The sequence below is a fragment of the Nothobranchius furzeri genome, chromosome 8 (genome assembly GCF_043380555.1).
Source record: "Nothobranchius furzeri strain GRZ-AD chromosome 8, NfurGRZ-RIMD1, whole genome shotgun sequence".
NCBI lineage: Eukaryota > Metazoa > Chordata > Actinopteri > Cyprinodontiformes > Nothobranchiidae > Nothobranchius > Nothobranchius furzeri.
In genome coordinates this window covers 70,251,663-70,302,276 of record NC_091748.1, presented here as the reverse complement: position 1 = coordinate 70,302,276, position 50,614 = coordinate 70,251,663, and the positions used below count along the sequence as shown (strand labels likewise).

At 41.9% G+C, this 50,614-nt stretch overlaps 2 protein-coding genes across 6 annotated transcripts; both read right to left on the bottom strand.

The window, feature by feature from the left end:
• Positions 1–953: 953 nt before the first annotated feature.
• On the bottom strand, positions 954–10,910 carry mpl (MPL proto-oncogene, thrombopoietin receptor). 4 transcript variants are annotated; one of them, XM_070553969.1, is made up of 12 exons: positions 10,745–10,910; positions 9,524–9,644; positions 8,514–8,539; positions 8,289–8,440; positions 5,799–5,943; positions 5,501–5,615; positions 5,151–5,317; positions 4,820–4,962; positions 3,363–3,519; positions 3,109–3,190; positions 1,651–1,738; positions 954–1,562 (listed from the first exon to the last, which is right to left on the bottom strand). In XM_070553969.1, exons 1-12 carry the CDS (start codon positions 10,845–10,847, stop codon positions 1,095–1,097), a joined length of 1,767 nt encoding a protein of 588 aa, XP_070410070.1. In that variant the 5' UTR covers positions 10,848–10,910; the 3' UTR covers positions 954–1,094. The 4 variants fall into 4 exon arrangements, with proteins under 4 accessions (XP_070410070.1, XP_015826502.1, XP_015826503.1 ...); XM_015971016.3 differs by having other exon boundaries at positions 8,514–8,689; positions 10,745–10,909; XM_015971017.3 differs by having other exon boundaries at positions 3,363–3,516; positions 8,514–8,689; positions 10,745–10,907.
• Positions 10,911–15,024: 4,114 nt separating this feature from the next.
• Positions 15,025–49,539, bottom strand: tie1 (tyrosine kinase with immunoglobulin-like and EGF-like domains 1). Of its 2 annotated transcripts, XM_015971015.3 has the most exons (24): positions 49,313–49,539; positions 46,495–46,788; positions 46,307–46,417; positions 46,007–46,162; positions 39,942–40,073; positions 37,327–37,473; positions 37,121–37,249; positions 36,743–36,888; positions 32,475–32,619; positions 32,219–32,377; positions 31,701–31,841; positions 29,655–29,957; positions 29,280–29,570; positions 26,929–27,122; positions 26,651–26,797; positions 26,515–26,578; positions 26,229–26,339; positions 22,197–22,387; positions 21,962–22,075; positions 20,977–21,047; positions 19,990–20,030; positions 15,520–15,616; positions 15,350–15,449; positions 15,025–15,275 (listed from the first exon to the last, which is right to left on the bottom strand). In XM_015971015.3, exons 1-24 carry the CDS (start codon positions 49,371–49,373, stop codon positions 15,204–15,206), a joined length of 3,417 nt encoding a protein of 1,138 aa, XP_015826501.3. In that variant the 5' UTR covers positions 49,374–49,539; the 3' UTR covers positions 15,025–15,203. The 2 variants fall into 2 exon arrangements, with proteins under 2 accessions (XP_015826501.3, XP_054608067.2); XM_054752092.2 differs by lacking the exons at positions 29,280–29,570; positions 29,655–29,957.
• Between the last annotated feature and the right edge of the window lie 1,075 nt (positions 49,540–50,614).

Sequence of the window (50,614 nt, the reverse complement as noted above, 5' to 3'; positions counted from 1 at the left end):
TAAACTAAAATACAAAATGCAGATATTTGAAATGGCCTTTTATTTCAGTGCTACATAAACTGCCGCTCCATGCTCGTTGTTATTAATCTAATGGTAAATGGTCTGTATTTGATACAGTGCCTACTAGAGTCCTGGAACCCCTCAAGGCGCTTTACAACACAATCAGTCATTAACACACACATAATGTTCACGAAGCATCTATTTTACATTGTAGATCTGCTGTATTTATTATTGTATCTGAAACAAAATAAAAAGATACAAAAATGTTCCATTCAAACGGAAAACAACCCAGAAGAACACAATAATGCATGCAAGCTCACAAATAGCCTCTGCTGCACAAAGCAGGAATAAAAACACTGTGGGTGTTTCTCAATGACAAGGCGCCTGGCCTTGCGAGGCGATGTCTTGCGAGGCCAGGCACCTTGCTTATGAGGACACCGTCCTTCCTAGGCCAAAGAAAACGGTTAAATGGAACAGACTTGCATCACGTGACCGCGGCTTCCACGGCGGCCACGTAATGTCACGTGACACGGGAGATAACGCTATATTACATATGTATTAGTTTCAATATAAATATATAATGAGCCTTTTACTTTTTTAATTGTGCATATGTTTGTTAAATAAAAAATATAAGTGAGTTACTACCCGCTAGCCACTGAAGCTGCAACTACTAAGCAACTAACCAACAATAGATAACTTATTTGGATCTAAAAAACATTTTAAATTAGCTGACTTACTTTTAAACTTGAAAATTGTCCCTGAAGTAGCTGCCGGCTTCTGATCTGCCGTCTTTTTGAAAATACCGCGTTGTATTCTGGGTAATTTTTGACCAAGCTAGACGACTCCTCCCGTGTATCCTTGCTCAGCTAGCTAAACGGCTAACAAACGGAGAACACACGCCTCGGTAGATCATGAACATTGGATCACGCCTTGGCGGCTCCTGATGACATATCTCCTAGGCAACCGGGGCGGGCCCAAGACATCAAGGCGAGGTTCCTTGGCACTGAGAAACACGCCGTGACTGAGTTGAAATCTGACAGACTAACTTTAAATCTGCACCCCCAGAGATGAGGTTCACGGATTCCGCTGTAAATTCAGCTGATTGAAAGATTGGTGTAAGGGTTTTCTGGACCAGTTTCTGCTCTAATCTCACCATTTATGTCTGCACACTTACTCCCAGACAGGTAGGACTGGTTAAAGTAGGTGTTGCCTAAGAAAGTTTTAGCACAAGTGGAGCAATCAGAGCAGGAACAGAAACTAGTGTGGAGGAGCTCGTCTCCTACCTGGCAACCTTCCTTCACTTTGACTTGCTCATACAAATAGCTGTTTCCTGCAAGGCAGAGGAAGGTGAGCTCTTTGTTCAGAGTCACGTAATCTGGGGGGACTTCAGACCCAAGACTTCCATCTTCAGGTCCTCCTGAGGAGAAACTTCCATAGGACGGCAGGAGATCAGAGGATTCCTCTGAGGGCTTGTGCAGTCTTGGAAGCTCACCTTCAGACATGATCTCCACAACTGATGAAGTGGTGTCTTCAAAATAATGCTTTGTTGTGACCGGAGAGCTCTGAAATGGCACCGGGATTTCACTTTACAAACCAGAAGAGGCAGTGTAATGCATTTTAGAACGAAATGGTGCTTGTACAAAAATTCACCCATTTCTGTTGGTTGATGTCAACCAGAAGTTCTTGTAGAACCTTTTCCAGGTTTGGAACTGGAGGCCAAAAAAACTGCTTTAGCTTACTGTTGGGATAAAAAAAAATAAACAAGTGTTGTAATGTGGCAGAAATGCATAAAATATGTGATTGAGAGCTTTAATTCCCACATTATTTTTTTATTAAAGACCAAGTTCACTTGTTTTTTAACACATGTGGAGGTCTCTAGTATAAATTAGTGCCTTGTGAGTTGATCTCTTGTTAGCCAGAGCAGAGGGGAGCAGAAGACAGCAAGGTTTAGAGTCTTATGTATCTATGTCACCGACACGAGGGAGGCATGCACACGTAATGACGGAGATGTTTTACCTTCTGGCGTCTCCATCACCTGGTGAGTGTTGCAAAGCAACTCCTCGCCATGACAGCAGAGGGCGTAGTGCTATTCTGGGGCATCCTGTCATGGATCCAGTCCAAGATAGTTTACTGTTGTGTTTATGTTGTGTTTTTTGAATTTCCGATGCTTGATAACAACCAAAATTGTCCTTCGTTCTCCTTCACCTCTTCATGCGATTGCCACCTCTAAACCTAGGTTTCCTGTTATTTCTGTCCACAAATAAAATGCTTGCTTCTTCTCTTTATACTCATCCAGTCACGGAAGAATAAAACGTTCATATTTGTAGTGTTTTTCCACGAAGTATTCTTCAAGCTGCTCCGTGTCTGCCGCTACTTATCGTCGGCTCTATTTTTTTTAGGTCGCGATAGCGGTGCTGCTGATGGATTTAAAGGGAGCTGTGTCCTGACCAATCACATGCGCACGCTCTTTGTCTCGTTCGACAGACATTTAGAAAAGTGGGCTCGACTCTGTCCGTCCTTGCAAGCTTGCTGGAGAGCCCTCACAACGACGGATAATGGCATTGCATGTCTCCGTACGGATGCAGACGGAGAAGCATAAACTAGGCTTTATTTCCTGACATTCAGACATCTTGCCTCTGATTGGCTAACAGCAACGTGACTACCACCAACTGCTTTGCAACGTTGATGTTTTATCCCCATAAATAACGCAAGTCTGGAGGATCTTCTGCCATGTGGTGGAGTTGCTAATGCTTACAGTTAGCTTTTACTAGCCGAGATGTGCTCTGATGTTTCCTGGACGCTAAACCAACAACAGCCTTCCCCAACATGAGCGGAGATGGGTGAGTCCATGAATACAAATTCTCAGTGTGATGTAGATCTTTTCTAATGCGAGAGTTTCCCTTTTTTTTTATCTGTGGCTAATGGAGGAAATTAGGGGTAGACTATTTTCATGTTCAGCCTGCATGTTAAACTCATGACTGATCATATTTAAAACATAACAAGTTAAAACAAATTATCAGTAAACACAGTCTCTAAAAATGTCCAAAACTGCTCTTTTTCTTTACAAGTATTCTGAAATGTTCTGTGGATTATTTTATGAAATTTTACCTGCAATAAAGGAAAAACAGAGAGATGAAGATGAAGGCTGTGATCATCACGAGAACAAGGACACACGACATGAGCAGCATGTCTAAAAAAAAAAGTCAGTGTGAACGGAACAAAACCAGTACATTGTTTTTCAAAATCACATGAAAGGATTAAATGTATCAATGAATTAAGAATTTTTGAAATTATAAACTCATAAATAAAAATTGGATGGCTTTGATCTAAAATTGTAATTAATTGTATTAGTTCAAGCTTACCAGTGTCGGGTAGGATGTCACCATTGAGCACACTGGACCAGTCACTCCAGTACCCCGAGTAAACGGTCCCAGTTGGTTCAACTCTGATTTGAACACTGAACTGGGACTCTGGTGGAGCCTTCACACACATGTTGGTCTCTGGGCCTTTTATTGTCTGCTGGTGTGAATGAAATCATCATCATTAGTAATAATTTATTATTTCTATTACCAGAATAGACAAGCTGCCTTCATTCCAACCCTCAATAATTCCATGTTGTCATACATTTTCAAACAGAATTACCAGTTTTGTTCAGAATTGAATGTGCTGCATTTATTTATTATCTTAATCAATGTCAATGGTTCCCAATTTTCTATTTTGTCATTAGGAAGCATCATTTTCTTCCCGAGAATCTTATAATATTACTGATTAATATTACAATATCCCTAATATCACTAATTTAAATACTAAAAAGTCATCATGTGATGCCATTTTGGTTAAAGACAGTAATTAGTTCATGATGGAATGAAGTTACTTAAATACTTTGATACGTTCTTATGCTAAATGGTTCAGATGTTTGGGTTTTGATAAGTGGGGAGTACTGGTCTAATTAATCCATTGTGCTAAACAGGTGTTTTTCCAGTGATTAATTCACCAGTCATTCACACACACACACACACACACACACACACACACACACACACACACACACACACACACACACACACACACACACACACACACACACACACACACACACACACACACACACACACACACACGCACACACACGCACGCACACACACACAGGCTCACAACGACATTGTGACATCATATTGTACCAACTAACGTTCTAGGGTACCTCTTAGCCAATAGCGATGGCAGATAAAAATTTAAATGTAGTGCAGAGTTTTTACCTGACAACGGCACAACACTGACAGTTTCAGGCGGAAAATAAAAATTTTAACTAAAATGCACTAAAGTGCAAAACTATTGAATGCATGTGTCTGCAGCACGATTAGACACACATTTTTGTAGTTTATCAGAAAAAAAAGTTGATTTGGGGGTGACTTGCTCTTTAACCCAAACCCATCTAGTCATTTCCTGAACAAATCTCTGCTTTTACAACAATAAACTTCAGATATATTGACGTTTGATATTGTGGTGATGTTGGAGTGGTAGTGTATGTCAGAGAGTAGGGTGCAAACAGTTAAGCAAGTGGTTAAAAGATAAAATATGTTAAAAAAAGAAGAAAACTAAAGTTTTAATACATTGCTTTAACTCATTCAGTACAAAGTTACAAGATGATTTTGCCATAAAATAAATAAAAAGATTGAATAAACTTCAGCACAAAACCTTTAAAATGAACTCAAAGATTTATCAGCTTCTACAGTTTCATCCGAGACCACCAACACGCTGCCTTCAAGGCCATGAAGAAAAAACGGCTCAAACATCAGCCTGCATGTAAAATGTGACTCACACTCCACTGTTCCCCTCCTTTGATCTTAATTTTCACTTCATACTGCAGATGGTTTTTCAGAGATGGAAGAGGGGCTTTCCAGTCCAGACACAGGTTGCCTTTACCCGGCACTCCTCTCAGATGGCCTGGTGCTGCGGTTTTAACTACACAAAAGATAAAAGGGTCAAAGATCAAAAATTAACACCTTTTCCTTTTAGCATGATCAACACAGGGTCCAGTGACTAGGACACATGGACAAAAGGAGGGTTTTAGCAACAGAATAAACTATAAAAAAATATTCATTGACTTTAGTGCTTTGGAGCAAATGTAGAGAAAAGCAAGTGGAACTCACTGGAGTTTCGGAGCATAAACTCTTGACTGAAGAAAGTTCTGTTGACCTTCTCTGAAGTGCTGCTGAGCTTGACTTTTATTTTGCTGAACTCGTCTCCACTAAAGTGACACACATCAGACGCTTCTCCGGGCAGACAGCTGCTCCATTCGGTCCAGTTCAGCACATTTCTGAAATGGTTCCATTAAGTAAGTTTTATAATCCCAGCAAAACGACAACATAAGCAGTAGTGTGCACACTATGCAGAAGGAGAGTATAAAAACTCATTTTACTGCATGTGGAAATCTGCTTTTTAATGTTTTTAATCTGTGGTTGTGTTAAAAAATGCAGCTAGATGCATGAAACAAAATTACCTGGAAGTTGTTTTGTAGAAAAGTTTGTATTTAATCTCTGTTTCGTATCTGGTCTCGTTCCAGTGACAGGTAACGTTGTGCAGGTCAGAGGTCGAACATACCAGTGAGATATCATCTCAAAGGAAAAACAGCAATAGGTTCTTTCTTAATCTATGAGTTTTCTTTTCATATTTAGTCCCTTGCAGCCTTTGATTGCTCACACACACACACACACACACACACACACACACACACACACACACACACACACACACACACACACACACACACACACACACACACACACACACACACACACCTGCACTTTGGGGAACTGAAGCTCCAACAGGTTTGGACCAGCTGCTCCAGTGACCCTCTTCTGGTGAAAAAGATGCTTTCACAGAAACCTGGACCTTTATCTCCTCACCTGGTACCAGGTGGAGGCTGACATCTTTGTCCTTAACCTGTAATGATGCAACACCTTGATTATATCATGATTATTTTTAACTTCCGGTGCTGGTGGACCTGGCTGCTGACTGCTGTTTGTTTCTTTTTTTCTGTATAGTTGAGTTTTAGCTGAGTTATTGATCATTTGGGATCAATATCCACTTAATAATGTACGTCTGTGCTCATGTGAGGATTAATTAGGGTGTGCAGAGCTGTAGTATTGAGCTGAGTTGTAAAAGTTCACTTTTTAGTCAGAGTGAGGTATCCAGCAGTCTGAGATAAGGGAGGAAATGGCTTTTGTGGGAGACCTTGGCAGTTTATTTATGTCTGCATTGAAGAACAATAAGTGAGCAAAAGGTTGATTTGTGCGTCTGAATTCTCCAGCTGGTGTAGCCTTTACTTTACAGCTCTGGCGTGCATGAAAGGTCACTGTGTCAATTCTATGGTGAAAATTGACCCTTTTGATTCATTACACCTGTTTACGGAGACTTGGCTCACGCCGCTCATCCCATCCCATTGTGTGTCTTTTACACAACTTTCCTCTGCTACGGGTAGACAGGACCAAGAACAGCAGTATGAGGAAAGGAGGGGGACTGGCTATGTTTGGGAACAAGAGGTGTGTAAACCAGGGCACTACACAATTAAAGGGCAACTGTGTAACGATGACATTGGACTGCTAGCTGTTAGCATGAAATGATATCATGTGGAACGGGAGTTCACTCATGTTATTGTGATAGTGGTGAACAGTGGACTCAGTGGTCTCCTTTAAAAAGCAGCTGAAAACTCACCTGTTCAAGTTGGCTTTGGTGTGACCTTCATCACCACTCTCTCCTTATTCTGCTCTACTTATTCCGCCTTTCCCCCCAAGATCCACTGATTTCCCTCTGTCCCATTCATTTGCTCTCCCTTTCCTTACATTATATTTTTTGACAATTCTTTTCTCTTATTTTAAACATATTTTGAATCATATTTTGACATCTTTTTTATATATTAATTATGTTTTATTTTGTGAAGCACCTCGTGATTTTTATCTTCAGAGGCGCCATATAAAACATTGTTTTCTTTCTTCTTCCTTTCTTTCTTTGACAGGATTTGTTGAAGTCATTTCTCTACTCTGCAGGTGAGTGTGGCTGGTTAAACTGAACTCAGCTTTCCAAATAGCTAGGCTAATCACCATTAATTAATTCACATTAAAGCTTGTTTAACTCGTGTTATATTTGTCTGATGTTGAACTGTGTTTGCTGGTCTGAAACATTTAAGTGACAAAAAAATCTAGAAAGTAGAAGAAACCTGCAACTAGGCAAGAACTTTTCACAACACTGTATTTACACACAATTAAAAAAGCAAGTTAGGACAATAATCAGACTGCAACAAAAAAAAAAGAAAAGAAGGAATTTTGGATTTTAATTTTATTTAAAAACAGCACGATTTAGAAATAATCGTTTATACACTGCCCAGCCCCCCCAAAAAAGTTGCCATTAAAAAAAAAAGTCACACACTAATATTTCGTTGGACCTCCTGTAGCTTTGATTATGGCACGCATTCGCTGTGGCATTGTTTCGATGAGCTTCTGCAATGTGAAAGATTTATTTCCATCCAGTATTGCATTGATGTGTCACCAAGATCTTGCATTGATGATGTGTTGAGCAGTTTTTAACCCAGTTGTAGCCATTTCTGCAATCTCCTTAGATGTTTTCTCTGCTTAATGCAATGATCTGACCTTTCTCACACAAACATCTTTCCCACGACCGCCATGTGTCTTTCCATATGGTTGTTTAAGACAGGAGAAGCAAATCATTGTGCTAGTTGGTTAACAACTTGTTGCCAGCTGAAAGATAATCTGCAGTAAGTATCCAATAGGAGGCTTGTACCTATTTGCTAGTTAAATCCAGGTGGTGACTTTATTTATTTATTTATCTTTTTGGCTGGCCAGTGGGTTAGACAATCATAATAATTCAATTTTTAAAAATACTTTTTAAACAAAGGCTAAAGCCTCGATCACACCATATGGCGTCCGTATGGCGTCTGCATGTGGATTATCACACAGCTAAAGTTACATGAGCCAGACAGGAAATGAGATGTGTTTCAGCAAGGTTCAGCTGATATTTTTCAAAATAAAACTGGTGTAGCATTATTTTTGTTTTATTAATGAGATGGAGTTTACATTGTAGTTTTGTTTACTCCAGTTTAGTGTAGTGTGTGATGGTTCACGTTCTTTTTACAGGTACATTTTTTACTGGATTGTGTCAAATTTCTTTTCATCTGATTTTTTTGTGGGAGCAGCTATACGGAGACAAACCGCAGTCTGTGTGAATGGCAGTTTGTCCGGAAGCTGGACGTGTGAAAGAGGCTTCATGCTTACGTGTTTTGTCTTTTCTCCAGATTCCCCGGATGAGTATCGAATTCTGTACTCTTTTTCCAGATCTTCTCCACCTTCTGTATCCCAGGAAACCTTCAGTTCTCCAACCTGACCATTTGGCTTTACAGATATTTTGAAGGGAGGTTTTAGAAGATCTGCAGAAAATAAAACAACAAATTAGTGCATTTCTGATAGTGAGGGTTAAAAAGAATAAAAGAAACGACTTACAATGATCCTCCACATGAACGGTTCGACTGTAGAGTACAGAGTTGTTAGTGGGATCCATCACTTGCATTTCTGTCTCAGTAAACATAAAAACATCTGTCTTGGGAAAGGAGCAGACATGCAGAAAAGTCCCGTTGTCTGTTTCATGAACAGACACCTCACACTTCTTTCTTTGTAGCCTAGTGATTAAAAACAACATTAGTTTTTCAAATATTTCTAGAAATGCTTATAAAAAGTTACATTTTTCATATCTTGGTATTGGAAGCCTTCTGAGTGTTTGACTAGTTTCCAACCTGATCTGAGTTTAGGACCGAGCCTAAACATATAGGCATTTCGTTTAAAGAGGGACTGCACACCATCAGAAAATGTAACTCCACACCCAGTCAAGATTTGAAAAATGCCCTGAAAGTGGGCGTTGCCAGGAGGCACAGAGTGGCATGGCCAAGTGTGGGGGAATTTTCATCCTGGGAGGGAGGGGGGTGGGAGGAGACTGTACCGATGACGTGAAATTGTTCCAGCCCCAGTCAATCACAAGTTTAAAGTGCAGTAGCCGCTGTTCTGCAACAGGGAGCAGCACTAAGATGTTTTTAGACCTAGATTCTGGATTTAATCAAGTTTACACACACATGTCAAAAATGCACAGAAACAGAAAGATTGCATTTATATAGACCCAATTATACAGTTAATTAACAAAAAAAAAAGTTATTTTGGGGTTCAGTTAAAATAACCACACACACAGCTGGGGTCTTTTTATCGACTATTTATGTGTTTGTGGCAATTTTGCAAGTATATACACACATATACACACACACACACATATATATATATATATATATATATATATATATATATATATATATATATATATACACACACATATATATATATATATATGTATACACACACACACACACACACACACACATATGTATGTATTTGTATTGTTGTTATTGCAAATCAACAATATCATTAGAGATGTATCACAAATGTGGTATTTAGTATAAACAACATACTCTGCACATTGGTAGAAGAAGTGAAAATTCTTGTTCTCTTTGGTCTCAAAGAAGCAGGTGAAATCCTCTCCCCTGCGTGTGAAGCATTTTGGATTCTCCTCATCCTTCAGGACCTGGATAACTGCTCCACGAGTGACAAACACACGTGAAACATACACAACAAACAAGATGGTTAGTTAGAGTTTATATGTTTCTATATATCCTCTTAAAGCACAGAAAATGCATCTTTATTTCAAAGTTATGGAGCATTCTGTTTAAATGCTTTGCAGAAGTTAGATTTCACGGTTCTTTCTGCTGAGCAATACTTTAATTTTGTAACAATAGGATGCATGATTTGGCAAAAATGTAAATGCACAAGTGTTTTGCAACTTTCCAGTTTTGTCCACCAAATAAAAGGCTTCCACTGTCATGACTCCCACCCTTCACCCTCCTCTGCCTCCTCATTTAACCTTCATTCAGCTCACCTGGTCCCTTCACCAAGCTCCTGACAAGCCCTGTTTCCCCTGGCAACCACAATCAACTCCATTCTTCTCACCTGTTCCTGTCATCAGCTTCATCCACTTCACCTGCTCCTGACTCCTCAGCACACCTGCTTCCCCTACTATATAAGAACCATCCAGCTATCCAGTCTCTGCCAGATTATTGAAAGCCTTCGCCAGTAAATTCTCCAGCCATCCACCCTGCCTGATCTCTGCCTCCGGACCTCGTTTTTCCCCTGACCCCTGCCTTTTTCGCTGCCTGCCTTTACGACCTTCGCCTGTCTCTGACTCTGTCTTCAGCCTCATCCACCAGGTAACTCTGCAGCAAATAAAAGACGCTTTTATCTACTTTTCTGTGTTTGGCGTCTTCACGGGTCTTCTGAGTTCTGCTCGTGACATCCACACAGTTACAAATAGTGTTCTCTACTGCTTCAGAAAAAGGACACCTTCTGCAAACCTTGTCCTGCACAAGAAATTATCTCATCCCTACAGATACATCCTTTCATGCTCAACTGAAATGCAGAAAATTGTTTTTTTCATAAAATTATTAAAAACTTTGCAAAGTCCTGCAGATGAAAAAGCAAAATGCAAGGAGCTGTTACATTACAGCAAATTACATTTAGTTATGTCTTTTAATAAAAACATGCATTTTTAAGAGATCTAAACAGTCAGTTAACATGTCTTTCAATATTAAAAGTACAACTGTTACAGTTAAAGGGAAACTAATAGTTTTACAGCGTACCTTCCTCTGAAAGATGGTCGGTTCCAGTACTGGTGTTGATTTGGCAATCAGCTGGAATCCAGAACCTAATCAGAAATATCCTCCACATGCGGAGTGCGTTCATGGTGAATTGTTGTCCTGTGTTTTCTAACCCACCTGCATGTTTACCACCTCACACATTGACGTTATTATTATGAGTAATTTTAGGTAAATGGGCGGAGCTACACGATGCGGGAGGGTTGAGCCAAAGTGAAAAGATAAAAAGCAGGAAGTGAGTTTTTTCGAGTTGGGAAGGAGGGGGTAAATTAGTTTTATTTTATTAACAGCTATACTTCCTGCTGCTGATACAACACATTTCTAACAGGGATTAAAGACATTTAATATAGAAAAAATTATAATAAAAGACCAATAAATCCTTATTAGCTCATTGTGGTTTTCAGAATCGCTAACACTCAAGATGTTGTGGAGCAGCTCGACTCTTTTTTTTTTCTTTACATCCTTCCTTTAGTCAACATTCATGAGAGGTTTATGCCCTCTTCAAATATATAAATAAAAGCATAAAAGTTAGGTTGCTGTAACAGAAGCAGGTGTGCTGATTTATCACATCCTGCAGCAGCATCACACACCAGAGCATCATCCTCTCACACATTTATGTTCATTAAACCTGCATTTATATATAAAGAAGTAGCTTTTAAGTCCTGTGCCAATGCCCTCTAAAGGGAAGTGTGGTGTGAGGCATTCATGGATGAAGACTGGTGTTTTTATCTAGTCTAATTTTATATTTTTAAAGCCTTTGTTAACTTGTGTTTTTATTTTAACAATAGAAAGGGCACTTTGATTTCATTGTGCTATGATTATTTTATTTTATTTATTTATTTTTGATTGCTTCATTGATTGCAGTCTGACAGAGGTGAGGCTGCCATCTGGCGCCGTCGACCCCTCTGACCACCACTAGCACAGGCAAGATGGGTGAAGTGTCTTGCCCAAGGACACAACAGCAGAATACCCCTGGTGGAAGCTGGAAACAAACCCATGACCCTCTGACCCTGAGATACTTGAACTCCTCCACTTGAGGCAGGACCTCTCTCCCGACCCGGAGTTGGCAAGCCGCCCTTTTCCGGTCGAGAACCATGGTCTCAGACTTGGAGGAGCTGATCCTCCTCCCAGCCGCTTCACACTCGGCTGCAAACTTCCCCAGCAAGAGCTGAAGGTCAGAGCCTGATGAAGCTAGGAGGACCACATCATCCGCATAAAGCAGAGACGAGATTCTCCTGCCACCAAACTCCACACCCTCAACACCACGGCTGCACCTAGAAATCCTGTCCATAAATGTTATGAACAGGATCGGTGACAAAGGGCAGCCCTGGCGGAGTCCAACCCTCACTGGGAACAGGTCCGACTTACTGCCGGCTATGTGGTCCAAACTCCTCTGGCACAGGGACTGAATGGCCATTAGCGAAAGACCATCCACCCCATACTCCTGGAGTGCCCCCACAGGTGCCTCTGGGGACGCGGCCGTATGGCATGATAATTAAAATAGAAATTTCGTTCATCAAAATAATAAAATATATTTATATATATATAAACCCATCAGGTAGGCTAGAAAAGTCACTAGTAAACCCATGTTATCTGTTTTCAATTGTTAGCCGGTTGTTGCAACCGTAGGCTGCTATTGTCTATCAGAAGCTAATGCTGGGGATGTAGGAGACTATTTTCATGTTCATCCTGCACAAAAAACTCAGAGTGACTAATTATAATTGGAAAAAATCACTAAAACATTTTTTTCAGTGAAGTTGACCTTTAAGAGAAATAAAACTGATGTCCTACATTCATCTTCTTACAATTTTGCACAACAAACATTTTGATCAAAGGCTTCATGCTTAAACGCATAAATGAGGTTACAGAGCTTAAAGAGTCTTCCGTTGTTGTTCTCAGTCAGCCCTCCTGAAGAGATTCTGGTCATTTCTGTGTGAACATCAACAGAAACAAGGAGAAGAAGGGTTTCATGGGTGAAGGTCAGGCTGCGCAGCAGGTGGGTGCAAAGGTCACAAAAGGGTTTGTTTTTAAACTAAACTTTTTTTTCATTTCCAAAACAACCACTTTCACACAACATGGATAAAAATACATCTAAAACCACATTTGTTTCTTCACTACACATGTGAGAAAGTCTTCAGGAAGCTTGGCCACTGAAAGCATGCTTGACAGACAGTTGTGCGCCTGTGGTTGGATTAGGAGGAAGCCCGGTGACAGATCAGGCCAGTGCAGCTGGGATCAGCTTGCTGCAGATCTGCGTTCCTGAGCTCTCCAAGGCTCCAAAAACAGGACGTTTAGTCTTGGTGCTGTTCAACAAAGTCCAAAAAACCCCACAAAACCACCCTGGTGTGATGAGGTAAAACAACAGGGCAGCAGTAAAGAATTACCATACAAAACCTTTATTTATCAGCACACTTCTGAGTACAGTGTTCCTCAGTGCATACATTACCATTATTGTTAGATATAGTTAACTATGTTCCATTAATCAACATAGATAATAACTACACATAAGAATTCAACATGGAAAATGAAGCCACATGGAACCAATGCGCCCCCGGTGGCTGGTTGCAGGATAAGTTACAAAACCTGCCGCCTCCATGTAAACGAGTGGGACATTTTCCTGACTAAAAAATACAAAATTATCCTCAGATAATTATTTCCACATGTTCAAGCAAGGTGAACAAATCATTTTCTCGTAATCGGAAGGTTGCAGGTCGTTGTGTCCTTGGGTAAGACACAACCCACATTTAGCGCTGGTGGTGGTCAGAGAGACTGTTGGTGGCAGTTCTCGGCAGCTTTGCTTCTGTCAGAATGCCCCAGCAGCGTTGACTACATTGTAGTGCTTCACCACCAGCGAGTGAATGTGTGTGTGGGTGAATGACGGATTGCATTTTAAAGTGCCTTGGGGGGTTGTAGAACCTTAGAAGCTGCTTTATCAAATACAGACCATTTTCCGCTTTGGAAGTTCTGGGAAATTGAGTGATGTCACTGATGAACGCCAAAAGGCATCCACATTAATAACATTTGAAAAGTTAGATTCTGCAGAAGTACGTGGGAATTGAATCCAATTAGGCAACAATGAAATGTAGAAAGTGGTGTTAAATGACCAAAGGACCACTGTAGAAGAACAGATAGCAGCCAATATGGTGGAGTTGTGTGTGTGTGTGTGTGTGTGTGTGTGTGTGCGTGTGTGTGTGTGTGTGTGTGTGTGTGTGTGGGGGGGGGGGGGGGGGGGGGGGTGCCAGCATCTCGTCCATTTGTACACAAGTCAACAGGAGTTACGACCAATCAGCATGAGTTAACCACAAGTCCCGCCCAGCGACTCTACCGAGCTTTTTCAGAGTACATACCCCAGTTCATGAAACGAAGGTCCAGATGAATGCAGTGAAGGTCCCGTAAAACTGATGGGACGTTTCTGATAGTAGAAACGGACCTTTAAGGTGGTTTTCCAGGAGCACGACTCAGTAACTCGGACCAGTGCAGCTCGGCCTGACCACTGTTCCCAAGGGCACGGTTCGGTATTTTCCCTCTACTTTTAGTAAAACAACCTGGCTGCACAGGCGGTACGACTCCCAGCACCATTCATGTCCCTACTGCACAAACGCTTCACATCCAAGTTGTTATGGTGGATTTTCACACAAAGTACACCCACTAGTAGGACTAAATATGACTAGATCATTTCAGCAGCCTACTAAATTAACAATCTTAAAACGTTATATTCAGACATTTATAACTAGACAGATTGTCTATATTGCCCTCCAACACAGTAAATATCATGTGAAGGGGCCATTAGATGCATTTTTCTAAACTATTTTTATAGAAATTAGCTTCACTTACATTTCCACATTGGTTCTAACTAAATCTACATAAAAATCTGACCACACACACAATACAAAACTTCAATTCTTCTCAGCTCTCTTTGAAAAGTGTCAAAAATACAGTAGTAGTTACTTTCACATGGCAGTGGTATGCAATAATCCTAATAATTATGACAAAAATGGCACAAACGAGACCGTTCAAGTGCTACAGTGATGAATATTTGTCCTTATTCACTCAGAAAGTTTGAAAACTTTTGCTTAGTGTGTCCTCAACTTCAACAGTGAAAAGATCTCATGCTCCACATGAGTAAGAAATTCCAGCTCTGACGCCCCACAGACCCTGTGGTGTTTCAGCAAGTTGCATAGCTCCAAATCCGCAAAATCCCCTTCAGCAGTCAGAGAAAATAAGAGTGAGTAGCATCTGTCCACCGATATCCAAACAATCTCCATGTCACTTTTCAGCAAAGTGTCCTTTCACAGTCCTCCATCTATAACTGAGTGGTTGCAGTAGAGCGCCCAGGTCTGCTGCTGTGCCGTTGAGCAGCAGGAAGGTGGCAGTATCGCTGCAACCTGCAGTGTGGCTTTCTCTTGGAGCTATGCGGCATGCAAGGGTCTGGGGGGGCTGGTAGTCAGGCTTCCTCAGCGGTGGCGTCTATTCCAGCGTAGGTGAAGTTCTCAAAGAGAGCCATGTTAACGTAAGCCTGGAAGATAGACGAGGTCTCTGAATGAACTCGTGAGCAGAGGTAAAAATGTGAAAATGTGAGCAACGCCGTACCTTCCTGGCTTCCTGCATCCTGCTGACTTGGACAGAGATTTGGGAGAAAGGAGGTCTCTCATAAGGCCGATCCCTCCAGCACTGTTTCATTAGCTCGTAGCTGGAAGGACAAAACACGCCTGTCAGCGTGTTTTCAGACCATTTGAATAGGTATCCAGGCCAATACTTACACCTCATCATCACAGTTCTTGGGTTTTTCCATCCTGTAACCTTGTGGCAGTTTCTCATATAGTTCAGCACATGTCATCCCGCAGTAAGGTGTGCCACCTGACGCACAGACACAGGAGGGAAGGAACAAATAAGCACAATAAAGCTACAGGAATATCTATCATTGACGAAAGTTACTTAGTGAAAAACCACTGTCCCAAAAATGATAGAATTTCATCTTCTTCTCTTTGGGCTTTAGGGGTCTTTCTCCATTTAGTTCTAACTTCTACCCTCACACCAACTAACTTCACGTCCTCTTTCACCGCATCCATGCATCTCCTTCTTTTGGTCTTCCTCTCAGCTTCCTGCCTGGTGGTTCCAACCTCAGCATCCTTCTGACTGAAACTCAGTTACGTAATTAACCAAACCTCATTGGGTAATCTTAGTAAAGCTTCAACATTTGCGAACACCTGAAGAGCTTCTTGGTGAAATATATACAGGTGCTGGCCAGTAAATTAGAATATCATCAAAAGGTTGAAAATATTTCAGTAATTCCATTCAAAACGTGAAACTTGTACATTATATTCATGCAATGCACACAGACCAATGTATTTCCGATGTTTATTACGTTTAATTTTGATATTTATAGGTGACAACCAATGAAAACATCAAATCTGGTATCTCAGAAAATTAGAATATTCTAAAGGCCAATGAAAAAATGTTTGTTTCTCTAATGTTGGCCAACTGAAAAGAATGAACATGAAAAGAATGTGCATGTATAGCACTCAATACTTAGTCGGGGCTCCTTTTGCCTCAATAACTGCAGTAATGCGGCGTGGCATGGACTCGATCAGTCTGTGGCACTGCTCAGGTGTTATGAGAGCCCAGGTTGCTCTGATAGTCGTCTTCAGCTCCTCTGCATTGTTGGGTCTAGCGTATTGCATCCTCCGCTTCACAATACCCCATAGATTTTCTATGGGGTTAAGGTCAGGCGAGTTTGCTGGCCAATCAAGGACAGGGATACCGTGGTCCTTGAACCAGGTGCTGGTGGTTTTGGCACTGTGTGCAGGTGCCAAGTCCTGTTGAAAGGTGAAGTCTGCATCCCCATAAAGTTGGTCAGCAGCAGGAAGCATGAAGTGCTCTAAAACTTCCTGGTAGACGGCTGCATTGACCCTGGACCTCAGGAAACAGAGTGGGCCAACACCGGCAGATGACATGGCACCCCACACCATCACTGACGGTGGAAACTTTACACTGGACCTCATGCAACGTGGATTCTGTGCTTCTCCGCTCTTCCTCCAGACTCTGGGTCCTTGATTTCCAAAGGAAATGCAGAACTTGCTTTCATCAGAAAACATAACTTTGGACCACTCAGCATCAGTCCAGTCCTTTTTGTCCTTGGCCCAGGCGAGACGCTTCTTGCGCTGTTTCATGTTCAAGAGTGGCTTGACACACGGAATGCGACACCTGAATCCCATGTCTTTCATGAGTCTCCTCGTGGTGGTTCTTGAAGTGCTGACTCCAGCTGCAGTCCACTCTTTGTGGATCTCCCCCACATTTTTGAATGGGTTTGTCGTCACAATTCTCTGCAGGGTGCGGTTATCCCTAGAGCTTGTACACTTTTTTCTACCACATTTTTTCCGTCCCTTCGCCTGTCTGTTAATGTGCTTGGACACAGAGCTCTGCGAACAGCCAGCTTCTTTAGCAATCACCTTTTGTGTCTTGCCCTCCTTGTGCAAGGTGTCAATGATTGTCTTTTGGACAGCTGTTAAGTCAGAAGTCTTCCCCATGATTGTGGTGCCTTCAAAACAAGACTGAGGGACCTTTTAAAGGCCTTTGCAGGTGTTTTGAGTAAATCAGCTGATTAGAGTGGCAGCAGGTGTCTTCTATATTCAGCCTTTTCAGAATATTCTAATTTTTTGAGATACCAAATTTGGAGTTTTCATTAGTTGTCACTTATGAATATCAAATTTAAATGTAATGAACATTGGAAATACATTGGTCTGTGTGCATTGCATGAATATAATGTACAAGTTTCACATTTTGAATGGAATTACTGAAATATTTTCAACCTTTTGATGATATTCTAATTTACTGGCCAGCACCTGTACACTCTAGACACATTTCTTTTTCATTTGCTTTTACGTTTCAGAATGACATATTTGATGTTTTTTTTCTGTGTATTTCTGTGTTTTTCTACATTAACATGAGGTAAACATGGAGTTTGCTTTAGTTGTGTCACTCTGCCTTGGTCTGTTGGGGTGGGTGCAGGCAGCTCTGACCGAGACAGGAAGAGACTGAAGAAGCGGTTAGCAAAGCTAGCTCGGTTCTGGGATGTCCACTGGATTCAGTTGAGGAGAAGTGTGAAAGGAGGATGGTGGTGAAGATGGCCTCCGTCTTAACCCTCTGGAGGCAGGCGTTGCAGATTTGCAACCTACCTGGTAACTCCACATACGTATTTCATGAGCATTTTTAAACTCAGAAGTACCCCTGAAGGACTTAGTTGTTCGCAAGGGCGGCGTCAGGCCTGGCTACTTGGGCTCAAGCCCCGAATGTTTTATGAAAAGACTAGTGCGTGTTACGTGTGAGTGTGTGTGCGCACGTGTGTGTTAAGCCCCGGATCTTCTTCAGTCCTAAATCCGCCCCTGGTTGTTTGTCCTTTTATCAAAACTTATTTTGAGCCTGAGAGGGTAAAAAAACACTCCCACCCACTGTGGGATATATAAAGTATATTCTATTCTATTCTATTTGCATGGGTGAGTTTTATTCATATTCTTCCTCAGTTAAAAAAGCCACGCCTGTTTGTGTTTGAGTGACCCTGTGATGGGCAGAGTACTCCTGCCTCCAGTTGAAGGAGATAAATACCAGCTCTCCACAACAAACACAGTTCATCAATAACTAAAAATGGAGAAGAGGACATGAGTTCCTCAAAGATGCCGTTTCTAAATCTTATCGTCTCTGATGGGACAAACATCAGTGTTGTGTTGGTAAATGGCAGTCATATAGCACTTTATCAAGTCAGAGGACTCCAAAGTGCTTTACCCTATAATCAATCCATCACCCATTCACACACACACACACACACACACACGTTCACACGCTGGTGGTGAGCTACACTGTAGCCAAATCGCGGGGTGAACGAGCATTTGTGCATGCTGCCCCAAAGCTGTGGAACTCGTTGCCCATTGGAGTTCGGCAGGCTCCATCACTGGCAGTTTTTAAATCTCGTTTAAAGACCCACTTTTACGATTTGGCTTTTAGACAGTGACTCGTTTTAGTGTTTTATTGTTTTAATGTGTTCTTAGTATTCATCATGTTTTATCTGCTTTTGACTGGTATTTTTATCTTCTGTTTTAGTTCCTTAGAATGGTCGCATTTTGTTTTAGCCTGTGCAGCACTTTGGGCAGCTCCCATGCTGCGTTTTAAACGTGCTATATAAATAAACTATGGTATGGTATGGAAACTGGAAATGATTAAAAATGGATCTGGTCAGTTGGTCTCTCAACGCGATTGACGAAATTTTTTCAACGATGAGAACGGGAGAAGGGGCTCCTGGATGTCCCTCTGGGACAGAGCCAGCTGGGTATATCATGGAGTCCTGGAAACAGTGGAACCTGATCTGCCTCTCCCAACTGTCTGTAGAGGATTCTGAAGATGTCTGGGTATTTGTGGTTTTGGTGTTGGGATTCCTACTGTTTGGCCTGACCTGGCATACCGGAAAATTAAGAATATTGGTTCATTCCCGGAGCTCAGGGATGGAATGCATCGCACTGTGAACTCACAAACTCATATAATTGTCGAGATGAGTCGTAAGCTTGGAACATTTAGCTGAAATTCAGGCTCTGCACAGAAAGTGGATTTGATCAAGGAGAGAGGTGACGGATCAGCACGGATTGGAATAGATTGATTACACCATTATTAGACCTGGAGGGGTTGTAGACCAACAGAACTCTAAGGCAGAGAGGAAATTATCTCTCCCTGTCCCCAAAACAATTTTTATCTGAATCTGGTGCCTTTGAGCCTGTGAGGCTAAAGTGTTAACTCCCCCCTCAGAAGAAATGTGGAATGCTGCCGTTGCTATGGAAACCCTTTCTCCCTATCCCAGCCTGGGCAGGACTGTGACCGGTGAAGGCAGTGGAACCGTATCTAGGAGTCAATGTGCCCCCTAACCCATTATCTCCCTCCCCTGTCCCCTGTCATTACCCATGAGTAATTTTGTGTGTAGTGATCTATCAGACATGGGAGACCCAGGTCGCCATCTTTCCCACACAGCATCCTGGTTTCCTGCTTTGTCAAAGAAGGCAGGATATATTTTTGTTGCATTCTTTAAATAAATTTCAATTTTTTGTTCTGCATTCATTAATTAGTCCCAGAAGAGTCACAGACGAACGTGTATCGTGCAGCATGTAGTTACGTTCAGCAGTCAGGGCTCCATGTTAAGCAACACATCATGGAGGCTTTTAGCTACAGCACCATGCTCTGTGCGTACTTACCCAAGCTCACAATTTCCCACAGGAGAACGCCAAAGGACCACCTGGGAGGCAGAAATGCAGACGAGACAGAAACGTTGGGAAAACAGACTCAATCAAAAGAAGATGAAAGAAATTGCAAAGGTTTCACTGCATGCTTCTAAAAGCAGTCATCTGTTGGTCCTATCTGATGCCTTGCAAAAAGAGATTCAAATGTGAAAATCTACCAATGATGAATAAGAATGAGCTATGATGCATTTTGATTTAAGTTAATGTTTTAATTCATCTGACAGAAGGGCATAAACTAAATAACTACAACACAACAAACAAAATCTGACTTTAATGGGTTAAAAACTGATTTTTTTTCTAAGTAAATCAAATCGGTTTCATGTTATTCAGACCTGAAACTTCAACAACATGAAACCTTGGTCTTTTTCTGAACCTGATATAGCGACATTCTCTGACGACATGTCCCACCAGCTTCAGAAGTTATCAGCTCGTGTGGTAGATTTCATTAGCCGACAGCTGTTTGTGCTCAAAGTCAATCCTTTCTACTGCAGACATTTTCCTAATGCATTCTTACTTTCAATCTCTCTCTTAAATGATGAATCCATGTTTCTGTTTTTTCATGTTTACAACTCTCTGACCCCAAAGGCAGAGTTCACGCTGCTCCGCTCCACCGATCTCTTCCCTGCTGCGTATTATTAGCCTCCAGTTGACAGAAGAAGGTCTCTGTGTGTACGCTAAGGCTTCCTGGTTGTGCTTATCTGGCACACAGCACACTTTTATCAGTCTAACAATGACGGCAGGATGATTTGTTGCTTTCTGTGGTGTACATAATCAGAACTTCACTTGGGGGTGAAAATAGAGCAGCAAACTAAATGGTGTAACTACTGTAAGCTGATTAGGAATGAGGAAAATCAGTTAGTATTATTATCATTAATAATAATGTTCATAATAAAATGAGTGAGCACAGAAGGTGTGTTTTAATAGGTCGTGTGGAAAACTCACACGTCACTTTTGGATGTATACACGCTGTAATTCAGGGACTCGATGGCCATCCAGCGAACAGGCAGCCTCCCCTAAGAACCAAACAACAGATTCATATAAATGTTGGATTCGAGGCAGACGTTTCTGACTTCTGTGAGTCTTTGAGCAACAAAGTGCAAGGTTGTACAGCTAAAGCAGATTTACACAACACTGCCCTCCACAGGCGATGCGGCAGGACAGCAGCGTGTAGTAGAGCAGACGCTTTAGTTCTGACTCTTTCAAAAGCAAATGTTGTGCTTGTTAGGTTATTTCTGAGAATCTGGTGGCATGTTAAACAACTGAGATGTTGCAAAGAGTGTTTAAAATGTGCAAATAAGAACATTTCTGCAAAACAAAGAAATTAATGTAGAGCATCCAATAAGTTTTAATGATAAATGAACTGCACTTTTATAGCGCCTCTCAAAGTACTTTACACTACAGTGCATCATTCATCTATTCACACACACTGATGGTGATGAGCTACAATGTAGCCACAGCTGCCCTGGGACACACTGACAGAGGCGAGGCTGCTGAGCACTGGCGCCACTGGACCCTCTGACCACCACCAGTGGGTTAAGTGTCTTACCCAAGGACACAACAGCAGAATTCTCTGTCCGGAGCCGGGATCGAACCTGCAACCTTCCGATTACTGGACAACCCGTTCAACCTGTTGAGCTACTGCTGCCCATTAACTGTCTTTGGTTCTGACCTTTTTTACAGTTCATCAAGATTTAAATGAATTGTATTTAATAAAAAAAAGGATGTGTTGATTTACTGAGAGGCAAAAATCCATTATTTTAAATTCTTTGTCTGGAGCCTAAGCCACGCCCATCTCTCAGACCATGGGTCCCCAATTGTTAACTCATTCACTGCCAATGACGACTAAAGGTATGTCTTGATCTAATGCAGTCAGACGTCATATCCAACAACTAGCTCCCTCTGTTGGTTGCATGTCCAAACAACTCACCATTGTCTTCTTGACATAAACTTCCTCTCCTCGGGAAAGACCAAAGTCTGCGATCTTCGCCACAAGATTGTCCCCCACAAGAACATTCCTCGCAGCCAAATCTCTGTGGATGAACTAGAAAACAGAACACAGAGGCAGTGTGATCACTGCTGACATCAACCAGCAGCTCAAAAAACAGAGAAAATAGAAACACAACTTTAAGAACCAAACATATTTACACATTTCCTTGTCGTACCTGTTTGTCACTGAGGTAATGCATCCCGGTTGCCACGTCAACGGCAAACTGCAGCAGCTGCTGCGAGGTGAGGGTGGATGCAGTGCCGTGCTCTTTAGCAAAGGCGGGGTCGGTCTCCAACACTCGACTCTTCCTCAGAAAGTCAAGGAGGTTTCCATAGGGAGCATATTCTATGGCTATGTACAGGTAGCCTAAAGAAAACAGATACATCATGATTATTCTCCTAGGTCTAAATAATTAACTAATAGGTGTTTAAAGGTGCTATATGTACGAATGAAGTAAGATTTACATTCTGTGGTGAAATCTGGTTACTGCAGCCCATTCTTTAGGACAAAAAGTCACTACCTCACTCCCATTAGTGAGTTTCATGGCTGTTGCCAGTTACAGAGCACTGCCAGAATGTTCTAGATGAGCCATACACAGTAAGTGGATAAGTAAAAAAAGACATTGTCGTATCTGATGTTAGCATTCTTGGGCGTTTTACGGTAGGGGGCAATTACTACACTTATTATGATAAATTACCGTCTGTATTATGCCAGGATTAGAGGAAGTGTGGCTGTTTTACCATCTTGCTGTTATAGTTCTGAACGCCTTATTAAAAGGAAGTAAAGCACCATGATTGATTCTTTATTCACTTCATACACACATTTTACTGTAATATGAGTTGTTGGTATTTGAAAAACAAGATTGAGATATTTTTAGAGCCAACTATTTGCTTCTAATTCACTGTTAGCAATGTAAAACAAAAAGATGCCGTGGCTTCTCAGGGGTACAAGAAATAACTTCTGGGCCGCTCCTGATTACTGGCTTCTGTTCTTTTAACAGCCCTGGAGCTTTGTGCCTGCCGGTGTCAAATTACATTAATTTTGGCGTTAGATCGGCGCAGACTTGGCAGCCCCTTCCTTCCAACATGACTGAGACATTAGACTGTATTGTGATAATTTCACTGTAGATTTCTAGCATATTGCTCCTTTAATCTTTAAAATTACTTCAAAAAGTCGTCATGTTCTGTGTCCCTTTGTTCCCCAGCTCCTCCAGTTCCCACTCCAGGTTCTCCTTTTGTGTTCTCTTAGTGCCCTCATGTGTCCTTTGTCTGCATCTCTGTTATGTGTCTTAAATTGTAGCTCCAGCCTCTTGTTCCCCAGTTCATTGTATGTGAGGATGAGTTTGTGTGTGTCAGTATGTGTATGTGTTTGTGTGAGTCCTTCCCTAAGTCTTTAGGTTTAGTTTTGTGTTTTATATAGTGTTAGGTTTATCTGCCCTCCTCTGGTTCTCTTCCCCATCCAGATAATTGTTGTCACCTGCCTTCCCTCCAGCCTCACTCCACACACCTGCTTCCTGTTGCCCTAATTGCTTCTCCCTGTCAATATAAGCCCTCCTTGTCTCATTGTTCTTGTCGGTCCATTGTTGTTTGTCAGCGTTGTTCTTTGGTGCTCTGTGTGAGCTTCCTGTCTAGTCCCCAGTTTGTGCTCTAATTGAGCTTTGTCTCCTGCTTTTGGATTTATGGATTTTGGGCTCCATGCCTCTGGATTAATTTTTGTTCATCCAACAATAAAAGGATTTTTTTACTTTATATCAACTCCTGCCTCATATCGTCTGGTGCTCTGCATATTGGGTCCTACTCCTCCTAATCAGAATGTGACAAAAGTAATTGCAAAGCTACACAACCGTGTTTCTCCATTTCTAATACAGCAGCCAGACAAATAGTAAAAAGCTCTTTGTTGCAAAAACTCGTACTGAGGACTTGTTTGCATTTGCATATGGACTAAAGATGGCAGTGGACTTGGCCTCAAAGGGTTTAGAGTTGACGTTTCTGTAAACCCTGACAGAACTCGAGCAGATGGTTGTCTCCCCCGCTTGTAGCTGTTGGAGCAGTTTCACGTTGATCTCACCAGAACCAGGAAGTGTTCCAACACAAGTAGGATGAACCATTTGTGGAAGGAGGAAACCATGTTTACTTGGAAAAGTCCAACCGAGGATGTGTTGTTCTTTCCTGCAGCAACGTTTCTAAAACCGCTCCGAAACTAAACCATGACAGATTCTTTTTGTGCAAGGCATGTACACATACTGAAAGAATTATGATGAAAAACGCCTACATTTTTAAACCTACCTACAGCTTTGGATTTGTTTATGATTAATTCCTTCAGTTGACGAGCATGTAAGTAGAAATGTACTTGAGAATATATAAAATAAGATCCACTTGTCTTTCTCCTGATTGGAGTCTATAAAATATCTTGTGTCCATCCTGTTCTACTCTCCAGTCATGCACCAGTTCAGGGCTAAAGTCATTCCTCAAAGCACTTAATTCTTCCAATATGTTGATATAAGAGTAAATTTGTTCCAGATCTCAATAAGAATGTGAATTAAATTACCCCATCCACTTCCTCCGCAGGGCAGTGGCCTTTCCTTCGACAGTAAAATATCACTTAACAACCTCCCATAAACGAATCTAAACAAACTGGATGATAATGCAGCCTGAATGCTTATAAATCTCTTTCATGGAGGAGATAGTAGCTTTTAGTTTTATGTCATCCTACAAAACCATTTCAGGGTTGATGTTTTTCCTCCACAATATTTCTTACTTGCTTCTCTTTTGCTCATACTTAACCCTTCTTTTACTTTTTCCATGATGCAAAGCAATTCGCGTGCAAGAAACAATAGTCTAAAATAACGTCTAGCAATAGCTCCTGCTTTTTTAAATCTATTTTAATGCAATTATAGCTCAATAAACGTCATTTGGATACATAAAAGCTACAATTGTGCATGTTATCTGAATTATTCAGAGTTTGTATGCAAAGCTAAATTGAGTTAGTAATGCTCTCACCAGAGTAGCTATCACTATAGATTTTCTCTTATATTGTATGTATCATTTACAAAAGTAATCAAATTACATACTTTAAAAGCCACCGGATGGAATTAGCTGATTCCTCCCGGTAAGAAATGGTGCCAAAGCAGCTTGACTGGAGTGCAGAGAGAAATCAAATAAACGTTAAAAGACTATATCTTCTTGCACGGAGGCATTTGGCAGGTTCTAATAGCGCAGGCGAAGGCCACAAAGAACCGTCTCTGTCAAGGATCTTCTTCACCTGTAGATGTCTTTAAAAGAATTGGGGAGAAACCATGAAATTCCGCTCACTCTGAGTTTTACATGCATGCTGAACGTGAAAATAGCCTTCAGTCGAAGTTCCCTAAAAAAGAAAGGAAAGAGGCTGGAAAACACCCAGGTCAGAAAAAGCCGGTCAGATTTTTGTCTGAGGGAAAACTAGCATTCATGGATTGTCCACCTGGGCTTATGACAAGTTGTATTCATTTAGCGTCCATAAGAGAGCAGAGCACTTGTCAGGTGGATGAAGCTAACTGTTAGCATTAGCCACTCCACATTTTGGGGGAACATGTTATTCGTGGACCTAAAGCATCAACTTTGCGATTTTAAGTCAAAAGGGAAGACTGAGCGAAGGCAGTGGAAGAGTTGTGTTGCTGTTAGCCAATCAGAGGTCACATATTTACATATCATGAATATTAATGAGCTAGACTTGTAAACCGGCTGTTGCCCCAACAGAAACAGGAGCACCTGAGCTTTATGTGTGTAGAAAATTGCACATGAGGCTTTCATTCATAAACAGCAGATTTGTTTAAAAAACGAGTGAATGAGCCTGTTAAACAATAAAAACACACCACTTACACAAAAAAGTATGATTTAGCTTCAACAAAGATTAGGACAACAAACAATTTCATTCATTTTATTGATTTGAATGAGTGAAGCTCTAGATGACTCAGCATTTTGTTTGTGCCGCTATGATCCTCATCCTAACATGTTTATTAACGGCTGTACTCCCCACAACACTGCTCTCACCATTTATAACAAATTTTCTACCTTTTTCAGTTTGTTTTTATCGAAAGAATCATACATTATGACGTAACTACGCCTCTAAGTGCCTCTCTGTATGTTAACAAACATGCAATCTGTGTGCAAAACATGTCTATGTAAGCATAAAAGAGGCCAATAGGATCCACTAGATGTCACTCACTCACCTCTGTTCTCACAGGCTCCTATCAAGTTGATGATGTTGGGATGTTGGCCTAGTTTGCACAGCACCTCCAGCTCTCCAGCAAAGTCTCTGTGGTCGTTCTCGGAGGCAAACTCTGCAGGCAGAATCGCACGCAGTGCTGCATTCAGTAAAGTGCAAGCGAAGCAAGTTTTCTCATCGGTCAGAAAATTAAATGCACCAACTTCAAACTAGCTCTGATTGTGTGTGTGTGTGTGAGTGTGTGCAGCACATGCATTAATCATCTATACTTTTTGCACAGGCATAGTTACCCTTGAGCATCTTGATGGCTGCACTCATTTTGTTGCCGTCTTTTTTGATCATGGCTTTGATGACCTGGTATGAAAGTTTTTATAGTTCAATCGTTCCAACACGTGTAAAAACACAACAAATAGAATGCGTTCAAACCTGGCCAAAGTTGCCCTCTCCAATGACATCCTCAAATTTGATGTCCTCCCACTCGAGGATTGGATAGGTGAGAGGTTCTGGCGTGGGCTTGGGCCTTCTTGTGAGGGTCAGAGTTCCGGAGTTAAACTGCAAAATGGTTTCTTCACCCTAAAGATAAAAAAAAGACAGTTGGCAAAGAAATTAGTGCGTGGAAGTTCTCTGATGCAAGATTTTATCCAAAATAACCAAATGGTTTTCCATAATCACAATTAGAAAGTTCCCTCTGTTTGGACTCTCACCGATCCAGACTGGTAGGTAAACGTTCGGCGACGATTGAGCAGCATCTTCCTGATGAAGAAAAGAGCCAGCAGAGCCAGCATTATGGTCACACAGGTAACGGTTACGGAGGCCACCACGGCCACCACCAGCTGGTAGCTGTCCCCAATTGGCCTCCCCACCACACCCTGGGTGGTCGGAGTTAAATTTCGAAGGCCTATTTTCACAGAGGAGAGAAGATGGGAATAAAAAAAAGCAAGAAGAGAAACAGATAAGTTTCAGTCAGAGGAGACAGATATGTGGTTTTAGTATTGAACATGTATTATCCGTCTTTTTGTGGGTGGTCCTTTTCAACTCCAGCCAATGAAAACTCATGATAGGCTTTCAGCATAGCTACGAAGAACTTTCCACTTGGAACTACATTCAGGTTCAGCGTGAAAGAAACCACAAAAAATAGTCATTTATATCAGCATAATAAATAAGGACTTATTCTGGAACAAAGCTACTTCTTTAAAGTGAGAGTTCTGCCATGGCTGGAGACTTATTTCATCCAGACTTCCTGTTAGAAAAATACATGGAAAAGAGCTACGTCTTTAAGAACCGTTTCTCTTTGTGTTGGTGCCCTCAGATGGTTTTTGAGATTTTTCGTTGGCTTAAAAAAGAACGTTGACATTTTTTCTGTCCTGCAGGATGTTTGTTTCGGCCACATTGCAAAGTTGTTGGACAACCAGGTGAACTTAAAAAAAATTGTTAATACTAATTTTAAAAAGTAACCCAGGAATCAGCTCCTCTAAATCTGAGACCATGGTCTTGATTCGGAAAAGGGTGGAAAGCCTTCTCTGGTTCAGGGATGAGGTCCTGCACCAAGTGCAGGAGTTTAAGTATCTCTCGGTCTTGTTCATGAGTGAGGGAAAGCTGGAGCGTGAGATTGCTAGGCGGATTGGTGCTGCATCTGCAGTGATGCGGGCGTTGTACCGGTCTGTTGTGGTGAAGAGAGAGCTGAGTCAGAAGGCGAAGCTCTCGATTTACCGGTCGATCTACGTTCCTACCCTCACCTATGATCATGAGTTTTGGGTAGTGACCGAAAGAACGAGATCGCGGATACAAGCGAAATAAGTTTTCTCCGCAGAATGGCTGGGCTCTCCCTTAGAGATAGGGTGAGAAGCTCGGTCATCCGGGAGGGGCTCGGAGTAGATTTGCTGCTCCTCCACATTGAGAGGAGCCAGTTGAAGTGGCTCGGGCATCTAGCCAGGATGCCTCCTGAACGCCTTCATGGTGAGGTTTTCCGGGCACGTCCAACCGGGAAGAGACATAAAGGTAGACCCAGGACACATTGGAGGGACTATGTCTCTCACCTGGCCAGGGAACGCCTTGGGAATTCCCGCAGAGGAGCTGGCCCAAGTGGCTGGGGAGAGGGAAGACTGTACCTCTCGCCTTAGGCTACTGCCCCCGTGACCTGACTCCGGATAAGCGGACGAAAGTGGATGGATGGATGGAGCCAGAGGAAAATAGGAAGCTAAAAAACAGGCTCTAATGGGTTAGAGGAGGTTCTGATAAGTGCATGAATTGGGGGAACCTTTTACAGAGGGAAGCGATTACAAAACAGGGACAGTTGAGCTGATTACTGATGAAAAACAGGTGTGCACGATCACTGACTAGGGAGCTGAGGCAAGGTGAAGAGTAACCCCTTCTTTCCACCAGAAATGAAAGCTATATAAGGAATCTGGAGTCAAGCTGGAGCCTTATGGATTCCGGTCCGCATCCGTCCCACGCTCGATGTGAATAAGGGGTAACAGAGACATGATGGGTGCCAAAACACAAGAAAACCGATTTTACAGCCAAAAAGGGGCAAAACTAAGTAAACTGAGACAAAGGGACAAAACAGCAGTAACATAAATAAAGTGGCAAACATTAAATAAACAAGATAAGATCAGAAACTCTCTAAAAGAGTGGTTCCCAACCATTTTCACGAGGAACCCCAATTCCTACCCTAGACAATTAAAAGTAAATAATTAAGTTTTATACTCATAGTTACTATTCCTCTTACACAGAGTACTTATACTATTGTGTGCATTGTCGGGATTTTATGAAAGTCATTTTTACAAATAAAATATTAACCTCACAACCCTCAGCATAGACAATCTTGTTGGGACACCCTTGGGGGGGCATGGACCCCAACTGAGAACAACTGCCCTAAAACACCCAAATGTCGGAAAGTGGCAGTTTCTTATGAGGAAAACGTAATTTCATTATATGAAAGATTATGTACAAATATTTTGTGAATGTTGTTACCACAAATCCCCCAAAATTGCATCGTCGTCATTCACCTAGCTGTTCCTATAAACAGCTGACCAGACAACAAGTCCGTGCTCACCATCGCTTTGTGTCATCATCTGAACAAATCTGCTCCACTCTCCTGGGACTTTAGAGATGGCCCTCACTCTGAACTGGTACAAGGTGCTGCTGTTGAGTGCCGTCACATCTTTGGTGGTTTTGTTCCAGTCGTCAATGTCAACCCAGTGATGAGGGCTCCCCTGACCAACTGGCTGGTACTCTATAACGTACTTTTTTATGCCTCCATTTGGATCCTTAGGGGGCTGCCATTTCACCTGGATGGCTGATGTGGAAAGGGACAGAGCCTGGACGTTGCGTGGGGAAGATGGGCCTAAGACAGAGTTGGTATTCTGTTAGATGATAATCTCATTTGGTTCATTTCCCCCTCATCTTTCTGCAGATGTGTTTGTTTTACCTTGGCTGTTGAGCCTTAATGAGTAAGGTTTGGATGGTGGACCCTGGCTGCCACAGTTCAGCAGCCTGACTATCATGGTGTAGTCTTGATGATACTCTAGGTTGTGGAACACGGTGGAGAGAACACTCAGCAAAGTTTCCTTCTCCAGTAGTTTCTCATTGTCAGGTGGCGGAGCAAAGAGCTGCACTAAAAAGCCGGTTGCTGTTCCAGGAGTGACGCCGCTGTTGGGGGGCAGCTGCCATTTGACGATGGCGTTACGGCCCTCCATCGTGCTAAAGTCGATCTCAGGTTGAACTGTGGGCTCTGCAACAACAGAGAACACAGGATGAGCAAGTCCGTTCTAAGAGCACATTCTAAATAACACATTTCTTTTTCTTTGTAAGTTTCTTGATTCATATTCTTTGTGTAGGTTTTAAAGGTAGAATATGGAACCCGCCGTGATACCAGGTTCGCTGCCGATACATGACATTTTTTTGGGGTCCATCTGTTGTAGGCTTCACCTAAATTCACAGTGATTTTAGATCTTTTATGGTTGCTCCTCTTCTGAGAAAGATAACGACATCTTCTGGGCTCAGAAGCAGCTGCTTGACTTGCCGAGTTCGCCATTTTCCACGGGGCCAGCCTCGCTGAGCCAAGCGGACTGTTTTGCAACAAACATTGGTGTCTTCTATTGGGTGGTAGGTGTAAACATAAACCCAGTGTCGTCCATCCATCCATTTTCAGCCGTTTATTCGGAGCGGCTGAGGTCGCGGGTGCAGCAGACTAAGCCAAGAGGGCCAGACTTCCCTCTCCCCACCAACTTGAGCTAGCTCCTCCGGGGGAATCCCAAGGCAGTCCCTGGCCAGCTGAGAAACATAGTTCCTCTAGTGTGTCCTGGGTCTTCCCTTGGGTCTCGTCCCAGTTGGATGTGCCTGGAAAACCCCACCAGGAAGGTGTCCAGAAGGCATCCTAACCAGATGCCCGAGCCACCTCAATTGGCCCCTCTCGATGTGGAGGAGCAGCGTGTCTCCTCCGATCCCCTCACAGATGGCCGAGCTTCTCCAAGGGAGAGCCCAGGCACTCTGTGAAAAAAACGAATTTTGGCTGCTTGTATCCGCAATCTTGTTGGAATGTAGATTGATCGGTAAATGGAGAGCATTGCCTTCTGGCTCAGCTCTCTTTTCACCGTGACAGTCCGGTACAACACCCACGGTACTGCAGACCCAGCGTCATACTCATCAAAATAAATATTTGATTATTTTTTAAATTAAAATATAGCTTTTAAAGCAAATACTGTACATTCATTCTGCACACCTCTAAACTCCTGATGGAGGTATAAAATACCGCCTGTAGAAATTGCATCTCACAAGACCTGAATTTTGCTTTTGTGCTAGGTTTGGTGGGTCAGTGGATAAAGCATCTCCCTCTCACTTTATTTTCCCATGTCCTGATGCCAGTTCGATTTCCTGTGTCAGCAGGAATTTTATTTTCTTCTTTTGTAGCTACATTTCTTGCCAGAATAAAGTTTTTAAGCCTTTATTGGTAAGCCGATTAAATATCAAGACAAATCTTTTGATTTTTAGTTTTTTACATTCTTTGTTCACGTAGCGGAAGCCCATGTGAGTCCATGTGAGGTGAGCAGAGTAGATCATTGAGACTTCTGTGTCCTGTCCAGAGCATTGCAATTAAAATGCTGCTGGGAAATGACCCAATTCAATGATCTTTAGAGACACCAAATTTTTAACAGAAAATAATCAATAAAATTAAATATAAAAGAAAATTTAAGCTGCTTCAGCTACCAACATGAAAGGACGCATGTCACAACCTACCATAGCAGGTTGGATCACACTTCATTTGTGAGTTTGGTTTTCTAACAAGCACATAAGCTAGGATAGATTGACCTAGATAGACTTAAATGTGCACTGGATGTGAGTTCACTTAAAATAGGCACTTTAAAATAGGTTGTTAGTATGTTTTTGATCCAGAATGCGGATAAAGCTGCTCATACGGAATGCATGTGTGGAATTTCTGAACCTGTCAGCACAAATATACAGATCTTCGCCTTACCGGGACAATCTGTCTCCATGATTGCCTCTGGTCCAGGGGACCCCTCTCCTCCCTCCCCAGGGCGAGTCAGCTGGACTCGCACCAGGTAGCGTGTTGAAGGCTCCAGGTTCATCAGGGTGATGGGCTCTTTGTCGCTATAAACTGTACAAAAGAAACACGTTAACCGTGACTGCAGCAGTTTTTTTTAAATAGACCAATGGAAGTGGAAAAAACTGTTATAAATTCCTTTATCGCTAAGAAATATGAGGTGCCCTCATTAAAAAAAGATTTTCCCAACTGGTAGGGTGTTGCAAATAATAATAAATAATTAATTTTAATCTGACTTGGCCTGCTTCTCAAAAAAATCATGAATCTGAGAAATGTTGCCCTGGTGATTTCTCTTGCCTCAGCCAGAACTTTATCATCTCCGGATCTGAGTGGATTTTTTTTTCCTCTGTTGTGCAACAAAATAAAAGGGGGGAAAAAAAGAATAAATTGTGACTCCATGACTGTTTGGGAGGTGGTTTGACTTTGTTTACCTATGATAGATGACCAAGAGTTTCCGTTCTCCACGGGCTTGTAGAGAAGTCTGGTTGAGATTACGGGGCCGTCTCCTCGGTGGGACTCTGCAGGCATCACCACCAGCTGTTTACTCCTCTTTTCAAGCAATTTTGGAGCTGTAGTCGGTACTGGAGGCTCTGTGTATAATTGAGAACAGTTCAGCTTTTATTGTGAAAAATGCAATTTCTGTACATAATTCAAAATGTTGCCCAACAGAAATCTCTTCACTCTGACCTTTAACAGTGAGATTAAATTTGCGGGAGTCTTGGCCTCCGTTGGTGGACACCCTGCACTCCCACAACCCTCCTTGTTGAGCGTTCAGGCGAGGAATCTCAAACAGAGCTGTGCTCTTATTGGCTTCCATGATGGTTTGCGAGGCCTTAAAGAGAACGTGGAGGGGAAAAAACAAGTCCAACTCAAAAAATCCTCAGAGAAAATGCTTTTGTTCTTGTGGAAAATCCTGGTGCAATCATTTATCAGATTATTTCTTCTATCAAGGAAACAACGACAAGAAGACTGAACGTATTCGCGCACGATGAAGCATGATCCAGCCTTATCTGGTCAGACCATTGTGTTGCCGACTTCCTCGAACTGCGACTGGACCTTCTAATCATCAGTCAAGACTTAAAAGCATTGGTCAGTTTGTATTTCTACTTGTGCCTGATGGTCCACTGACTGCTCGGTTTAGTTTGATGAATTTCAAAGTTATTTGAGGCTCTTTGTCTCTAAAAATTTAATACAATTTGGTAAAAGTTTGTTTCCTTACAGTCAAACAGAATAGATCAGTCAGGAAAACAAGCAGCTCATCGGCGTTCAGAGTTGATTATAAGCACCTTAGTTTCTCAAAAAGCTTGATAATTATGAATGACCCCAATTTGTGTAACACTTACAGTAGCTTTCCGGAGTTTTGCCCTTTCAGAAATGATACATGATTTTTCAGAAATCCGTAAAAGTGATTATCTTATCACGTATCATCATGTATAAAATGTAAGCAATACGTCTTTTTTATTTATTTTTCTGCTAAGCATGCCCCCTGCCCCGCAGAGCTCCGTGCAATAGGAAACTGAGCATGACCACAACTATCCAATAGCGTTAGAATACTGCTTACATGCTTCAAAGTTAAGGAATACCTCGGCTGATGCAGAGTTGATGAACTTTTCACGAACAAGTGTTTAAAATACAAATATATGAAAACACAACATGACATGAGAATAATACTTGTAAAACAACGTGTTTAACTATGTCGGCTACCAGTGTTGGGAACGCTACTTTTAAAAAGTAATTAGTTATAGTTACTGATTACTTTGTCAAAAAAGTAACTCAGTTACTAACTGAGTTACAAGATCATAAAAGTAACTAATTACCAACAAAAGTAACTACTTAGTTACTTTTTTCATTAAAGAATGCAAGAATTATAGTAAAATATAAATGACTAATGACTGAACATAATAAAATGTATGTCCAAATGTTTTTATAAACCTGAATAATTTAAACAAATAAGCACTTAACAGGAGGAACTACTAATAGGAACATTACACTAATCTAGACTATTAAAAGGTCACTGTGTGATATTTAACAAAAACCCAATCAGCTACAATTTAAAATTGCAAATAGAAACACCTGTAAAGGTTCCCGAGCCTTTAAATGGTATCTCAGTCTAGTTAAATTACAGAAATAAATGTAATTTTGCACAGCATTCTAATTTTTCCAGCTTCACATAATTGTGTGTTTTAGCAGCATTTCTGTTGCTGGTAATCTAGTAACGTTTAATAAATAAATATCCTTTAAAATGACACTAGAAGAGGCACAAGCCTGATGGAGGACTTACATTTACTAACGTGGGTAAGACCCAACCACAGAAGAGCTGAAGCTGGGTGGTAAACACACACAGGTAGTTCTGATAACACCTGAGCTCCATGACGTCTGAGACTGATGCTTCAGTGTTACAGCGGGACTAAACACATGATCAGAAACAGGTTACAGCTGGATGATCTAGGAAGGCAGAAGATCAGGACATCTGAGCGGTGAACAGGTGAGCGGACCATCGGGACGTCCCGCTGTCATGCTAAGAAGGGCACGGCTGCAGACCCGCAGATTCGCGGCTGCAGCAACAAATCTGCGGGGGGTCTGCAGCCGTAGATATTCATCACGTCTTCCTCGTTCTTCACGGGCCGTGATGCTCTTAAACATCTACCTCTTTAGCTCCTGATCAGCTGATGACCGCTTCAACACACCGCGCTGCTTAACGCACGCATTTCCTTATCAGTAACAGAAACGATCGTTTTGATAAAAGAAGACGTAATTAATTAGTTTGCTCGTTACAGAAAGAAATATTTTTAATTAACGCGGTTATTTTAAACGGAGTTATTCCCGTTGTGTCTACAGAATGCAGCGACTGAGACCGTGAGGGTCTCCGCCCTCCCGGCCAATCATCATGGTGTTTGTAAGTGTGTTACCGACACCTCTCTCTCCCTGGCTGCAGCTGAAGTGTGGCGGTCAGAAAGCCTCCCACTGTTGCTCAACGTTCTACAAGCACATAGTAACGCACAACGTTCCGTCCCCAGTAACGGTAACGGCGTTGCAACGGCGGGAAAAGTAATTAATTAGATTATTCCGTTACCTATAAAAGAACGCCGTTAGAAACGCTGTTATACTTAAACGGCGTTACTCCCAACACTGTCGGCTACAGAAGGACATAGATCAACAAGAAACGTGAAGTCGTCATCTTAAAGCAAAACGGAAGGAGAAATTATTTGTGTGACATGCTTGTCAGCCACTAGATGGTGCCATCGGATAAAAGAAATACTCCAGAAAGAGACTTTAAGAGACAGCAGTGGTTCAGGACGTAGATCAGGTTGTCCTGTAATTTGAAATGTTGCAGGTTTGATCCCGGCCCCCAGAGAATGCTGTTGTTATGTCATTGGGCAAGACACTTAACCCACCTTGTCTGCTGGTGGTCGGAGAGACCGGTGGTGCCTGTGGATGGCAGGCCTCGACTCTGTCAGTGCTCCCCAGGGCAGCTGTGGCTACATCATGGCTCCTCATCACCAGCGTGTGAATGCATGGATGACTGTGTTGTAAAGCACCTTGGGGGGTTGTAGAATCCTTAGAAGGCGTTATACAAAAACACACACACAGGTGGTGAGGAGCTACGATGTAGCCACAGCTGCCCTGGGGCGCACTGACAGAGGCGAGGCCTGCCATCCACATGCGCCACTGGTTCCTCGAGCCATATTGCAGTTAGCCAATGAGAGGCGAGATGTTTGCATTTCATGAATATTAACGAGTAAGACTAGTCATTCCCCATTTCTCTGACAAACTTCTACAGCAGGAGTGCCGAAGCTTTTTCAACCAACTCACTATCTATTAGGGATGAGCAAGTACACCACTATCTGTATCTGTATCTGTATCTGTTCAACCAACTAAATTATCTGTATCTGTACTCGGAATGGGCGTGACATAACCCGGAAGTGGGTGTGGTTTACATCGATATATTATTTTAAGTCTGAAATTGATATGGAATGATCAGAAGTTGATATGTGTATTGTTTATTTGAAAACTATTTACAGAGCAGCCTCAGAATTGAGATTAAATATTTTTGATCACAATAGTAAAGGAACTATTACAGAACAAGTGTTTCAATAAAATCAGAACATAAGTGCATGGATTAATACATCTGAACTCATGCAGTAGGAACTAGGAAATATGAAATGCTAGAACCATACACACCTTTATGTATATTATTTTATTTTAATTTAATTAAACAGATTTTTTTCTTAACGTTCTTGGCATTTTGCCCCACACAAAGTTAAACAAAACAATGTTGATTAAGGTGTGTGTGTCTGAGAGAGATAGAGAGGGTGAGAAGGAGAGAGATGGAGTTAAAAAAAATAAAAAACCCGACCGGAGCGGAGGTAGTGAGTGACTGATACAGCACTTCAGCTCTGTCTTGTCAAATGCACCATGAAAGTTACGAAAAAAGTAACTTTAAATATTCAACCAAAAAAGAGGCAAGCTGAAGAAAACCTAGGGAAAACGGAAGAAACGTGAGCAACAGTGAAGCAATCACAGCGAGATCCGTTACTGTCTGTGTGTGTGCATGGATGAGCCGGACGGACTGCGCTCCCGGCCGGCTAGAGAGTTTTGTGTGTAGGGAGGGGCGGGCGCTCTATGTGACTGGCCAATCACAGAGCGTGAAGACAGTCAGTTACCCAATGCAGATTTTCCTTCAGAACGATTACAGATATTTACGAGGTTTACCCATTTCATGCAAGTACTCGTCAAAAATGCTTTATCCGTACCGGATACTCGTCTGAAACGAGTATCCGGCTCATCCCTACTATCTATCCATTCATATTAAAGACCACAGCATGATTATTGGAAATGAGAAATTTAAAGAAAATAAACATTTTTATTTGATCTAGTTTCCTTGTTTATCTTTAATTCAGACTTTCTGTGAATCACCTTTTAAGATTTCCACCCATGAGCTCTGGTCTTCTCACCTTTAAGATGGTACTGTCCAACTTCCGCAGCTCAATGCTGTTGTGACTGGGTAACGGGTTACCGGTGGCCGAACACTTGATTTTGGGACTAGAATTCAGATTCCACTCCAGGTTAGAATCCAAATCCAAAATCTGAGGAGCCCGGTCTGCAGTGAGAGAAGCAGGGAAACGGAAAACATGCAAAACTGAAACCAGATTGCTTGTTTTAAAGAGCAGCTGAGAGATTTCCAAAACAGAAGCAGCATATTTTAAATCCTTCAGGTTTTGACTCATTCTACATTATTGAAGCTTCTTTAGATAACTGCACACATTCATAACGGATTTCATATGAAATAACAATCTAGCATACCAGATGAAGTTGTTTATAATGATTCCTACCAGACTTTTCACAGTTCTGCCCTCTCCATCCGATGAGACACTGACATCCACTGAAACGATTGCAGACACCACCATTCTGACATTTACAGCTTAGCCTGCAGTCGGGTCCATACATGTTATTATAGCATGCTGAAAAACAGATTCATATCTTAATGACATGTATTCATGATACACTGAGGATACAAAGGAAGTAGTTCAGCGCAAACCTTTTTCACAGTGTCTTCCAAACCAGCCGCTAGCACATGAGCATCCATACGGGTCTGGTAGGCAAAAGCGAAGCCCCTTGCAGTTGCCGTTCGGCAAGGGGCCACACGACTCTTGGCAGTTTCGACCAAACATTCCTTCTCTGCAGGCTGTTCTCCATCAAAGAGAGGTACATTTACTATTGCGTTTCTTTTAATTCTTTGGATTTTGCTGCATTGTGTGGACCAAAGTATGGAAGGAGAGGATATTTGGTTTTACAGAAAACCCTGCTATGTGTGTTCATGGCCTCAAACTCTGATTATGAAGCATAGTTATAATCATCTGTGTTCCTGTGATTTTTCTCTCAGCTCCTCAGTCAATCACACACACCTGGTCTCAATTCATAGTTAGGCCACCTGTTCCTACAAACATGTCCCTCAGTATATGAGCAAGTTGGTTTCATTCTCTTGTGTCAAATTCTCCCAGGTAGTCAATTTTTGTAACCTGATGTTCTCTGATGGGACACGTTTCCTGTGTCTGCCCCTGAGTGGGGTTGGTTGGTTGGTTAATTAAAATGATTTTTGAGCCTCTTGCACTTGGGGCCTACTCCAACTACATAATGGCCCAATCGCAATACTCGCACTGTGCCCTGCAGACTTCAGCAAAGTACACTTGGAGAAAGTGCGCTGTAAGGCTTCAAGTGCGTAGTACACAAGTGTGCTAATAATTGCAGAACTGAGAAAGGGAGCATTGCGTCATCGATCGCAACGCATGCTGAGATGCTGGTCGCCGTGATATTTTTTCAAAAACCTTTCTTAACAACTTTTAAACAAACAGCCAAACTGTTGTTTGAAATAAATTTACATTTCTTACTGTTTTGTCTAAAAGTTTTAGAGCATCAACCAATCATCCTGAAATGAACTAATTTCATTAGAAAATACATATTTTCAGAAAATGATCTTGAGCCCTTTCTCCTGCAGTAATGACTTGTGGGTAATACCCTTGCCCGAGGTCTGCATGGCTGCGGACTTGTGTGAAGTTGCAGATTAATGGGCTCGACACACGGGAGGCGACATCGCCTCTCCTCCATTCATTTTCAATGAGACATGCGCGACAAAGCGATAATCACGGGTCTCCCTCCTACTAAGTGAAACGTGAAAAACGTGCGTGTGAAATTTTGCGCTCGTGCACGTGTCATGCACAGGCGACCCAGCGACGCGATCCCAGAAAGTTTAAAAATTTTCAACTTTTCATCGCTGTCGCTCGGACGAGGACCAATCAACGGAGGCTTCATTCACTGACAGGATGCTCCGCACATCTCCAGCAAACATGGAGGAGAATCTGATACTTGCTGTGACGGATTTCCCAGAACTGTACAATATTTCTACCAAAGAATATAGAGATATTCACAAAAAGGCCGCAGCATGGGAAATTGTTGGTGCCAGAATGAAATGATGGTATTCGTTTACTTTCTCTGGTTTGTAATATGGGATGAACCCATTCTCTGTGTTTTTTTTTAATATAATAAAATCAGAAGTAAGATTTCACATAACTCTAGCAGCACCTTGTGAAACATCATCTCTACTGCTTTTTAAATTCTGAACTGCTTAAATAACCTTAATTCCCTCCAACCTGACACAGCCAATCAAAACAACGGAAGATTCAATTTCGCCATGGAATGGAACACGTCAACGGCTTTGCCGCTGGCCGCAGGTCGCCTCCCGTGTGTCAGGTAATAAAAGCGACAGCGAAAAATTTTGCTGAAAGCGGTCGTTTGTCGCCTTCCGTGTGTCGAGCCCATAAGGGTGCAATGGGGCGTGGTCAACTTCTGCACTTGAGAATCGGGACACCCTACGTACTCTCACCCCTGGCCGGGAACGCGCAATTGAAGGGCACAAGGGTGCAAGTGCGAGTATTGGGATTGGGCCAATGACAATGTCTCCAAGGCCCAATCCCAATGCACTCACTTCCACCCATGCACCCTTCAACTGCTCATTCCAGTCCAGGGGTGTGAAATTGTTGGGTTACCCGATCCTCAAGTGCAGAAGCTGACCACACAACGCAACAATGTGGACTTGAGCGAATAGTATTACCCACAATCCATTGCTGCGTGGGATTTTTAAGAAAAAGGCGGAACAACGGCTCAAGTGTCTTTTCTGAAAATATGTATTTTCAAACAAAAATTTATTTTAAGAAAATGAATATTTATTCGTGCTCTGAATGTTTACAGACTAGGGAATAGCCATGAATGTACATTTTGTCATGTTGATAGTTGTTAATAAAGATTTTAAAATAAAACTAGCGAAAACAGCGGGTCGATGACGCAATGCTCACTGTCCCAGTTCAGCAAATATTAGCACACTTGTGTACTACACACTCGTAGCCTTACTGTGCACGTCCTCCAAGTGCGCTTTGCTGAAGACAGTAGGGTGCACTACGTGTATTGGGATTAGGCTTAAGTGTGTGTGTGTGTGTGTGTGTGTGTGTGTGTGTGTGTGTGTGTGTGTGTGTGTGTGTGTGTGTGTGTTTGTGTGTGAGTTCATGTTCATGAGTTGACAAGTCTCTGCATCTTTTTACTAACTCATTCAGACATCCATATCAAACTGTATTTGGAAGGTTGCTGAGCTCGAGAACGTACCCATCTCACAGCGTGTCCCCATGAATCCAGGAGGGCAGACGCAGTCCCCGTTCACACCATGACAAACTCCAGCATTAAGGCAGACCGGGCAGTCCCTGTCGCAGGCAGGACCCCACTTCATACGAGGACAGTCTACACAAACACAGTTTCATCAAAGGGTAAATGACCTGTATTTGTATAGCACCTTCTTAGCGTTCTACAACCAACCCCCCCCCCCCACCCCCCACCCCCACCCCCAAGGCGCTTTATAACACAATAAATAATTCACCCCTTCACACTCAAGTGGGAATAGCTACGATGTAGCCATAGCTGTCCTGGGGCGCACTGACAGACGCGAGGCCTGCCGAACACTGGTGCCACCGGCCCCTCCGAAAACCACCCAACTACAGCATTCTCTGGTCTCTGGTGGATACTGAACCTGCAACCTTCCGATTACTTGGCCCAAAGCTTTTTCTGATTTGCTGAGTTTTAATTATAATTTGAAGGTGAAAGTAATGAAATCTGAAGACTTCCAGAATATTTCTGTCTGACATAGGAGAGGATCAATGAAAGTGGAGGGTGGACATGGGGTCATTGATTGGTTTAATCAACCCAGAAAAGAGAAGAGTTCATTCATTCATTAAGTTTCTTCTTGAACAAATATATAAAAATATTTTTCTGCAAACAATTAAGCTTTTTGAGGCAATGTTTGCTAAAACATTTTGTTATTGAGATTTATTATACAAAATTACTTAACAATTAAACAGAAATGCATCCTAAACCATAAAAGCCTTTATAAAAATGGATACATCTGAACAATGCCCAAAACCTTCTCATGTTCTAAAGATAGGTTGACATTAGAGTCAGGAGTGAGAAACAAACTAAACACGAAACTAAAAAAGTTTGAGCTTCACAAAAACTTAATTAGCTTTCTATGATTCATAAGCAAATGAGATTGCTCAAAACTCTATTTAGCTAATGAAACTTGTCAAACCTTTTGTTGATTCACAAAACCACATTTGAAGGATTTAGACTTTCCATTCCCAATGGGTGGCTGCCCACCCCCACACCCCAGCAAAATCCAGTGGTAATAAATCAGATTAATGATCACCCAAACCATAAATTGATCTTATTTATTCAAGACATAATTGTAAAAATAAATAAAAATAATACAATTAATGAGTAAAGAAATCTTTTTTTCTGCTGCTCACCGTATAAAAAAGTGAATAAAAAACATTTTAAAATAAAATTTGAAAAACCTTTAAAATAACTGAAATGTATTTTTCTGAAATGTTTGTGTTAAATGTTTTGGATACGTACTGTTTTTTTTTTAAATAAAAACAAATAAAGGAGCAATGCAATACATCACCACAGGCTAAACTCTCCCAGAGTTACCACAAGGACCAATTTGGTGTGCCACCCAAAAATGTCTTTGGCCCCATCTGGCCACCACTGTCAAGATTTTCTGGAGGCACCCCTGGATAAAACCAATAATTGTTACTCCTAGTTGACTGAAACGTTTCAAGAGCCTAAAGTATTAATCTGTGAATGTTTAATTAGTCCATTAGTCAGAGAAAACACAGGACACTGATGTGCAAGACAAAAAATAGACCCCAGCTCATCTGCTCTGATTATAGAATCAAACTGATGTTTGAAAAACAAGAACAAGCAACTCTTTGACCTGAATCAGGAATAGTCTAGAAGGTGTAAGGAAAACTTTTCTTGTTTCCAGCATGAGAACCTTCTGCTATCTTCCAGGCCTGTTGGGCCACATGTGGGCAAAGGCAGCTGTCCAATACTGATGGAGAGATGATTAAAAGTCTGTCACAGACTCTAAATTGTGGTTCTGAAAAAATAAAATGGATTTTTTTTAATTGCCAAGTCAAACTTTTTAATCCAACAAAAATATTTTTGCAAGGATCTAAAGCAAGTGGTTTATGTAAGGAAACCCACAAACATCCAGTTGTTGAAGCCGTCCTGTACGGAGTAAAGGAAAAAAAATGAATCCAAGCTGCTGCACAGTTACTGGAAGTATTTAGCTGGAGCTGTTTCTGCATGTGGAGGCCACACCAACTCGTGTAATGAACTTTAGCTTTTGCAAAAACTATCTGCAACATTATCTATTTTTCTTGATAACTTAGTGAAAAGTGGCAATGATCCATGGAAAATGCTCGTCACTCCTCCTAAACAGGAAAAACAAACGTCGGCCAGTGATGTGAAAGAGGCTGTGGTGAAATCTGAAGTCTGCCTTGCCCTTACTCTCTTCATGTTGATCATAACTAAGCAAAGTCTTAAATAATTTGGTTTGAATAAAGATGTTGGTAACGCTTCCTTTTACAGACCCCTAATTACTAAGTACTTACATGGTAATTACATAGTATGTTAAAGTGTGTTATTGTGTAATTACCAGTGTTGGGCAAGTTACTTCAAAACTGTAATGCATTATTTATTACTTGTTACCCTCATTTTAATGTAACTGATTACATTACAATATTACGGATTTTAAAATGTAAGGCATTACACTACTTTGGCATTACTTTAAGTTACTTTCACCAAAACAACTTCAATATGAATCTGGTAATGTGACGCTCAGTGCTTTAAAATGATTGTTTATTAAATAAAAGCAACAACAATCTGTACTCTCAGCACGCTGCCATCTTAGATTAACTGAGCAGGGAGTGAGGTGGTGGGGGCTCCAAGCCTATTTTGCTTTGGTCCCCAAATGCCTTGATACGGCCCTGGATGTGGGACTGACTTCTGGGGTGATCTGATTCTATCACATGTATAAATATGAAATGCTTATATATTTTTGCTTTTCACTGGTAAAAATGTGTATTGGGGATAAATCTACCTACTTTTTTTCTTTTCAAGCTCTTTGTTTTGTTTTCTTGACTTTATTTGAATAATTTCCGGCCCTTTCTCTCTCTAACCTTTCTGCATGCTGCATGTTTTCACCGTCTTCCAGAAAAACTGTTTCCTAGACTTCCTACTTTCTATCAGCCAAAGGGATCTACCGAACGCAAAAAAAAAAAAGCTTAATATGCGCTGCGCTCCCGCAGCAATGAGTCGAAATCACTGAGCGAGGGCACAGATTATGAACTCAGCTGAAGCAAAGCACGTCAGAAATGTACAGAAAGTACAGAGAATATGAACGATCGCAAGTGAATGACTTTGTTTTGGTGGAGCGATTTTGTGAATATAACAGCGGCCGCGCGCAAGACACAGCTGGAGTATTTGAGCCGTTACCGCTGCGTCCTCACTGCTCATAGAATGCCCACAAAGCTGAGTCCATAAATGACGTAACATATGTGGATACTGGATCTTTATTTTGGGCTTTCCGCAATTTTAATTTTTAAGAAACCCACATCTTGATTCTGGGTTTAAAAATGCATTGTAATTACTGCGTTACTGACAATTGTACCGAGTAAATATTACCATTTTCTTTCCCTGTAATGCCTTGCATTAACACATTACAGCAAAAAGCAATGCATTACAGTAATTAATTACTTATGTACCGCGTTACTCCCAACACTGGTAATTACAGTCTATAATTGTAATAAAGTGTAATTATTGTGCAAAGCAGTACTTGCTAGGAATTATTAATGCAAATAAAAACACAAATTGAACCTGTGTTACATGGTAATAACAGTTTAAGAACTCAGAAACAATAATACACTTTAACTTACTATGTAATTACCATGTAAGTACTTAGTAATTAGGGGACTGTAAACAGAAGCGTTAACAAGTTGTTTTAAAGGTGTTGAATCAGAATCATATGACCACGTTTGGGAAATGGCTGCAAGGCTGCCTATAGTGAAATGATTGTGTGTAAAGGAAAAACGAATGAGTCGTTAATACTTATTGTGTGTGAAGGTTCAAGGAATTTAAAGTAAAAAAAATCTTAATTATATTGAAAATGTTATGAAGTCATCTCAAGTGTTTATACAAATTTTACTAAGCTCCTACAAAGTGCATTAATCTGTAAGTGTTGGTTGTTGATGTAAAAGTAAGGATTAGGACAGGAAGTAAAAGGTTTTATTCTGAGGGCCAATGGCTGAGCGAGAAACAGGAAATCGGTTACCATGGAACCCAGTTGGGCATGAGGACAAGTCAGCTGATGTGAACAGCTGGCTGTAAGGAAGTGCAGACTCACACACACACACACACACACACACACACACACACACACACACACACACACACACACACACACACACACACACACACACAGTCTCAGACTACAAAAAGCCAGGTCAGACAGAAATCTGGGTCCTTTCCCCGCCTGTCAGAACACCAGTCAACAAGTGATGAAGACTGACACTATGGAGGACTTTGGGGTGCGGTCGTCACACCCAAACACTGGATTGCTGTGCAGGCATCCCACAGAAAAGTTCCATCACCATAGGGAATGATCAGATCAGAAAACCCCAGAGTCTGAGCCGGCGTCAAGTCGCAGACATCTCCTGGATCACTCACTGGAACACCAACGTCTCCCAAAAATCAAAAACTTTAGAGCAGAACATCAACTCAGCAAACTTTTAAAATCTAGAAAATACACTTTCAGCAAGTTTTCTACGCACATGATCAACTGGATGCGTACCGATGCTGTCAGAGAAGAACCAAGCATGCCGTATGTTAACATCAATATGAACTTTACGGCATCATATTGTGTCCTGACTGAAAACATCAATATTTTTTATAAACTTTAGATATTTTCTAGTCTTACCATTTCAGATGTGCATTACCTCAAAGAGTTATTCTGCCAGTTACATGTCATGTCCGAGATAACAATAGTATGACCACTGGTTGCAACCTAGGTCTGCAGACCAGCATCTCTGAACCACAGCATGTTGAACCTTGACACTGGTGGACTCCCGTCAGCTAACAACAGGAAAATGAGGCTATAATGAACACAGGATCATTATAACTGGACTGTAAGATACTGGAAAACCCTTTCCTGGTCTCATGAGTCTAGACTTCAGCTGGTTGGATCAGAATTTAGTGTGAGCTTCAGTCTGCTGCTGCTAGTGGTGTAATGCTGTGTGTGTGTGTGTGTGTGTGTGTGTGTGTGTGTGTGTGTGTGTGTGTGTGTGTGTGTGTGTGTGTGTGCGTGCGTGTGTGTGTGTGTGTGTGTGTGTGTGTGTGTGTGTGAGACCCACTTTGGACTCGGGGTGTAAATCACTAGTATGATCATGATACTGTATGGCAGCGAGACAGTGGATTGTCTCACTGCTCACCATGCTAGCGTCATTTACCGCTTTAGTGATGTGCAGGAGCAGACGAAAAATGGCATGTAAGTAGGACTGAAAAATAAAGCAAACTTCAAAATTAAAGTCTGTGTTATAAATAGTTATTATTTAGATTGATGATCATTTAATCTATGTATCGATGTAAATTAATGTATTCTTACACTCCTGCTTTGGATCCTTAAGTTTATGTTTATATGTTTATGTTTATTTATTTAGCAGACGCTTTTATCCAAAGCGACTTACAGTTTATAACCTATAGGGCATGTTGTGATCTGTGGGGGGAAACCGGAGTACCCGGAGGAAACCCACGCATGCATGGGGAGAACACGCAACTCCACCCTTAAGTACCAACTGAGTATTGTTGCTGACCACGTCCATCCCGCTTAGACCACAGAGGACACATCTTCTGCTGGATGCTTCCAGCATGATAATGCACCATGTTGCAAAGCTCAGATCATCTCTTCTGGTTTATCGATCATGATGAAGTGTTCCAGCCACCTCCACAGCCACCAGATCTCAATCCAGTCCGGAATCTTTGGGATTCTCATCATGAATGTGCAGCTAACAAATCTGCAGATCCTGTGTGATGCTTTCTGGTCAATATGAACTAGAGTCTCAGGAGGACTCCCAACATCTATGACACAGCAAATTTAAACCAATGGAGGTCCATCCCAGTGCTAACCAGGTGTCCCTAATAAAGAGACCAGTCAGTGTACTGTACAATGAGGTGAAATGTAAAGATTCATCTCCTTATATAAGCTGTGTCCCGTCTGTACCCACAAACTGCTGCTAGGAACACGATGATCATCAGTGTGTGAAAGTGAGGACTCAGCCAACCTCTAACGATAAGTCTCATCCAGGCTCCGTTGAGTGGGCTGTCCCCAAAGTAGCTGGCACTGAAGACGCCTTGATTGGCCAAAGTTGCATTCTCCACCACCAGCGTTGCGGTGCGATTCACCACTTCATTCCAGTGAGTCATATAATAGTAGTTTCCTGCAAAAACATGTTAAAACTTTTACAGCATGAAGTACAAAATGTTTTTGTTTCCTCGCGATCCTCCGTCATGGGCAGGGACGTGTCTCTGATGGTGCCACGTGCTCTCCCTGCCAGTGTTTTGATTTATCCAGGATTCCTTACCGTTGTACTTCCAGGTCACGTCTCTCTTTTCAGGGCTGAGGAGCTTCATGGTGAGATGAGCGGTCTCCCCCTTGTTGACGGTCAGCGTAAGGTAGTGTGGGACGAAATTAGCTGGAAACACAAAGACACACTTGTAAACACGGAGAGCACGCCTCCTCTGAATCTGGCTGTGTGAAAGCTGAACAGACCAGTGCCGATGTTGTTGATCATCGTGACTTTCTGCAGGGGGACTTCCTGAGTGGTTTCACAGTAGAAGATACCAATGTTTTCCGGATGGCGGAAATCTCTGGCCACGACCTCTTTGGATGTGGGCTTGTTCACCGTAAAACTCGGCTCTCTGGCTAATTGGAGGATCTTGTTGTCCCTCTTGATGTTCAGCTCAACCCGAGCGGAGCTGCGCTCACCATTGATGCAGGAGATATAGAAGTGGTTGATGTGGGTGGCCTCTGCCGTGGAAATCATCGTCAAGTCGATGACGGCACCTGAAAAACAAGAAAGGGGGTGGGTGGGGTTCTCAGAATATTTTTGCTCATGAAAGTTTGTAAGATTATTTTATTTCAACGTGAAATGTTGAAGACAGGAAGACCTGTGCTGAAAAAGTGACGTTTCAAGTAAGATTGACTACTATAGTATATTTATTTATTCTTTATTTAACCAAGAAGGTCCCATTGAGATGCTCTCAATCTGGTTTTAAATGTATTCAAAGCGATAAGCTCAGGTCATTTCCAGTTTTCCTGCAGCCTGCTCCATGCAGAAGGAGCAAAATGAACGAAAACCATTTGGCCCAGTTCTGTGCGAGTAAATGGAACATAAAGTAACAACTGATCATTTGCACGTGTCATGGTCTGCGTCTGCGTCTCCCTCATGTGTCTCCTGGTGTTCTCCATCCCCCTCTAGGATTCCCTTATGTGTCTCCTTGTGTTCCTCGTGTGTCCCCTTGTCTACAGCCCCCTCCAGGTTTCTCCCTCCAGGCGTCTCCTCAGGTTCGGTGTCCCTTGTTCCCCAGCCCACTCCAGGTTCTCCCCTTAAGCTTCCTGTGCCCCTTCTTGCTTCCAGCTCCCACCAGGTTTCCCAGTTTCACCTATTCTTGTTTTCTTGTGTTATCTAACTAGTTTTACCCTATAGTTGTCATAGGTTCAGGATTTCTTCTCCTGGGTTCCTTGGTCCTTCCCAACCGGTTTAGTAGTTCTCCCTTTCTCCTTAGATCTTTATTTGGTTCTCCCAGTCTTTAGGTTTTGGTTATTATTCATAGGTCATGTTTATTTTACCATCTCAGCTTAGTTTCCTCTCCCTGATTAGTTAATTGATTTCACTAGGTTCTCTCTCCTCACGCACCTGCAGCTCATCTCCCATTCATCCCGCCCCTGTGTACATAACCTTGTCTGTGTCTCTCTGTGTTGTTGGTCCATTGTTTGTGTCAGCCTCGTCTCACCCCCCTCTCTAGGTTTTAGTATCTCTCTTGGTCTCTTGTGTTCTTGGATCTCTCTCGGTTTTGATAGTAGGATTTTTGGACTTTGGTCTTTGGCTCCCTGCCTCCTTTGGATTTACTCCTTAATAAAGGGTTTTAGGTTTTTTCCACCTTCTGCCTCGTGTCTCTGGTTCTGCATCTTGGGCCCTAACCTTCCTCCAAACACACATCCTGACAGCACGTCTAATGTGAGAAGTTACATTTCTCCGTGAGATTACGTCACAGATGTAGTAGTGATCTAAGCATGGCCTTATAAATGAAAGTGTACCAATGTCCCAACCTTCTGGTGAATAAAGGCCATCCCACTCGAGAATACAATTCACAATGATGGGTCAGTGGTCCAGTTAAACTTCAGTCAATCTTTAGATGTGTGCAGGGTAGGCCATCCTGGTCCTTGAGTACTGTTATTGAGCATGTTTAAAGTGATAAACAGGCTTCTGCAGAGCGTGAGGATGTGCTGAACAGGTGATTCAACCATTGAATCAGGTGTGTTTGAGCAGGGAATCAGCTAAAACATGCGGGATAGTGCCACCCAAGGACCAGGAATGCCTACCTGTTGGATTGGATTGTGCTTTGTTTGCAGGTTTGACATAATGACCTGTCAGTGAGCTGCAGCTGTGGCTACAATGTAGCTCATCACCACTAGGGTGTGAATGAGTGAGTGACTGATTGTGTTGTAAAGTGCCTTGGGGGGCGCTATATCAAATACAGGCCTTGCACCATTAACCCTTTGATGCATAATGGTCAATACAGTGGGCAGGTACTCAAATTTGTTGTTTATTTATTTTTGCTATTAAGCACATCTGTTGAAGGCTTTATTGCATTTGAGTCCCTCCAAGCCAACATATTTCATGTTCAGATTGCACACTGTCCACTGAGGTGGACATGTAATAAATTATTTGTAAATTAAATGTTACAAAAAATATATAAATATGAAATTTGTTTCATTCACACCTAAAGATGAATGAAAAAATTTGTTAAAAAAATCATGGTTGAAGATTTCATAATTCATGCATCAAAGGGTTAACAAAATTGTTTGTCTCAGTGGCTTATGAGGCTTTCTGTCCACTCAACACCCCTTGTTTCCCTCAAAATCCTGTAAAGTTCACGTTCAACATTTCATTTCTTACATCCCAACAAAAAAGGGTGCCAAGAAAACCGTCTGATGCAAGAAGCAGCCTTCAACTACGATCTCTGTCCATTTATGACACAAGTCACTCTTTAAATTGACACCATATTTTGGGTTGAAAAATAACAAAACACAGGAGCTTTATCTGGCTAAACGTGCCAAACACAATAAGGTCCACATTCCTTCCCTCTGGATCTGAAACCCAACATCCTCAGAACAATGGGAGGAAGTATGGATGTGCTCCTGTTTCTCCTGAGGATTCAGAGACCTAACCTCCAATCGGACAAGGATTTACCTATTTAAGTCATTATTAATTTAAATAGTGTGGTTGTAGCTATAACAATCACTTGTCAACTTCAGATTTTGCTTATTCATTCTTGCATCAAAGTAAAAAAAAGTTATTTCTCACCTGATAAATCAAAGAAACACACCAACACCCACACAGTCCTCATGACTTGTAAAATCCGCATTAGAAAGACGTGTTTATTTTTCCAACTCAGACTCTCAGAACTCCGCACCTAAAACGGTGCCGCTGCGCCACGAAGATGCGCCTTTTTGCGCATAACGACTTCCAAAGCTTGTGGTTGGTAAAATCTCCGTAACACAAGTAAGTATGAAGAGATGGTACCACGGTGCTGTCAGGCTGAACAGAGCTAGTTGCGGTAAAGCTCAGCCTTCTCTGGGTGGGAAAGGAAGGAAGAGCGTCACCAGACAGCGGAGGACCACTGGCGCGCGGGCTCCCCGAGCCCTGCTGATGAATGCGTTAATTATCAGTTAGCTGTTGTTCTGATTCGGTTCATGATGTTACTGATTCTTATTGCAGAAAATAAAAACTTTTTTTAATATTATAATCCGCTGATAAGTTTTTTTTATTATTGCTGCAACCTACAATGAAAAAAAAATCAAAACATCATTCAGTTTTGATTACAAGCAAAAATATTTTTAAACAGCACAGCATATAAAAGGAGATTTTTGAACAACTGTTGCACAGAAAATGAGCGTGCATTTCTCACATAAGTAAATTAGCAGTTGGGGTTTTTATGAATGCAAGTGATTTATGCACTGGTGTGCTTCTCAGCCTGAGCCTGCAGGTTCTGCCAAATGCAACAGCTTTGTTCTTTCACTTCGATGAGCTGCAGCTTTTATGGTCATCCATCCAGACTCCCCCTTTCCTCCTCATCACTCACCCCCAGGAAACGATGAACAATATGCTTGTTGTGTCTGTTTTTTGCCCCAATCTTCGCTACCCTGCTATGGAACAATTGAACTTCTCATTTTCTCCATGCATGAAAGACCCACTGGCCTGGTTTGGTGTTTTCTATACAGCTTCAGACAATCGCCTTGAAGTTCAAACAACTTCTTATTGTTTGAGATTTCCTGTTTTCAGTTTTTTTGGAAGGGAGACCACGTGGGTTTCTTTTGCATGTCAGGAGCAGGCTGTTGAGAGAAAAATCATTAAAGTCTAAAAACCCTAAATAAAAGTCAATATGTGTTATAAGTAATAAATAAGATGGACAAACCCTCTGCGTCGATCGTCACCTGTAGGTTTCCGAGGCAATAAATGAAGCTCAGTTAGTTATCACCACCGCCATCTTGGCCGCCTTCTGCAAATACAAAAAAATGGAAAGCGAGACTGTGAGGGTGGGGTCAGATGATTGACACCAACAAACTCTGATCTAATGTTGCGAGCTAAGCTAATCGAAGCTAACGA

Bases quoted from the DNA above. Each gene is read 5' to 3' on its own strand.
- mpl (XM_015971016.3), bottom strand. From the start codon at position 10,847: ATGAACGCACTCCGCATGTGGAGGATATTTCTGATTAGGTTCTGGATT. The intron at 1,739-3,108 runs GTAAAATTTCAT...TTATCCCAACAG, and splicing joins CTGTTTTTCCTTTATTGCAG to TAAGCTAAAGCAGTTTTTTT. The intron at 1,563-1,650 runs GTGAATTTTTGT...GTGCCATTTCAG, and splicing joins ACATCAACCAACAGAAATGG to AGCTCTCCGGTCACAACAAA.
- tie1 (XM_015971015.3), bottom strand. From the start codon at position 49,373: ATGCGGATTTTACAAGTCATGAGGACTGTGTGGGTGTTGGTGTGTTTC. The intron at 46,418-46,494 runs GTCTGTTCAGCT...TTGTGTTTCCAG, and splicing joins GATCAACAACATCGGCACTG to CTAATTTCGTCCCACACTAC. The intron at 20,031-20,976 runs GTGAGTTTTCCA...TCTGCCTCCCAG, and splicing joins TATACATCCAAAAGTGACGT to GTGGTCCTTTGGCGTTCTCC.